General features: G+C 35.8%; 3 protein-coding genes and 1 pseudogene across 3 annotated transcripts in view; all 4 read right to left on the bottom strand.

Moving 5' to 3' along the window:
- Positions 1–15,916: 15,916 nt before the first annotated feature.
- Positions 15,917–18,924, bottom strand: LOC144560990 (galactan beta-1,4-galactosyltransferase GALS1-like). Its single transcript, XM_078310211.1, has 2 exons — positions 17,504–18,924; positions 15,917–16,580 (listed from the first exon to the last, which is right to left on the bottom strand). Exons 1-2 carry the CDS (start codon positions 18,751–18,753, stop codon positions 16,235–16,237), a joined length of 1,596 nt encoding a protein of 531 aa, XP_078166337.1. The 5' UTR covers positions 18,754–18,924; the 3' UTR covers positions 15,917–16,234.
- An 11,036-nt stretch (positions 18,925–29,960) lies between these two features.
- LOC144560930 (chlorophyll a-b binding protein M9, chloroplastic-like) lies at positions 29,961–31,082 on the bottom strand (annotated as a pseudogene).
- Positions 31,083–35,090: 4,008 nt separating this feature from the next.
- Positions 35,091–36,260, bottom strand: LOC144560931 (chlorophyll a-b binding protein 50, chloroplastic-like). Its single transcript, XM_078310145.1, has one exon. It carries the CDS (start codon positions 36,055–36,057, stop codon positions 35,269–35,271), a length of 789 nt encoding a protein of 262 aa, XP_078166271.1. The 5' UTR covers positions 36,058–36,260; the 3' UTR covers positions 35,091–35,268.
- Positions 36,261–70,723: 34,463 nt separating this feature from the next.
- Positions 70,724–72,089, bottom strand: part of LOC144560753 (trans-resveratrol di-O-methyltransferase-like) — a 1,672-nt gene continuing 306 nt past the window's right edge. Inside the window, exons 1-3 of the mRNA XM_078310001.1 lie at positions 71,876–72,089; positions 71,395–71,678; positions 70,724–71,286 (exon numbers count right to left, since the gene is read on the bottom strand). The exon at positions 71,876–72,089 is cut by the window's right edge and continues 306 nt beyond it. Of these exons, the coding sequence (XP_078166127.1) occupies positions 70,981–71,286; positions 71,395–71,678; positions 71,876–72,089 (804 nt within the window). The 3' untranslated portion in view covers positions 70,724–70,980. The remainder of the gene's footprint in view (positions 71,287–71,394; positions 71,679–71,875) is intronic.

Raw genomic sequence — 72,089 nt, forward strand, 5'->3', positions numbered from 1 at the left:
GTTTGGCTAGTATAATATCAGTGTCATTTCAGTCTATATAACACCAACTCTAAAATCTATCAAATCGACTTTAAACGACTAATCCAAACCGTTCAAACCGATTTACATTATGAGTGATGCGTTTACACAATTTTTTTTTTATATTTTCGAGTTATTTTAGTATCAAATCAAGCGGTAAAAATATTGAAAAATTAATGTATTAAAATTAACTTAAAAACTCACATATTTGACTGCTTGACTTAATACTAAATAAGTTCGAAAAGTTATAAATTTTGCATGTAAACGTACAACTAATGAAGTAGATCGGTTTGAACGGTTTGGATTCACCGTTTGAAGTCGATTTGATAGGTGTTAGAGTTGGTGTTATATAGGTTGAAATGACACCGATGTTATACTAGCCAAACTCATTATTACTGGTTCGATTTACAAAAAATGGTCTTTGCTTTAGTAGTAATATAACAATGTCTTATGTATAGAAGGTTACATATCCAAATTCGAATAGTAATTCTTTATGAATAGTAAAATGTGAAAGACTTAAACCTCCATTTTTTTCTAAAAAAAAATTATAATTGTTTGTTTCATTGATAATAAAGGATCACAAGAATTGTATATATTATTGTATATATTATTTTTAGTTGCCTCTTTCAACTCCGTATCACAAATGTAATTAAACTATTTATTTTTACAAATTACATATATTATTAAGGTTAACTTTTGGCACTAACTTGGCAATGATATATAAATTTTCAAAAAGAGCTACCAATAAGAATTGTTACTTAGCATTAATAATTATTTAATGCCAATAAAGAAACAAATTAAAGACCCCATCAATTATTGACTTAATTATTATTTTTTCTAGTACGGCACTGTGCTAACTCGCCATCAACCAAGCAACCTATATTTAATTAATAAAAACTGAAAGTACAATTGTCTAAATTGATTAATAGAGAAAAGGATAACAATAAAAACAAAATAAAAACAAAAGAGAAAAGAGAGGTGCAAACAATGTTTTCAGGTGAAATAAAAATCATATAATATACATCCAATGAAATCTTGTAAAGTTGTAATACATATAGCACAGACCGTACACCAGAAAATATTCTAGAAAAACCAGGTCAATTAAGGTAATAACAAACCACAAGGATTAATTAATAATTCATTAAATTAATGCACATATGCTATTAATTTAATCAGTGGATGCTTCTTTGGGAGCTGGTCAGCTTTTATTTTGCTACTTCTCTAAATAATTAAAGATATCTCCAGTAGTATGATAACTGGATATATCCATTATTATGACATTTGTTGAGACTACCGTTTAATAGCTCTAATATATTAGCTTATGTAGTCTAATTTAGCAAATTTCATGGTACATTTGCTTTTTAAAATCTTATTGCCTCTCATAATTTTTGAAATGGAACATAATATTTTTTTTTGAATGGAGATGATTTTTATCAAGTGTGACTTCATCCTGTTCCTTTTCCTTTTTTTTTTTTTTGTGTGTAGGATGTCACAATTTGAGATCATAAAGCAAACCATGATTGCGACAATTAGTGATATGGTTAACTTTATAAATCTCTACAAGTAAGAAGTACATTAAACAAATTAATTATTATCCACCAATAGTTGCGCTAGTTAGGATCACATCAGGAAACCATAAAAAATGCACAATTTTTTTTTAAAATTATGCCCAGCATTGCAGTTATCTAAATATTAACGTTTTCTTTTTCTTTTTTGCTTACCGAGAAAAATGTTATTTAATTTAGAGTACGTAGCTATAAATGTAACAGAAATAATCACTTCTTAGATTTAAATGTAAATATCTAAAAGATTACGCTTTTTATTTTGCTTACCGAGAAAAATGTAATTGACTGGAAAAAAAAAAACAATAACAAATTGTTGTTGCTTTATAAATAATGGAGAAAAAAGTCAATTCATATTTTTTATATAAAGTATTATAAACTAAACAAACTTTAAATGAAAGGAAATTACAACAGGAAGGCAGGAACCAACCCAATTCACGTCGGATGCAAATCCACAATCCAACAGGTTTAAATAAACCTGACAAGTGGAAAATAATTATTTTTTACAGGAATATTTTAGTTAGAGCTGCAAGTTGAACACGTAATTATTTATTTATTTTGATGGACTAGCTCAAGCTGCATTAGAAATTTAGAATATAACTGTGTATTAGTATAATTCAATTTAGAGTATGTAGCTCTAAACATTAAAAAAAAAAACACTTTTTAGATTTAATTTAAATGTAAAAGTTTTGTTCTAAAATTTAAGTGAATATTAATTTTGACTTAAGATAATAACATCAATTATTATGTATTGTTGATTTAAATTTGAGAACATTTTGATGGACTACCTCAAGCTGCGTTAGAATATGTACCTATAAACATAACAAAAATAAACGCTACTTAGATTTAAACGTAAAAGTTTTTTCTAAAATTTATGTGAATAATTTTTATTTGAAATAATAACATTATTCTGCATTGTTGATTTAAATGATATGAACAGAGATATAAATAACTACTAATCTCAGCTGTGTAGAGCTCCATCTTAATTGAATTCGATCAGATTTAAATTATAAACAAATTAAATTAGAGACGAAATAATAGGCCCAAATATTTTACTGCTTTAAATGGAAACAGGCCCAAATATTTTGGAAACATTGGAAGGCCCAACTATCTAAAACCACAATTTTCAAAATAAACATTGGAAGGCCTTTTATCCTTCTGAAAAATAAACAAGCAGCTCTTCATTCGTTTTCTTCTGTTTCATTTTGTTTTAATTTTTTTTCTGGTAACTTTTATATTTCTGTTTTTTTTTTTTTTTCCTTTCAGGCTCAAAGTTTTGAGCAACAATTAGGTATTTTGTAACAAGCTTTTTATTTCAAATATGAATTACAAATTTAATATTTTTATATAAAAATGATGAGAGTTCAAATGCCGTGTGTCTCTCATGCTCAATTAATATATCATGCCTCACATCTTATATTTCCGTTTTTAAAATCCAAACAGTCGATCCGAACTGCTCAACATAATCTCCATATTAATGTACTGGGAGTCCAAATTTTTTATTTTTTTACTATTCTTTTTATAGGTACAAAACCACTATTTTTGGACCATCTAAAAACAATGATATTTTGTATATGTCTAAAAGTAGTAAAAAAAATCTCAAAAAATATAAAATTTGTTCTCCAAGCATATTTTAATATGGATATCATATTGAAAGGTTCGTACCAACTGTTTAGACTTTGAAAATAATGACAATGGATGCGAGGCATAATGAGACATAAACTTTATATTCCAGATGTATACAATTAATGCAAACTAATTTCAATCAGCTGACAAAAAAAATACATTTTCTTCAAATATATAAAGATGACTACATTTCTCAAGGTTTAAAAATTTATATTAGTAAAGTTGGATGTTATATCAGTTTAAAATTTACAAGAAATTTTTTATTTGAATTTGAAGTTGGGACCACCCCACACAAAAAGCATCATCTTTTTTCATTACATTAAAAGTTGATTCTCCTCAAACTTTAATTTGATAACTTTTGAGCATAAAATATATGTTAAGACATGAACATAACAATTTGACTACGCATTAGAATTTATCTTATTGGAAAACAAAAAGTAAATGTCAAAGCAACTGATGTACACAAGTTAATATATATTAGATCCAAATTAAATAAAGAATTTGATTGAAATTCATTTACAACTCAGTATACTATTTTACTGGAAGATATTTAGTTGCTCGGTATATTTAATTTCATCATCACTTGACATGTTAATTTTGCAATGAAAATATAGTAATATTATATTACAAACTGTATTCATAGATTCATTTGGTAACTGGAATAGTTTTCTTATTCAACTCTAAATCAATATGTATATAAGAGTAATTTATTTATAAAATTGAAACGCTGTTTTTTTTTCAGATGCTAATAGGTTATTTTGAAGTAAAATGACCAGAATATGACAGGAAAGGAAAACAATGGAAAAAAAAAAATTAAAAAGAGGGAGAAAATGTTGGGAATTATAAAGGCCAAAAAATTACGTCTTATCTAGAGATCAAGCAATTACATCTCATCTAGGGGTCAAACACTTACACCCCGGAAAAGAAGAAACAATCCCCACCTTAACCTAAGGACTGTCCTATGCTAAAGAGACTCAAAACATAATCTTTAGTGCGGAATACAATACCTGATTCCATGTCGTTTGCCATGAAATATCAAATCCAAAGTTGAAGCAGCAACCGTCTCCGTGAGCGCGAGACAAGACTCCAGTAACCTAGCTATTCCTTTCTCGTCCTTTTGGTTGAATCTCAGATTAGGTCTTCTAAAGCTACAAGATCACCCTTGAGAAATCATTTCCAAATTTCTAATGGATTTCTCCTCTTAATTCTTTGATGGTGGAAGAATGGAGAAGGCTCTCAAAATTCTGTCTAAGAATAACCTCTCTTAGAATTCTGAGATGAGTTAGTTATCTTGTGCCTTGGGGACCCATATTTATATAGGTTTACACATCTGACAGCGCGAGTGCGGGTGCTTGACCCACACTGGGTTGAGACGTGTCTAAATAACTGCTTCTGTTTCAGCTCTGAATTTTGTCTAAGTCCTGAGTGCGGGTGCCTGACCCGCACTGGAGCTCAGTGCGTCCGCACTAGGCTCGGACTTTTTCTGCATTGAACTTCAGAAAATCGCCTAAGTCCTGAGTGCGGGTGGCTGACCCGCACTGGAGTCCCAGTGCGTTTGCACTGGGCTCGGACTTTTTTTCTGAAGTTCCCAAAGATTGGCTAAGTCCTGAGTGCGTCCGCACTCAGATCCAGTGCGAGTGAGCCACCCGCACTGGGCTCCCAAAAGGCAGTTTTCTCAATTGCAAATTTCAGAATCAGTCCATCAATGATTTGATCTTTGCCCAAATTGTTCTACACACTTATGGACCACATCCTATTGAATACATAGATTGTCTAATATCTTAATTCCATATTAGATCTGTTACATTCTGAAATTTTAAAACATGATTAAAATGTTAAATCGATCAATTTGCTTGAATAAATATTTTAATTAACTTAATGATCATTCAACAATTTTCTGACCGACTAAAACGAAACTAAAATTTCGAAATATAAAGGAAGTATGAAATTATGTATATTAAAATTTAGAGTTTAAACATAAAATAAAATATAACAATACGAATTATTTGTACACATAAATTATGAAATTTATAAATCTTGTTATTAATGAATTATAGAAGTTTAATTAAATAATATATATAAATAGAGATGTACAATTAATACCAAATGATTTGAATATTAGAATAGAGAAATAAAAGTACAAAATATTCATATGAAATTAATTGCAAAATTTTACGAAACTTCGATTCGAAATTATAGTAGAAACAGATTTTAAACCAATTAAATGAGATCATATTGAAATCCGAATTGTTTGGACCATCCGATTAAATCTAACACAGATCTTAAAGGTTGTAATTTAAATGTTGGAATTTTATCAACCTCTCATCTAATCTAGCACGAATCTTGATGCATCCTTTTTAATACACCCTTCTCTCTTTCTCTTCTCTCCCTCTACGTGACAGAACAGAACCCCCCTCCCCATCCCGTCCCCTCTCCTCTCTCCTACGCCAAAGCCAGGAGGGCCCCGCCCTCCCCTCTCCCGTCGCCGGCGGACCCACCGAAACCGCCCCCTTGCTCTCCTCTCGTCCTCTCTGGCCGTGAGAGCCCCAGCTCGCGCCCCCCCGCTCCCTCTCCTCTCTTCTACACTGAAAACAGGGGGCTCCGCCCCCTCCCCTTCCGCCGCTGCCACGGCCAGCCCCCCGCCCGCTAGAATCCGCTAGAATCCCCGCCCCTCTCACTTACGGAGTGCCGATGATATGCTGGCCACTGTATGCTGTCCCGGTGCTCTCTTGGTGCTGTCTGGTGCTTAATTGGAGCCGGCCGTTCTTTTCCCAATCCATCTCGTGATAGCTCAATCGGGTAAATTTCTGTAGTACTCGTTTAAATTGATCGGATTTTGTCTTTGCACGAGTTGTTGATTTTCTCGGCAAGGATCTGACTTGGGTTGTGTGCCTTATCCTCACGGCCCTTTTCCCTTTATCCCCCTTCCTTTTTCTGTTCTGGTTCGCTCAGACCAGTATGTGTATGTGCTTGTGTTGCTACGGCTTGGTTGATGCTTGAATGGTACCGTACCAGTACCTGTTCTGGCCTGTTCTGTGGTGCTTCATTTCTTGTTGCCTTGCTCTCTGCTCCGTTCTGTTGTTACTGGTACGGCTTGTGCCTTGTTCTAATCTGAAATGAGTTATTTCTCTCATTTTTCTGGTGCTTGATGCCGTGCTGACATGGTGCAAACTTCCTCTTTGAATTGCTATGTTGTGGTTATGCTAATTACCCTTGTTTGTGTAAATAAATTAAGTAGATGGGCCTCTATGCGAATCTGAAAATTTTGAGTATATATGCGGCCTTGAATTGTAAATGATTGTAAATGGGCCAAAGTGAAATAATTGAGTAAATTAGTCCTTTGAATGTTTAATTGGATAAATAAGGTGAATTGGGCTTGTAATTTCATAAGCCTTGAAATATTGAAATGAATATGACATGATGTGTATGTGTAAATAGAATTGGATTTCGACTTTGAGAATTTAAAATAATGGACTTGGAGTAAACTTGTGAAATTGTGTAATTTAAGACCAAATATGTATATGTGATAAATTAGGCCGTGGCCGTTACTGTTGGCTTGTGGATGGATTGATTAAATGAATTGGGGGCCTTTGTTTATGTATGCATTGGACTAAATTAAAATGTATGACATGCATGAGAATTTTTTTTACATGGGCCTTGAAAGTGAAAATAGTTATAATGGACTTGAATTAAATGATTCTAAATGAGCCGAAAGGTATAAAAGAATTGACGAATTAAAAGACGGCTTTTGGAACTTAAGTTTTGATAATGTAACCGAACTAAACCAAGTAAACGTATAATATAGGTGTAGGCTCAGTCGAGCAAGATTTCGCGAGGCAATTCGAGACGCCTGATCTTTAAATTAAGCGGTACGCTCGTCAATCAGGTGCGGGATTCTTGGACTTGTTTGATACTTTATTTTCAAGAATTAAACTGTTTATTCGTTTGTCATGTTGAATGATTAATTGTTGCATATTTTGGAATTCATGCTGCATTTTGATTCTTGCATAAATGAGAATGATTGAATTGTTTAGTTAAGGTTGATTGGCATGTTGGTATGGTTATTATTTGTTTAGTTCTATTAATTGTTCTTGTTGTGAATGAATCTGCCAGGCTGACCTGTTTAGGTGGCTGGATAAGGTAACGGTGACCTATCCGTTGACATGTGTTTATGAATTTGCCAGGCCGACCTGTTTAGGTGGCTGGATAGGGTGACGCTGCTGACTTATGCGTTTGACCTGTTAGAATTCGCCAGACCGACCTGTTTAGGTGGCTGGATAGGGTGACGCTGCTGACTTATGCGTTTGACTTGTTATGGATTTGCCAGACCGACCTGTTAAGGTGGCTGGATAAGGTGACGATGACCTACCCGTTGACCTGTTTAATGAATTGGGCAAGGCTGATAGTTGTTTGTGATTCTATTTGAATGAAATTGCAAGGTTGAGCGGTATGGCTGACTTTGATTCCGTGTGTTTGCATTTGTGTCAAGTTGACCTGTATAGGTGACTTGTAACCAGACCTTAGGATATGGTTAAGCCAAACAGCAATTGCAGATGGGTGTCTGATAAAGGGTCCAGCTTGGTTGGCCATCTGTAGGCGTCTGTAACCCTACAGATGTGGGTTTGATAACGGTTCAGCTCGAAAGAACATCTGTAGTTGCTACAAGCCCTAATGAATTAAGTTAAGCCAAAAATATGTTGTGTTTTGAAATTCATCTTGGAAATTCCGTGAACTGTGTTTCAGGTTGATTAATTGTTGTCGAGCATTGGCATTCTGTTATTTATGATTATATATATATGTTTGCATTGTTATTGTTTGGGTTTCAATTTTGAATATAGAGTTTGATTGCAAGTCCAATAATTCAAACTGTGGCAAAATTCGCACTGAGAATTTATTCTCACCCCCACCCTCCCGATTATTTTCAGGTTTATATTGTGGACGCAGCAAATGAGGATATTGGTAATGCATATAAAAGATCCACTGCCTCGCGTGTATATGTGACGCTTGATGAATACACGCGGCAGGCTGTCAGACCCCGGGGATTTGGGGTGTGACAAGATCACTTTAATTGTGACAATCATATATGACAGTAAACAATTTATAATTATATCACATATATGCTCAACGTTGGATTAAGATCCAACAATCTCCCACTTGAGCAATATGTTATACTCTTTTAATTATGTATTGTCGACCTTATGTGCGCACATACTTTTCTGTCATCCTTATGTATTCCTAAACCAATTCCGTCCATCAATTACATTAGCAAAGGACTAAAGCAGCCTTCGTCACATTTATTTTAGTCATGACTAAACCATCAATAATCACAGTACTAACATAACCAAATGACATGAATCATGATGTGGATGTGTAGCATAGAAATTACATGCAATTGTGATCTTACGTGCCAATTTCTAACTAGGTCTCCCACTAAAATCTTGAAACCGAATTTCATAAACTTGTTGTAAAATGCAAAATTCAAATAAACAATTCGCAAATCACATACTCAAATGTAAGGTCAAAAAACTAAATTAGAGACAAAATGTATACAACAATACTTTGCAATGCCATACATATAACAAAAATAACTTGTTTTCTATTACAAGTTTCATTATCCAAAATTACAAAATAGAACATCAAAATAAACAACAATTGGACTCCCACTAAAACTGAATTTCCTCAATAGCAATTACCCCCATATGAGCAACATGCTCCTCAAACTTATTGGGTGTCAATCCTTTCATAAGTGGATCCGCTAACATGGAGTCCATCCCTATATGTTCTATTGTCAACTGACCATTATGTACTCTTTCTTTTACAACCAAGAACTTAATGTCAATGTACTTTGACTTTGACGAACTTTGGTTGTTGTTTGCGTATAGCACAGCCGAATTATTGTCACAATACAATTTCAGTGGTTTCTCTATAGAGTCCACTATATGCAGCCTAGTGACAAAATTGCATAGCCATACACCATGATTCGATGCCTCATGACATGCTACAAATTCTGCGGCCATTGTGGAAGATGCTACAAGTGACTGTTTAACACTCTTCCATGAAATAGCCCCTCCAGCTAACATATAAAGCCGGATGTAGATTTCATGCTATCTTGACATCCTCCAAAATATGAGTCGGTATATCCAATGACCTATAACTCGTCCGATCTCCGATACGTAAGCATGTTGTTTTTTGTTCATTTCAGGTATCTCAAGACCCGTTTGGCTGCTTTCCAATGATCTAGACCTATATTAGATAAGTATCGGCCCAACATGCCAGTGATGAACGCAATATCAGGACGCGTACACACTTGTGCATACATGATGCTCCCAATAATTGAGGCATATGGATACTTTTGCATTACTTTTTTTTTCTAAATTATTCTTTGGGCATTGGTTGAGACTGAATTTGTCTCCTTTTGCCACAGGGGTATGTCCCGGTTTACTGTCTTGCATGCCATATCTTTTCAGGACCTTTTCGATATAATTTCTTTGGAACAAACCTAATATACCTTGGGTTCTATTCCTCAGTATTTCAATCCCTAGGACAAATGATGCATCACAAAGATCTTTCATCTCAAAAAATTTCATCAGAAATTTCTTAGTCTCATGTAACATATTTATATCATTGCTGGCAAGCAATATGTCATCCACATATAAAACTAGAAACACAAACTTACTCCCACAGAACTTGAGGTATATACACTCATCCACAATATTTGCCTCAAAACCAAATGAGATAATCACACTGTGGAATTTGTAGTATCATTACCGAGACGCTTGCTTTAGCCCATAGATTGATTTCTTGAGTTTGCATACCATAGACTTTGCGTCTCCCGACACATAGTTTTCTGGTTGCACCATATAGATTGTTTCCTCAATGTTACCATTGAGAAACGCAGTCTTAACATCCATCTGATGAAGCTCCAAATCGAAATGCACCACTAATGCCAATATAATCCTTAAAGAGTATTTCAATGAAACTGGAGAGAAAGTCTCTTTATAATCTATGTCTTCATTTTTTGTAAAACCCTTAGCGACAAGACAGGTCTTATATTTCTCCACATTACATTTCGAATCCCTTTTGGTTTTAAATATCCATTTACAACCAATGGATCTCGCTCCTTTAGGTAATGGAACAATTTCCCAAACGTCATTGTCAGCCATAGATTTTATTTTCTAATTCATGGCATCGATCCACTTTTGAGAGTTAGAGTCTTTCATGGCTTGTTGAAAATTTATGGGGTCATTTTCTAACATACCAACATCAAACTCATGCTCTTGAAGGTAAACTACATAATCCGAAGATATTGCAGACTTTTTCTCTCTACACGATTTCTCTTATTAAAATCGTGTATGATTCAATCGTATTCTATCAACTAACATGTTCAGAATTAAGTTCACATGCACACACTATTTTAATGTGGGTTTGCAACAGTACTTTTAATGACAGAGTCAGAAAATTTTAAAACAGTAATACAGTATTGTATCAAATATTAGTATCAATGTAATTATTAAATTAAAAAAACATAAATTATCACCGTGTGGGAACAATTATAAATTTATACTCACAATTATATTAATTCAAGTATGAATATTTTCTTAAAATAATACTTATTGTAAAAAGTAAATATACAATTTTTTTTTTTATAATAGAGAAGACATTGACTCATTCTCTTCATTTAAATCTGCAAGTACTTCACTATATAAACTGCATGTTGTCAACCTTTTTCCTCAAGTTACATCCCTATCTGAACCTGCTCCACAGAAAGTTACACAGAACTTTTTATTGAAAATTTCATCTACATAAAGGTTTTACCTTACATTTAGAAGATATTTTTATCTTAAAAAAAAAAAAAACTTACGATAAACAAAAATAAAATAAAAGGAAAATACTTATAGGCTTTTTAATATGTAAAGTATTATAAATTTAAAATAAACAACGGACTATAAATAAAGCAATTGTCACAAGAATCTTAAATAGTACATAGAAGTGCTAACTATTGTTCAAAAAATTGTCACATGGTTCACCATATTTTCGCTTTAAAGTTCGTCTAGGTTCACTCTTCAAATGTACAATATTCACTTTCTTTTCCATCAAAAAAGTCTGCTCAAATAAATGGACTTTTTTACCTTTTTTTTTCTTTGATTATATTTGGACTAAATAATATGTGAAACAAAATTTGCAGATCGTCATTTGATAAACCATTACAAATCCGAACCCGCTAGTCCATAAACAACCTACAGCGTGCAAAGTCAGAATTTTTAACCAATAATGAAATTTAAGATAATCAACTTACTGCAAAAATCTTTTTACTTGGTGAAGAAAAACAATAGTCCACAGAGGAGAGGTTACAAGTTTGGAATTTAAATTAAAAAAATTATTTTAGATATTAAAAACTTGAATAACTTTATCGAACATTTACTCTAAATAAAATATATTATAAAGAGATAGAATCTACTGACCGCATTAGAATTTACGATAGTATCACTGCTAATCTGTGCTATGACAATCTCCTCCGTTGGAGAGTAACAAAATTGCTTGATTTGATGTGTATCTGCAAACTGCAAGCGTCAATAATTGTACACATCATGATAGACGAACACGTGAGAAGGAATGTAGCCGTTGAGTTGCCCAGTGTGGGCCCCACGCTTGTCATGGTCAAATTGCCAAACTCAACTACTGTCCACTCCAATAGTTAATACCTTTTAAAATATGTAACAAAAAATACTCCTATCATAATTAATTTCAAGTGCATATAACTCGTGAGTCATGAAGGTTCTACGAAACGGGAATGATTGGGGAATTCTCCTCTGATCCTCTCAAATAAGAAAAAGATACACCTTTCTCTCTTAAAGGTAGTCCCCACTGTGGCATGACAAGTTTTACCCTCCCTCCTGTCACTGGCCCCACATTGTTCACATGACTTCACATCTCCAAATGGTATGTACCCACTTTCTCCCCAGAGCTCACATGACTTCGCATCTCCAAAATCCTAATAGTATGTACTATTGTACTCACTTTCTCCTCCTAGTAAAACTTTTTTTTTCAGAACAACCTTAGGCACGCACACACATTCCATACCTCAATTTTGCCCCTATGCAGAATCGAGCCCTTGCTCTCCTGTGGGAGAACCAATGCCTTCACCTGAACCCGCAAAGGTTGCAAAAAGGCATAACTCACACCGCGGGTGAGTTTTACATAGCACAACTATCTTGTTTGGTCCTTTTTGTGTATTTTACATTTTCAGTTGCCGTGAACATGAGTCTCATTGATTTTTTTTATAAGTTCATGTATGTTGGTATAAAGTTGTCATGTGGCAAATTCGTCATTGTACACAACACGAGAATCAAAGAAACTAATGTTTGCCTCTTCGAAAGCTGTGGTATCATTGAATGTGGCGACCGGATGCTTATTCCTCCGACCTCTAATCAGAAATTTTTCTTCCCTCGACAAACCTGGTACATTTGCATCACCATATGATAAGTCATAAGATTCCCAAATCCGTTGGTATTCATCCCCCGTTTTCATTTTCCTTTCTGATATGACATCAATAGCATCAACATCAATATCAATATCATTTCGATTAACGGGTACCGGTCCTGACTCTGGCATAGTTGAAAATCTAGAGATTATGGGTGCCTGTCTGGGTGTTGGTGGTGGTAGTAACTCTTCAGTAAACTCAGGGGAGTTGTGGTACCCCGGGTTGTCATAACCGGGGCTGTGGTACCCTTAGTTGTCATAAGGGTAGTGGTGGTACCCATGGTTGTCATAACTGGAGTCATGGTACCCCTGGTTGTCATAACTAGAGTCATGGTACCCCTGGTTTCCATAACCCAAATTGTTATAACCTGAAGGTCTAGCCGAGGGAACACTAAATGATCCAACACCAGCCTGGAGAACCCTCTTCGAATATAAGTCCATTACCGAGACCCCACTAGACTCAAATAGAGTGTACACAACTCTCCACAAATTTGCATCTGTTATAGGATACCTCACAAAGTAAAGTCTACCCCCCCCCCACCGGTGGCCCTTTGTGAGTTGTCAATCCGTGTAGCCAATTCTATTTCATACCTGTTGGGGTTTACAGCAGTCTTTTCGTATACTAGTTGCTTAAGTTCCTGAAATGTGGTATTTTCATTAACCTGTAAGCCAAATTCAGCTTCTTTCGTGCAATACACGCCATCTGCACCCCTAATTAGCTTGCCGCCCACATATAATGCAACTAACATCTTTTCCTTAACAAACTACATTTAAAAAATAATTTTATAAGGATTACAATAATTGTACAATAATTATAAATAAATGGTTGATCAGAAAATAATTAAAATTTTTTTGTTGCTACAGTAATTGTACAGTAATTGCAACGGTTACAGTAAATGTACAGTAATTATCGGGTACACTAATTATAGACTAAAGGTACAGTAATCAATGACTAATTATAAACTAATTAAAAAAAAATTACCTGTAGCAGTCGCCTGAATATCGCCAAAAATCATCAAAATTATCGCTGATTACTGTACACAACTTCTCTACGGGTTGGAATGTTTAGAATGGTTTAGAGTGGGTAGGAGAGAGAAAAAAACAAAATTTATAGGGATCCATAGCAAACTGCCTGCAGGGGGTGGTCTACTATGCATAGCGGACCGCCCGTGGAGGGGGCGGTCTACTTGGTGTTTTGGACCGCCCATGAGCCCAGCGATCGGGACAGTTTTGAAAACCAAACATGAGGACAATTTTAAAATTTCCTTTTTTGGGGGGTATTAGTAAAAATAGCCGCTATATATAACACACATTAATCTATAATTTGGATTAATATTTAATTTTTAAAGATCAAATAGTGAATCTGAACTATTCAACATGACCTTGATATGAAAATGTGTTTTTAGATCAAAATTTATATTTTTCAGAATTTTTTAATATTTTTTTAGATGTCTAAAAATTATTAGACCTAGAGATTCTAGACCACTCAAAATAGTGTTTTTTAAAGTATTGTGCATTATTGCTTTCCCATTTTATTTACATATACTTCAATCATATGTCTAGGTTTACACCAAGTTTTTTGCAACACTTTGCTCAATTAAAATAATTATCATATCTTCACTAAAAAAATTAATAATAAATTATAAATATTTTTTGACGTACCTTTGATAAAAATCCTAGCTTCACCACTAGATCTTGAGAAAGATAAATTTGACAGTGTGTGTTTTAGAAGACAGATATGATATTTGCAAATTTAGAGAGAAGGTATGTAATTTTGAAGCTTTAAAGAAATGCATACAAAAAATCTGAAAAAAAAATATACACATTAAGTTGTATGTATAATTTTACATGCTAACTTTTCTATTTCGCTTTAGATTCTAAATTATTCTTGTTTATAATAACTTAATTTTCGACATTTTTATTAATATCCAATTTAAATTACAATTTATCATATTTACCCAGGTTTTCAAAGTTTTATTAAAACTATCCAAACCGCCAATTAAATTGGCTGTTTGGAATTTTTATTCTTTCATTTTTTTTAAGATTATGAAATCATGTAGTTTGGGAGAGTTTTGAATTTTTGAATCATAAATTTATGCTTTCTATGACTTTTGAATCATAAATGAAAGCATAAATTACTGAAAATATCAACAAAAACACAAAATACTTTATAACTACATTTTAGAATATTTGCATACATAATTCTTGATATATGTCTTTGAATTTTGAAAAAAATAAATTATCATGTAAATGACATATATTGAACTATCATAGATAATTTCAATGATCTTTGAATAATAAATGAAACCGTAAACCATTAAAAAAGATATATGGTTTCGATGATTTTTGAATCATAAATATCTAGTACTGGTACGAATAAATGAGTGTGTGGTTTGGAATTTGTTTTTTTTTTAGAACAAGATTCTAAAATCATAAATATAATCATTATTTTTTTTATTCCAAACAAGATGCTTTCGATGATTTTTGAATCATAAATATAACCATAATTCATGAAAAACATCAATAAAAAAATTTAAAACAAGATTGTGAAATTTAAGAGGAGACGGTTTTGAATTTAAAAAAAAAATAATAATAATTACTGTGTAAAGGACATATATTGAACAATCTAAGATAATTCAATGATCTTTGAATAAAGAAATAAGTAAACGTATACAATAAATAGTAAATGCATTTTAAAGTTATGGTCGTTTAGAGAACATGGGTACGTCATCGAAGTTTTGACGTCATCAATGTTAAGCAATAATAAAGTTATGGTCGTTTATAGAGCATGGGTGTGTCATCGATGTTTTGGCAATGAAACATCGATACACTTCTGCCGTCGTTAAGCCGGGCATAAAACATCGGTGCATTATCGGTGTTTTTGCATGGAAACATCGATTTTTTTTTAAAAACTTTAAACAACCATAACTTTGGCTAGGAAAGTCGGATTTGCACGTATAACCCCAATTTGGAAAGGGGGGACGAGGCGATCGGGACCTCGTTTGGGGATGATCCCCAAGTATCCGACGGAATCAGAATTGCAACTCAACTTCCATTATCAGTTTTTACTATATTTATATATGGTTTGAATTTGGCTTTTCAGGAAAGAAAATCACTAATATTGGGATAAAAACGGCAACAATCAAGAAAATGCACCTTGTATTCCCATCACCCAAATTCTAAAATAGAAATTTAGGAACTATTTGCAAATGTCTGGAAAAAAATTACACGTATTAGTAACAAAACATGATTCGTTCAGTCATAATTCACAAATACAGAGTCTTAAATTGAAATTAACTTTGTAGACCATCCCTAGAATCACCAACTAAAACACCTTAAGTCTCTAATATCTAAATTGTGTTATTTATCTATATAAAAATGAAAAAAAAATAACATGAAAACCAACATTAACAGGACAGCATAAAAGAAAAGTTTAAAAAAATAACAGCTAGACCTTTACACAAACATAACCAACTAAGATCAAAGAATGAGAATCTATCCATACCGCATCTATGTATAGTAGTACCATATAACAAATACCGCAACCGCTATCTTTGTAAAGCTCCAATGTTTTCCCTCTCAAATTTTTTAATTGTAGCAGCCAATTGTTTCATAGTATCATCATAAACATATGGAATCCCCTCAAACCACACCTTGGTACCTTTTGCTGGTACCGGCACATACTCCCTGCACGGTTCACCTAAAACATTGATCGAGTTGTGATAGTGATAGTACCGAATTAAGCTCTCGGTCTTGTGAGTTGTTCGGCCGAACACATTTTGCGACATGTGGACCCCAGCTGAGTAGGCATATCTGGCCTGGATTGCATATTTGCGGTCCCTCCTTATACCGGTAATTGAGTTCCTGAAAAGTAGTTTCTCAAATCCCCACTCCCTGCATTTTTGGATGTTTTCACAATTAGTTAAGTTGTGTTCACAATTATTTTTCTACTGAGTGAAATGCTAAAACTGTTCTACAAGTAAAGGGATTGGTGTCTGTTTTTCAAAAAAAGATGCTATTTAGATAATGCCAATAAGCTTTCTTCAATATTTATTGCAGGGGACTTCTGAAAACAAAACTGTAAGATTGACCAAAAAAAACATTACCAAATCAGACAAGTGTCATAAATAAAAATGCACTTAAACCGTTAAGGATAAAGAATAATATATAGGAATTAAGGCCTTCATATCTATACTGCTTTATTTCCAACAGAAAAGAGTACAAAACTACAATAATCAAGCAAGCAGTTTAAACAACAAATAATAGAGCAGTAGGTACACATCATATACCTACTTGTAATAATCCACAACTAAAAATTAATGCTCTTAATCATGTTTTTAAATTAAGTAAAGTCATACACCACTTGAGTGAAGATCAGAACATTCTGTGTAATAATCCGTCATGGTGTTTTGTTAACCCAACAAATATGCTAGAATGCATCAAATCAAATAAGCACACTTCATACAATTTGACAAAAATGTACTTGAAGTTTGCCACCAAATTCCCAATATATTTGTCATTTGATGAATAATCAACTAAAAAAAGCCTTGAATGAACTTATTTTGCTGTCTTGCGCAAACGTCAAAGCAAAACTTCATAACATTTCACCACATTTTCTTAGAAAAGTTTGTAACCCAATCAACATAAATTCCAAAGAACTAAGCATCAATTAATATGTACTTGGTGGCAACTTGGCAGAATGGCAGTTTTACTAAAAATGTCATTTAACTTTGCCGAATTGTTCATGCTGTTCCCATTACTGGCCACCTTATTTATTATACTAAATTATAAGCCAAAAATAAACTAAAGGAGCTCACCTTGAATAATTCCTCGTGGAATCAAGTGCGCAGAGCTTGCTCGACATCGGGTTCTGCTCGATTGTAAACTGAGTGAATCTCTTCAACTTTCCCAAAACACCTTCGAGGCTCTCCCCAGTCGGCAAATACAAATACTCATCCACATCAAAAAAGAACGTCCAATTCGCAGTGTACCGGTACCGGTGCAAGCAATCATTAACCACCAAAAATTGATTATAATAGTAACCATCAAATTCTGATTGTGCTCTAATGTCCTGTATCGTCAACCTCCCCGCCTTAACCCATGGTTCTAGAACTGCCCGCACTTCAGGCCTGATGCCACCAGCGTCATGAAACACAAAATGGGACTTCGGCCCCAAAAAATGTGTATGGTAGGCCATCCATTCGCGCATTCTGCTAGGGTTTAGGTCTCCATATAGAGACGAGCCACAGTATAGATACTCATATTTGTACGGCGGATTAAATTGGGATTCATTGTAGGATCCTGGGGCTTCTTCCAAAGCTACAAACTTTTCATATTTACGCGAAGAGGTGGAGTAGTAGGCATGTACCACCAGAGCACCACCGGCATTGTCCGAGTTAGGATTTGAAGGGAAGGTACAATTGACAACTACAACACTGTACACCCGGCCGTATCCCCAATCAGGTAGCATTTTGTATGCCTTGGTACGGGTCGGTACCGGGTTGGGGTTGGAGGGGGTGGGCCGTGGGACCCACTCACACTTGAAGTATGGTGAGCCATACACATGGATAGGTTTTGAGGCAAGCCCGATTATGGCGAAGGTGCGGGGTCCACCACGATACGCCCCCATCTGCACAAACAGCGCCGCAGCATTTCCGTATGGCGTGAACTCACGTTTGTTTGGGTCAGTTGGAGTCGGGTTTCGGGTTGGGCGGGCCGGGTTTAGTTCCGTAACAGAGGAGAGAGAGACAGAGAAAGAAAGCTTTTTCTGGGGAACCTGAGTAGAATTAGAAGGTGGTAGAGTTGTAGAAGAATGATTTGAACTTAAGCTGGAGTGGTTTGAACTACTGGAGATGTGAGAGGTGGTGTTACTGGAGAGGACGCAGGTGGAGGAGAAGCGGGAGGGGAGGAAGGATTCGTACGGCTGGAGCTGCCACACTGCCAGGAGGAAGGTAAGCACCGCCAGCGTGGCGATGAAGGGCTTCAGATCGAAACAAGAAACAGCGATGGATGGAGCAGCAGTGGATCCGCCGCCTCCGCCGACATCTTTTCTGATATTCGGTTTCATCGTCGGATTCTTTCTCTTCTCTCTTTTACCTTCTCTCTCTTCACAGTGTTCGGTGGAAGGGAAGAAGACAAAGAGGTTCGATTGGGGAGGAGATAAGAGCAGAGATTGGGGGTTTAGTAGTAAAACACTGAAGATCTACCAGAGAATGAAGAGAGAGAGTGTGACCGAGTAACGATGGAGAAGCAGCTTTTAGTTTTTAGTTTTTTTACCCATCACTTTCTCTCTCTTGCCGGAAACAACAAACATTGCAGAGGCATACGGTAAGCTTACACCTGTCGCCTCGAGAAAATTCCAGATTGTCTGTTTCAAATTCCATGTAACCCAAATATGTTGCAAGCTACTGACCAGAGAGTTGTACGAGTACTAGAAGTACTAAGAATTCGTGGGACCGCAATGTCAGTAAATCTTTTCAGTTTACATCTCTGATATTCTGAAACAGAGAACAAGGACCGCAGGGGACGACCAAGGTCATCAATCCCTTAAAAACAGCTGTATAGACGCTTTTTCTCTTTTCATTTGTCACATTCACAAATAACCCCTCCTCAAATTTAGATTTTGTGAACCAACAAAGGTGGCGAGAATGAGGGACCCAATGGAAATAAATATAAGGGGCTTCAAGTTCAACTTTCTTTGCTTGTATTAGGGGTGGCAACGAGCTGTTAAAGAGCGAGCTAAGTCACACTCGTACTCGGCTTGTTGGTGTATCAAGCTGAGCGAGCAAGTTTGGATTTTAGGTTCCGAGTTAAAATTATTGCTCAAGACCGACTCGTGGCTTGTCCGAGCGCGAGCCGAGCTAGCTCGTTATTAGCTTGGCAGATTTATAAATTTGCATATTTTCTTTCCTGCTATATCTTAAATTTTCATAACACATCTTATCAATTATGACTAAAACAAAATAATATTTATATAACTAATTACTGAGGAATACTCTTAATTCAATTATAATTAAGCAAATCAACTACTATAAATTAACTTTACAGCTAAATTCATATATACAAATATATCAAAATCCTAAATTCATACAAACATATTCACAGAATAAATTCATGCATACCAAATCAAACAAATTCATACAAATTAACTTAATTGCTTATAATTAATTCACACATATTCCATACAAAATTATCAATCAACTTAAATACAGTCCAAAGTGCAATTGTCATAACATTGGCTATAACATCCATAGACCATAATATCCCCTATCTGAAGTGAACGGATCCGATTAAACTATTAAACTATGTATATTAAATAGCTCGTTAACAACCGAGCTGGCTCATGCCGAGCCAAACTCATTAATTCTGGCTCGAGTATGTAGCGAGCGAGCTAATTTTAACTCGATCCACTAACGAACGAGCTGTTACCAATCAAGTCACAGGCGAATACCAAGCGGGCCACGAGCCACGAGCTTTTTTACCAGTCCTAGCTTGTATAGAAAGATTTGCTGGATCAAATTGATTTACTGAGTCTATATATGACGAATAAAACATTGACATTTTAGATATAAATTATGTCTTATTTCTTGTATGATTTTCTATGAATTATGAGGTTTTCAAGGTGCTTCACGTAAAATGCTTTCTTTCCCACTTTTCCTTTTAATACTTTCTGTGCGCAAGCTAAGCTGCTAACGTTGACAAGGACAGTTTTTATTGGAGTTAATAGGTTGGTTAGTTTATTGCTTGTAGTTGCCTCTAATACTTCAGCACATTCGGCTTGCTTTTATAGGGGTTCCGCAATTTAGTGATAAGATTGGTAGACAAAGATACTCTTCCTCGGTATAAAGGACACACAGGAAACCTAAAATTGTTTATATATATATAAAAAAAAACTAACTTTATGTGGCACTGGTGAAGTAGAATTTGGTGCAGCGGTTTTTTCTAATTTGGCATATTGGAGTTTAAATCTTGAAGTTTGAGGTGTCTACTAGAGTTGTGTCAAATGTTATGAACAAATACTTTATGTTAGTCTGATCTAAATTGGTTAAAAAAATTTAAACTTTTTTTGGGATTGAACTAGTTTAAATAGATTTTATTTATTTAAATATAATTAGGTAAATAAATTTATGCTGCAATGAATCATGTTAGACTGTTAGGACATAGATTAAGAGTCAGAGAAGGAAACACAGAAGGAAAAAAAAAAAAAAAGACTTCCAAATAAACGACAGAATTCCACAGTGAAAAAAGCATCAATTATCACTCTTTTATAGATGTCAGTTTGCTAAAATAAATCAACTCAAAAAGTTTTCTAAAATAAATACAACGCCTTTTACATATGTATCAGTTTCGAGCTTCTTTATTGATTCTAAATTGCTTTATAATTCTTTTTGTATTCATTAACTTTTCCAGCTTTTGCTGAATTATTTTTTTCTTTTTGACTATTGTAATTCAAGTGAATATAACGCATTGGAACTAGTGTTGAATATTTGTACTTCTAGCTTTTTCTTTTTGACTTTTTTTTTTTTTTTTTTTTTTTGTAATTCCAGTTATTTCTTTCCAAATTGGATGTAATTAACATATGTACATATTCATAACAGATAGTGTTGAAATTAGAATACGAAATTAGACTACCTATATGGATATTAGACAAATATCAAAATTCAGAATTAAGTTCCCCTCAAAATGGATACAAATATAGGGCGAATAATGGATGAATACAGATTCTAATCAAATTACAAAACAAATATGAATGTTATTAACAAATATGCTCAACAACAACAACAATAAAGTCTTTAATTTCAAACAAGTTAATATAGGCTATAAATAAAACTTAATCATAGTCACAAAGTCAAATAGATAGTATTAAAATAATAGTAAAAATAATAATAACAACAACAACACTAATATTAATAGTAATAATGTATCAATAATAGTATACTAATACCGCCTAGGCAACGAGGGCTGCAGCACTTCTCATTTAAAAGGAGATTTTTTAACAAATATGCTCATATAATAAAAATAAGTATTTAAGAATAATTAATTAAAAAAATTAAAAAATGCATGTAATTAGTTGATGTTTATGATAGAAAATAAGTATATAAAATACAAGGGAATGTCAACAAAAATAGAAAAGAGCAAGGTATAAATGTCAACAGAAATAGAATGGAGAAATTTAAATAGAAAGAGCAATGTTTAAATGTCTCGTGTCATTTATGTTTCAATGATGTCTCATATTTATTTCTGTTTTTAAAGTTCAAACTGTCGATTTGAACTATTCAATATAATCTTCATACTAAAATGTACTTGGAGACCATATATATATATATATATATATTTTAAATATACTATCTTTCTAGATAGAAAAATAGTAAAAGAAATTTCAAAAAAAATATAAAATTTGGTATCCAATTATATTTTAATATAAAAATCATGTTGAGCGATTCGGATCAACTATTTGGACTTTGAAAATGAAGATAAAATATAATGTACAAACAAAGTATGAAATACATGAGACATTTAAACCTACTCAGATAGAAATTTAGATAGAAATTATGACAATTTGACATTATCCTACGTATAAAATAATTGTAACATTTGCTTTTATTTCATATTTGAACGATATATCTGCATTATTTTTCACAATAAATCAAATTTGTATTTGTACTTTATCATTTTTGTATATACATAATGGAGATAGATACTGATAATTTAACAGATAATTTGTGGATCCAAATACAGTAATGTTGACACATCTTTTTTTTTTGAGGGAATAATGTTGACACATCTAGTTTCAACTTATTCAATTTGACCACTCTCCCATTATGAACTTCGGTGAATTATTTCAGTTGCATTTTAGTCTTTAATTTCAGATTGGACGAATTCTGATACTTAAAATAAATAAAGGAAGCTTGATTAAATTAAGTGCTGTGCAGTAGTAACGGGCGGATTTTTTTTTTTTTTATATATAAAAAGTTATAAAATAGTTGTTACATAAAATTAGACAATTAGTGTATGTGAAAAACATACAGCTAATTAAAACAAAAAAATACACATGTATATGTGCATTTTGTGGGCGCAAATTAATCATCCTTGCTTGATTAGAGTGATAGAAGTCTAGTGATAGTTTCCTATGTACGCATATCACAGCTGAGAAGGCACTGAATCAAATTAGACCAGGAACTGAATTGACCTGACTAGGACAGTCACCCATTAACTGAGAAGACAATGAAGCAAACCAGACTGGAAACTAAATCAACAAGTTCAGAATAGTCACCTCGAAACAAAAAGAGAAGAAAAAGCGGCGGAAAACAGTACAAAACATCATCATCACAAAAACTAAACATTTATTTCTTAATTTACAGAAAGTAAATAAAAAAAGAGTTGTGCTACAGTAACACCATCACTTCAAGACACCAAGCAACAGACAAAGCGGTGGAGCGAGCATCATGGAGATAGCGGTGCAAGCGACAAGGAGGCGAAATGCTGGGACATAGACGTGCAAGGCGATGAAGCTGACGGAGGTTGAACGGTTTGGATTGACTGTTTGGATCTGCAAGCACATTCAGAAAAATGTAAAATTTGATCTGCAAGCACATTTTAACATATCCAACAAGTTGAACGGTTTGGATCGACTGTTTAGACTTTGTAAACATAGGGTGTAATCCGGTGTCACCAAAAAGGGTATACTCCGATCTCTCCTCTTTTATGTTTTAACACCTCAATCTACATTTTTTTATTTTTCGTCCCTAGTAGCAGTTTGATCAGATCCAATCTAGCACAAATGGACAGTCCAGATCAGCTCACAATATGCAATGAATTATGTATTACTAATTTACAATAGGCGAACTGAACTCGATAAAAGTAACAAATATTTTAGGAATATTATTGTCATACCATAAAAAAAACTTCTAAATATCTAATTTCCCCATCAAAACTTAAGATGGCTTATTTCCTCACTAAAAACAAATATCTTTTCTCATTTTATCTTTTTATGATCTAATTTTAAATTTTTATTTGATTGATCAGAATAACCCAGTTTTTTACCTTCTAAAATTTGCTTTTGCTTCTTGTTATAATGTAGATTATCTTCACACCAAGTGTTACATATATCTTCCTCATTCAGATTCAGAGGCATTTTTTGCTGCAATGAAAGGAAGACTCTACTTTTTTTTTGAGTAAAAGTTGGAGATCAAGCTACCGAACAATTTAATACTCTTGTAATACAACAAATGATTTCCTCATTTGAGTTTCGAACTCATGACCTTTCACATAGAGACCACGTGTCTTTGCTACCAGACCAAACGCTAGTTATTAGGAGACGCTATTTTTATTTCATGCATTTATTCAAAAAGTTTGTTTCTCATTCGTATCTAATCATTTCTCGAATCTATCCAAATTCTATAATCTTTATAGTTCACTCTGTAACAAGAAGGATTCAGCTTAAAAAATTAAAGTCGACTTCATCAATTTTTGCTCATACTTTCTTAATTGAATGGATTTGTTAAACTTTTGCTTTATTCATTTTACATGCTTTTGCTTTTGGATTTAATTTCATATTATGGTTTCTTTTGTATCCACTTCAAATTTGTTAGGATCCACTTTAAATTTTAGAGATTCGTCCAAAGTTTGCTGGAATACTCTCTGATTCGCAAAATGATTCATGTGCGCTTGCTGCACGAGTATTGAAATGGCATGTATGAATCATGAAGTGAACCAGACGGTTCCGAGCAGATATCGGACCGATTTGAGCCTGTAATGATTTAGAAAATTTTATTCTTATCTTCTGTATCTTTCAAAACGTTTTATTGAACTTAAGAACTTAATTTTAAAATTGATGTAGTTTACGCTCTTTTTTTTCTTTTTTTTTTTACCAAGAAACCTCACATTTTGGAACTTTTGTACATAACTTGCTAATAACAAGAAGCTGGCAGTATTTATTTATTAGCACATTGGAAAAATATAATTGTTTTATGAGGAGGAATTCACTTGTACTCTTTTCTGGTGACACTGGATTATACTCTATATTTTTAAAATTCAAACAGTCGATTCAAACCGTTCAACATGAATTTTACATTTTTTTTGAATTTTTTTACTATTTATTAAGATTGGTACAAAAATTCAATGTTTTGAAAACAACGATTTTATAAAATACTTAATAAATAGTAAAATAATTCTTAAAAATGTAAAATTTGATATGCAAGTACATTTAAATATATCTATCATGCTGAACGGTTTGAACTTTGAAAACTTTAAAAATGTTATTTGCTTTTGTAAATTCAGGAGAATGATCACTTAAAAACTATAGTTGAGAAGGTATCAGCTCTGAGACCTCATGTGCTTCGGGTTGAAAAAAGTTTGCATGGTGAAATTTTTACCGATCCAAAATTTGAAAACTATAGTTGAGAAGATATCAGCTGTGAGACCCACGTGCTTTTGGTAGAAAAAAAGTTTGGATTGGTAAAAATTCTACGAATCCTTTCATCGAAAAAAGTGAGGTACTTTTCTCTTTCTCTCTCTTATTTTATAATATTTTATGTTGAAGTCAGCACCAAATTAAGGCCCAAGTCCATAATTAATTTCCATGGATATATTAAAAATTGTCTAGAAACTACTAAATAAAATATCTTGTAGTGGATGATGTAGAAATATATAAATGATGCTAAAAATGTCTTATGTTTAGATGTTTCCTTCGCTCTCATGGAGCAAGTATAAGGAGGGTATGGTAAATGTTTGAAGAGAAGTTCTATGGAGTAGTTCTCTCTTGAGTCAAGATGTATTAATTAAGTTATATGATAGTTGTAGTATGTTTAGTAGTCGGTATAGTGTGAGTGTTTGAGTAATATTTTGTAATGTTATTTTTAGTAATAGTATAATCAACAAATGGTATTAGAGCGAGTTAGGTCCTGTTAGCTAGAAGATTCGGATAACCTGTGAGATTGTTGTTGTATCGAAGGTCCTGCTGATTAGGAGGTTTGTGTAACCCCTTAGTACATCATGGTGTCGAAATGTCAGACTTGAGTGGCATGAGTGGTTTGATTGAGAAGTTGAATAATTATAATTATAGAGACTGACGTACGTGTATTAAGTCATATCTGCAGGGTTGAGACTTGTGAGAGATTATGGGTGGTGATGAGATCGAGCCGCCATCGAATTCGATTCGAGCTTACAAGAAGTGGAAGGTGAAGGCGGGTCGAGCGTTATTTGTGCTGAAGGCTACGGTGTACAAGAGCCTATTGTCTCACATTGAAGATGTGGAGACACCAAAAGAGGCATGGGATGTCTTCGCCGCGTTGTTTTCAAGGAAGAACACAAGTTGGCTGCAAATGCTCGAGAGGGAGCTGATAAAAATCTCCCAAGGTGACATGACTGTAAGTGAGTATATTCTTAAAGTAAAGAATTTGTGTAGGGATATTGAGCAACTAGACGCCAATGCAAAAATTGGCGAGAATAGAATGCGGTGAATAATCCTGAATGGCATGAGGCCAAAGTATAACACCTTTATCATAGCAATTCAAGGATGGGCGACGCAACCAACCTTTCTGGAACAAGAAAATTTGTTGGCCAATCAGGAAGCTCTTGCCAAGCAGCTGGCAGGTTTGACGGTGAAGCACGAAGAGGGGAAGGTCCTGTATAGTGGTCGACATGGAGAATCGAGCAGGACCGGTATGCACGACAACCTGAGATGGAGAAGGTCTATCATGAACAATGCAAGAGGTGTTCATGTTCAAGGGGAGCTTCTACAGCCCAAGAGGGTAAAGGAGCCGAGAGTGGTGAACACTGGAGTCGAAGAGTGGAGTGCTACAATTACAGACGACTAGGGCATTATGTGAGGGAGTGCCAGTTCAGGAAAAATGAAGGAAGCTTTGTGGTGACCACGGAGGAGAATGCACCAGAGGAGGTCCCAAGTGAAGAAGAGTGGGACGCAATTGCGGCTGTTGCGGTGCAGTCGGTGGCCAACGTAGAGAATGTCGAAGAGGTTGGTGAGCCTGAAGATAAGGAGATCGACTTCGTGTTGGGTTTTGACAGTTCAAACCCATTGATTAGCTTAAGATGCAGAATGAGTGTAAAACAAAAATTTGACATTTAACTTAAACCAAAGATTAAACGGGGTATGTCAGGAAACTTTTCAAGGTGGTCCACCTTCAGTATTCCTTTGGCATCAAAACCCAATTTAATCATTTTACAGATCTACTCCATAATTATTTTTTAAAGCTTTAATCTATTTACAAATTAAATAGATTAATATAACATATTTATACCTTGTCTCCAAATTCTAATTGGAATGCAACAGACCGAGAAGACTGAATCTGAGGAACGTCTCGCCTCAGAGTATCAGACGTCTGATACCTCTATCGGTTATCCACCAGGACTAACTAGAGATTGATTTATTTTTTTTGCCAGAAATACCATAAACTGTGGGATTATGCAAAAACACTATTCACCAAAAAAGACATAATAACACTATTCATGAATCTTCAGTTATTCAGATTCACTAATAAGCAAAATTGAAATATCGTAAAATTTTGAAAAACACTATTCACTGATCCGGTAACAACCGTAACCAAGAAAGAGAGAAAAATAGAAACTCAAATCAATCTGACAATCCGATACGATGTGAATTAGTAATTTTCTTTCTATCCCACCCACTTATTTATAGACATTTGAGGAGGTTCGTCAATGACCAAAATACCCTTCAACATATGCCTATTTATAAAATATGCCATTTAATGGCGGTTTGGCCAAGACAAAGCAAAATTGAATTTTTGCACATAATTGCCGAAATTCAATTATTTTGTTTTTGGCCCTTTTTTATTTTTGGGTTTTAATTTAAATTAAGGTTAATTACTAATGGGTTTTAGCCCAAAATTCAAATCCATAATTAATATTTAAAATCCAAATGAAATATATATATAATTGTTCTAAACAATTATATTTCTTACGATTCAGTTTCGGTATGGTTTTATACAACGTGTCGAACACGCTTATAAATTAACTTTTGTTTTTGCTTGTCATCTCGTATGACATTTATAATTTAATTATATCACGTATAATTAATTATAATTATCTTAATATTAATTATAATCAATTTATAATTAATCAATAAGATTCTCCGATTAGCTTCTATACGGTGTGACCTAATAGGATATGTGTTATGTCGGTAAATATAATTAAAACTGTTTTAACTTCTATAATCCTAGGAGACATCTGACATCTGCACTATGACCATCCAATTACACAGATGATGCTGTACTGTACAATACCACGATCCAGTAAACTATTTTACTCGTGTTAATTCTTTGTCTAATAGTTATCAGATTAGTTTCAAGGTAGGTGTGTGTCATCCTTGCAAACTTAATCTTTTCTTGATCTTGAGCATATTATCAAATATAATTACTCTTGTAATTATACCGCTAGCAGATAATCTTACTCTATCAAGGGGCCCAGTGATACTATAACTCGTATAGAGATACGAGGGACAATAATACTTTTGGTAAACCATCACTACCTTAGCTAAGCTATGTATACCGAAGAGCTACCGTTATGACTGCGTTTTACCGACAACGTTAGATAACAATCACACATACACATCTCTTAGTAGGAAAGATGAATACCTCATACTTTAGAACTTAACACTAAATGAAAACATTAATGACACGAACACAATTCCATTTAATGTTTCATTCGGGGTTTGTGAAATACCATGTTCTTGGAATATGTATCTATGTGATTAAAATGACATCTCTTGTCAGTGGTTTGTAAAACTGCTAATTACCTTGGTTAAAGACTTTTAAAAATATATATCATCTATATTATGAAATTTCACAATTCTAGTTATATATTGACTCTAGTCAGATAAATGAATGATTCATGAATGCAATAATACTCAAGGCAACAAAATGATAGTTTATTAATCACTTAATTCATGAACAAAACTTTATGATAATTTATCGTATTATTGACTTCTAGATTATTACAAACTAACCCTTCGAGTCATGGTTCTTTGAAGAATCAGTTGAAGAACTAGTCGAGAAGGAGACCAGAGTTTTAAGGTGCGCGATAGCTGATGAGAAGAAGCCACAAGGGAGCACTGAGTTGAAGGCCATCACCAAGGAGGGTGATGATGACGAGATGACACAAGGAAGTGTAGCTGTTGTGGAGAAGACTGCATGACGAGAGTTCGTGCAAGTAGATGCAGCTCGTCAAGTGAACTATCGAGATAAGATAATTCGACGACGACTTATGCCAAGGCAGTGTGAGAATAATATTCCAGAAACTTCTATTTTGAAGATGACTATTTTGGAAGATCGAGCGCAAATGTCTGAGCAATTTTATGCTCAAAAAAATTGAAAAAGGAGCAAGAAACATGACGACCTAGATAAATGTGGAGTACCGAAGATCAAGATAAAACCAAATTGGTGTTGAGGGAGAGTGTTGAAGTCAGTACCAAATTAAGGTCCAAGCCTATAATTAATTTCCATGAAGATATCAAGAATTATCTAGAAACTACTAAATAAAATATCTTGTAGTGGAAGATGTAGAAATATCTAGAGAATGCTAAAAATATCTTATGTCTAGATGTTTTCTTAGCTCTCATAGAGCAAGTATAAATAGGAGGGTATGGTAAATGTTTGAAGAGGAGTTTTGTGGAGTAGTTCTCTCTTGAGTCAAGGTGTAGTAGTTAAGTTATATGATAGTTGTAGTATGTTTAGTAGTCGGTATAGTGTGAGTGTTTGAGTAATATTTTGTAATGTTATTTTTAATAATAGTATAATCAACATTTTATATAAATAAAAAATTCTCTAAAATTTGGAGTCTATATTGTCCTTGCTAACTACTTAAGTTTAGGGTACATTTGGATAAAACAAAGAATATAATAAGAATAGAGCTAATCTCAAGTTTGAGAATAATAGCTAATTCAACTTTTGATTGAGTTAGTAGAATAGTGAGCTAACTCATATAAGACAAATAAATAATAGTGGATTAGTGTTATTTTTGCTCCATCCAAATATCGAATAGCTCAAAAGAATAATGCTATTCTCGGATTAGTGCTATTCTTGCTCCATCCAAATGCACCCTTAATTAACTGGTCAATCATACATATCATTTGGGTATCTATATGAGCAAGGTTGCATTGGCTTGAACTAGACAGTAATGGTAAAAAAAAAATCTCTCATTGCAGGAATCAGGTTGGCAGGGGGTGAATCCGAGAGTCCGAGGCATGCAATTAACGACACAAATTGAAACTCGAATATAAGAATGAAGCACTGAAATACGAGGGCTAAATAATCACAAATATAACAAATTCATTCGTAATTGCCAATCAAAGGCTAATTTACAGCAACAAACTTTAATTTGGTAGCTAGCAAGACAATTCCACACAAGAAATCAAACAAACCAACTTATTTAATCTTGCCAAAATTTCAAAACCACACAAAGCAAATCCTGGCATCAAATCCTCACTTGCCTGGCACGAAGTTGGTGGCGTAAGGCTAGGCGTTGTTATTGACGGGATCTGCAAGGTGATCGCCCAAGTTCTCAAGCGGGCCCTTGCCAGTGATGACGATGGCCTGAACGAAGAAACCGAACATAGAGAACATAGCCAATCTGCCGTTCTTGACATCCTTCACCTTGAGCGCAGCGAATGCCTCTGGATCGTCAGCAAGACTGAGTGGGTCGAAACTTCCACCCAGGTAGAGTGGGTCGACTACCTTACCAAGTGGACCACTGGCAACATGGTATCCCTAAAATGCACCCATCAAGATGACCTAGCAAGCCCAGATGGCAAGGATGCTCTGTGCATGGATCAAGCTAGGGTTGCTGAGGTAGTCGAGACCACCCTCAGAGAAGATCTGAGAACCAGCCTTGAACCACACGACTTCACCGAACTTCACGCTGTTGCGTGCAAGGAACTCTGGGAAAATGCAACCAACGGCACCAAGCACGGCCCACTCGCAGTGGATGACTTCTAACTCATGGTTCTTGGCGAAGGTCTCGGGATCAGTTGAAAGCCCAGCCGTAGTCACCAGGGAACTCACCGGTGAGGTAGGATGGGGGCTCGTAGGATAGTGGGCCCAAGTACAAGACACGGTCAGGGCCGTACCAGATGAGACAGGCTTAGCCTTGGTCACAGTCTTGCGCATGGTAACACGGCTTGTTGAGCTGGAGGGGGGTGATGTTGATGGTATTGCCAGCGAAGGCGATGGAGGAATGAGACATTGTTGAGGCCATTTTGTTTTTCTTTGGTTGTTTTGTGTTGGTTAAGAGAAAATTTGTTGTGTTTATGCTAAGAGAAGGTGGTGCTTGGGGTTTAAATAGCTGATGGTCCTTATCTAAGGAAATATATCACTCTTTTCATTGGCTCTGCCTTCGTTGCATTTGGATTTGCAACAGATAGTTTTTTGGATCAATTTTGTTTTTAGTTGTAACAATTAAATATTTGCTTTCAGATTTTGCAGCTTCTAAAATATTTGCTTTTTATTGGCAGATAGAAAATGTGTAATATAAGTACAATTATGATATCTTTGATTTGCACTAAATCAATGTTATTTTGCATTGAAATTTATTATACTAATTGACTTTATATTTATAATTTGAAATTAGAAGCAGTCTATTTTAATATTATTTATGTATATTGTTTAATAATTAATTTTTTTATTAGTCTATTTCTTTTTATGAAATATGTCATCTTCTATAATATATCTATTTTTTTCTTATAATGTCCCGATGTATTGAAGGGGCACAATACTAATTAATTATTATGGATTCATTTTACCTTTCATTAAATCCATGTTTCAAATTTGATATAAAAAATTAGTGGTTACGATAGTAAAAAATATAATTAAAATTTTATAAAGAGAACACCATAATAAAATTGGATAAACTAATTTTTATTTTGTCCCTTTCTTATAAAAGAATTATAGTTTCGTCCCCAATCAATAAGACGAATTTGATGGAATTGAGAGACGAAAAAGTGAAAACAGAACATATGAACTTTTCGAATTGAACTGGACGGTTCCAATCTTCTGGATCGTCGAATAAAATCGGTAGAACTGGAGAGGAGACGCACTCTCTCCACTTGCCACCTGCCGCTCAAAAGTCAAAATTGTAACCGAATGCAACGAGCTTAGATATCGTTGATGACAATCAGATAGAAAAGATTCAAACTTTGCAATTTAAAGGAACAAATTTGGGGTAAAACGATGGAGCAAACAGCACCCAATCGTACGACTGCTCAAAGCAATTCGTTCATTTCACTATGTAATTTCCAGATACAGTTTCATACGTACATTAGCCTTATAAAGGCGATGCGATTTGTAAAAAAGAAAGAAAATGAGTACAGATTTATTGAATTCAAGCTACGGTTGCCATGTCAGCTGAGAGGCTGAACTGGCCTAACTAACTTCAACGGATGCTGAAACCTGTCGGAAACGGCTTAGTATTCTTCCCCTCTTGTATCATCTCCGTTTCCTCTCTATTTAAGCGCTTGTGAGACCCATTTGTCAGGAGTAAATGGCGGGGCCCCTTTGTCAGATGCTGATCCGTTTAATTCTTCCTGCCCGACAACTATGACCGAGCTACCCGAGTCCCTTTCTCCTTCAATCAATTTCGCCACTCCAACGGTCACCCCCAAATCACAAGAGCTTCGTTGCACCGAAACACAGCCTTCAGCCCTTCACTACTAAAACCCCATCCCTTGTAAAAGCCTATCTCCGAGCAGCAAATCGGGGCGGAGAGAGCGAGGATTTGTGAGAAATTGGATCTGATTGTGCAACCCTTTCTCCAACTTGCGGAGAACTAAGCTCAAAAGAGGTAAAATTTTGATCTTTTCCGGTTCTTATTTTGGCATTATAGTGTGTTTCTTTGGGCATGACTGGCTGGAATTTGAAAATTTAGGGAAGGTGCTGGTAGAGTTCTTCTTTAGGTGATTTTCGGTGAAATCTGAGGGATTGCATGTATGAATTTAGTAATTATGAGATGCGCAAAGCTGATCTTTGGCGGTTGATTTTCTTGTATGATTAGGATCTAAGAAAAGGGAGGAGCAATCAAGAGCTTAGTGGGTGTGTGTAGGAGTAGCTAAAGAGACAGAAGGTGACTAGGTGAGGATCCGACGGTTTCTAAGGTAATCAGGCTGCCTCTTCTTGTTGATTAAAAATAGTAGATCTGTTTCAGAAATGAATCATGGAGCTCCTGAATGATTTGACAATAAGAAATTTGGGAATTTATTTTTAAAATGCTTGTCAGAATATTTTATGTTAAATTTATGTTGAAGTTCTGTTAAAAATATCTATTTGCAATTGTTATATCCCGCAAATGTTGTTTGCGCAAATTATAAAATCTCACATTGACACCTTATATATTATTTATTTTAATAATATTGGTATTAATAGATGTGACAAAGTTATCCTTCTGACTGCAAAGCATGGTCAATCTGGATTCTGTTACCATAAGAAATCTTTTATTGCTCTTAAGACCTTCTTATGTTGAAGCAAACATTTATTGGATGTTGCTTTATTCTTTCAGTTCCCACTAAGCTGTGGTTGTGTCAAATCCATAGTATTGATTTTTTATATTACCACTTCTATATATCTTTAAAATTAATAAATTTTGTCAACGTTTCTAATTGATCAATTCCATATATATATTGGTTTGCTAGGTCAACTTAATTCCGATTAATAAGTTAATTATTTAAGCATGCCATTATTAATATCTAGTTGGTAAATTAATTTTTTTGACCCTTAACAGATATGTTACTTATTATCTTATCCTTAATATTTTATTTTTTTCACTTTTGTAATATAGTAGATACTCATGGGGTGGCATCAGCTTAATTATAAAAAATGCAAGCTGCTCGAATTTGGCATGAGTGGTTTAGGAAAGGAATCGATTGCCTTACAGGTATGTTTTTGCTTCTATTGATTATTGAATGCATTAACTGTACTTTTGTTCTTTTATAAAAACAGTTATAACTAAATGCTGAAAGTTAATATTTTTGAACAGTTATAGTTTGTCTTATATCTTGTCAAATTTTTGTTTCATAATGAAAGCAGGGCTGTTTTGTTTCATAATGAATAAAAAACAGATTAGCTGTGAGCTTAAAATTTGGAGAAAACTTTTATTTATAGAAAATATTATAAAATAAGAGAGGGAAAGAGAAAGAGTACCTTAGTTGTTTTATGCATAGAAGGATCAGTAGAATTTTTATCGATTTAAAGTGTATAATACTTACCGATCCAGTTCAAATAGCATATTTTTATATGTAAAGCTATTTTGGCAAAGAAATATTACGAGTTTCTTCCCTATCTTTCAAATAGGGAAGCAGGGTGCGTCCGTTGGGCATCGGACCCAAATCGGTCTGATGCCCATTGGAACCATCTGATTCGCTTCATGATTCATGTGTGCTTGTTCCACACGAATATTGAAGCAGCACGCACAAATCATGAAGTGAATTGGACAGTTCCAAGCGGGTATTGAACTGATTTGATTCTGATGCCCGTTGGATGTGCCTGTAATGCTTTAGAAAATCTATTATTATCTTCTGTATCTTTCAAAATGTTTTATTGAACTTGAGAACTTACTATTGTAATTGATGTAGTTTAAGCCTTTTAGTTTTTTTTTTTTTTTTTTTTTACCAAGAAACCTCACATTTTGGAACTTTTGGACATAACTATTAATAACAAGAAGCTGGCAGTATTGTTTATTAGCACAATGGAAAAATAGAATTGTTTTATATAATACTGATAAAAAGACGTTATTTGCTTTTGTAAATTCAGAAGGATCACTTAAAAACTATAGTTGAGAAGATGTCAGCTCTGAGACCTCACGTGCTTCTGGTAGAAAAAATTTTGAATCGGTGAAATTTTTACCGATCCAAAATTTGAAAACTATAGTTGAGAAGATATCATCTCTGAGCCTCACGTGCTTCTGGTAGAAAAATTTTTGGATCGGTGAAATTTGTACCGATCCAAAATTTGAAAACTATACTTGAGAAGATATCAGCTGGGAGACCTCATGTGCTCCTGGTAGAAAAAAGTTTGGATTGGTGGATTTTTACCGATCTAAAATTTGGATTAGTAAAGTTCTACCGATCCTTCTATGCATAGAAAAACTGAGGCACCCTTTTTCTTTCCCTCTCTTATTTTATAACATTTTTTATAAATAAAAAATCATTAAAATTTGGAGTCTATATTGTTCTTGTTAACTACTTAATTAACTGGTCAATCTTGGTAACAAACTTACTGTTACTGGTACGAACATATTGCATAGGCATGAACTAGACAGTAATGGTAAAAAATATCTCTCATTGCAGGAACCAGCCTGGCAGGGGCGGAGGAAGGGGGGGACTCCGAGGCATGCAATTGGTGACACAAATTGAAACTCGAATATAAGAAGCACTGAAAACAAGAGTTAAATAATCACAAACAGAACCAATTCATTTGTAATTGCCAATCAAAGGCTAGTTTACAACAGCAAGCTTTAATCAGGTAGCTAACAAGCCAATTCCACACATGAAACTAAACAAACCAACTTAATTAATCTTGCCAAAATTTCAACACCACACAAAGCAAATCCTGGCATCAATCGCTCACTTGCCGGGCACAAAGTTGGTGGCGTAAGACCAGGCGTTGTTGTTGACAGGATCTGCAAGGTGATCGGCCAAGTTCTCAAGCGGGCCCTTGCCAGTGACAATGGCCTGAACGAAGAAACCGAACATAGAGAACATAGCCAATCTGCCGTTCTTGACCTCCTTCACCTTGAGCTCAGCGAATGCCTCTGGGTCGTCAGCAAGGCCGAGTGGGTCGAAACTTCCACCCGGGTAGAGTGGGTCGACCACCTCACCAAGTGGACCACCGGCAACACGGTATCCCTCAACAGCACCCATCAAGATGACCTGGCAAGCCCAGATGGCAAGGATGCTCTGTGCATGGATCAAGCTAGGGTTGCCGAGGTAGTCGAGACCACCCTCAGAGAAGATCTGAGAGCCAGCCTTGAACCACACGGCTTCACCGAACTTCACACCGTTGCGTGCAAGGAGCTCTGGGAAAACGCAACCAAGGGCACCAAGCATGGCCCACCGGCAGTGGATGACTTCCAACTCACGGTTCTTGGCGAAGGTCTCGGGGTCGGCTGAGAGCCCAGCAGTGTCCCAGCCGTAGTCACCAGGGAACTCACCGGTGAGGTAGGACGGGGGCTCACCGGATAGTGGGCCCAAGTACAGGACACGGTCGGGGCCGTACCAGGGGCTGCTAGATGAGACAGGCTTAGCCTTGGTCACAGTCTTGCGCATGGTAACACGGCTTGATGAGCTGGAGGGGGTGATGTTGATGGTCTTGCCGGCAAAGGCGGTGGGGGAATGGGACATTGTTGAGGCCATTGTTTTTTTCTCTTTGATTGTTTTGTGTTGTGTTGGTTAAGAGAGAATTTGTTGTGTTTATGCTGAGAGAAGGCTTGGGGTTTATATAGTTGATGGTCCTTATCTAGGGAAATGTATCTTTCTCTCTTCTCATTGGCTCTGCCTCCATTGCATTTGGATTTGCAGCGGATAGTTTTTGGGTCGGTTTTTTAGTAGCCACAACTTTTTTGTAGTTATTTTAATTTAATAATTGTCTATTTCTCATGGCGAGATAACTAGAATTTATCACCTGCTTGAAGTATTTGGAAAATGTTTACAATCTCTTTCTCTGTTGTAACCAGAAATAATATGCCTTAATACTCATTTTCTCATTACCTATTTACCTTACATATTCTTACTTTTTTTTTCCTATCTATTTTGTTATATATTTCTATATTTTTTATTTTGGAAATAAGAAACAATCTGTTTTTATATTACTTGCGGTCCAGACAAAAGAGGAATTCGCATTGTATGCAATAACATAAATCTTGAGTTACTAGGAGAGTTTTATTTATTTTTAACCTGGTCACGAAGTGTTGATCACATCACTTTCACTCCACCACCGATGGGCAAATGCTTGCCAATTGGCAATTGCCATGGACACCGACTTGTTACTGGCTTGGCTCTATTGGATTGGTTTCTGAATTTATTCGCTCGACATCTTGGTCCACAATTTACACGTGTCATTGACTTATTTGCAGTGGAGCAGCAAAATATAAGTATACGTTGTTATTCCGGATTAAATTGCTTAGTAAAGTTATTCCGAATTAAATTGTTTATTTCAAGTTCAAGTTCAAGTTAAGATAGATTAAATTAATTATATTTAATTAAAATTACTTATTTCAAAGTTAAAATAGATTAAATTAATCATGTTTGATTAAAAATTGGTAGAGTGTTACTTCACAGCATGATTAACTTACTTCCAATTAATTTAAATGTTAAATCCTTCAAATTTACTTCTTGATTGGCTCTTTGAAGATAAAGTTTAATTTACTCCACTTACTCCACAACTAAACACGATCATACAGATTTTGTCCCTAAAGATAAAAGTTTTTCTAAAGAAAATGGAACTTTGTAAAACTCACCGTTAATTACAGGGAATGACAAATAAAAAGTTTAGGAAATGATAATTTTTTACACTCATCAAATTAATGTGTATTTACTTATTTTTCAACTTTCCTATAGACATGCTTCATGCAGGTTTTATATCGAAGTGTTATTTTTCTTGCTTTAATTCACTTTTACATCATCAATCTTCATGAGGCTGGAAGTAGACACGCACTTCTCATAAATGGGGAAGACAGAGACAGTAATATCAGCATTAGAGTCGAGGTGTGGCTGCACGAACTTCTTGTAATCCATTTGATAAAGCGTGAAGTCAGACATGTTAAAGGTTTGTTACACACCTTTGCAGAACAATCGGGCTTAACAATCAACCCGGATAAATCATCCCTATGGTTTAGCAAAGCATGTGAAGAGCAAGAAAAAAATGAGGTGATGCAGGAACTAGCGGCAACCTTGGCAAACGAGTCAGACAAATACCTGGGTGTGCACATCACACATGACCGGGCAGACCGAGACCTAACACACAATTTGTTGGTGGAGAAGTTCTACAACAAATTGGCAGGTTGGAAATGCAATTTCCTGTCTTTCGCAGGGAGGTTAACTTTGATCAAATAGGTCCTTATGTCGGTTCTAGTCTATTTCATGACTATTGCCAAACTACCAAGTAAAACAATCAAGGAGCTAACTGGAGTAATGAGGAAATTTCTTTGGGGCAAAATAGGCAAGGAGAGGTACCTGTCATTGATCGCATGGAATAAAATCTGTGTGCCAGTGGAGGACGGTGGGCTAGGCATAAGAGATGTGGCAACATTCAACAGGGCCTTACTACTCAAAATAGTTTGGCTGGTGGCATCGAATCAAGAAAGAATATGGGTTAAAGTTCTAAAGGCAAAGTATTTCCCAAGGGGTGGATTCTGGGGAGTGCAAGGAACGGCAGGAAAAAGTCAGCTATGGAAGGCAATTCAAGAACTAAAACCAACTATCAAAGACCAGTTGCATTGGGAGATAGGATCGGGTGAAACGATACCGGCAATGAACCAGCCATGGTATGAGGGCTGGGAGGTGCAAAAAATACAAACAAATGACCAGAGAAACGCTACGGTAGCGGCAGTCTATAACAGAAACTCAACAAGTTGGGAAAGGGAAGAGATCAGAGAACTAATGGGGCAAACGGCGGTCGACAACATTATCGGAACTGCCGCTCACCCAAAAGTTCAGAGCTTACTGCCAGATAGACTGATTTGGTCCGGAAACAAGAGTGGTAGGTACACTGCCAAAGAAGGATATGAGATGCTTCGAAAACAGAACACACACATATGACCAATCAACAAAGAAAGCATGGCAAAGGATGTGGTCATGGAAGGGAGTCATACCGCGCATTAAAACATTTCTCTAGAAGGCAATTCACAACAGCCTACCCACCGCAGCAACACTGCACGGTAGAATTAGAGCCATCCCGGCAGTGTGTCAGAGGTGTGATACAGAAAATGAATTCATAATGCACCTGCTTTTCTTCTGCGAGCTATCGCGAGTAACGTGGTTCTGTTCCGAGTTCCCTCTGATCGTCGATCATTTGCCGCTAAGCTTCCCGGATGCAATGCTTTACATAACTGACAACCTCAGTGAGGATCAGGTCATAGCAGTATGCAATTTGATGTGGTGTCTGTGGAAGGCACGAAACGAAGAGTTGTTCATGGCTAAGAAATCAACACCCCAAACAGTGCTGACAAGGGCAAGGGCTATGGTAAGAGAAACACAACAGCCGCGTACGGACATAGCGGCCAAGGCAAGCAGCCCGGTGAAGGTACCAACGGGCAAGGACATAATACTAGTGGATGGCTCATGGGATGTAAAAGGAGGGGCAGGTACAGGAATGACATGCTATGACAGGTACGGAATGCTATGCAATGTGCAGGGATCCAAAACAGTGGCAAATGACCCCCTGCAGGCAGAGGCCATGGCACTAAAGAGAGCATTAACATATGCTATGGACAACAGAGCAACGAACAGAAGCTTTGTTATATACACTGACTGTAAGGTGCTGTTCAGAGTGGTACAGAACAGGTCGGTACAGGACCTACCATCATGGAAAGCTTGTGAGGAAATAACAGGATGCATTGACCTGATGAAGGAGGCTGGAAACAATACAGAACTAAGGCACACACTCAGGGAAAACCTAACACAACCGCACATAGTGGCCAATGATTTTAGAAGAGCACAGCAAGAGGGACAGGCGCAAGGCTTACAATTAGCAGAAATGCTAGGTCTCACAACACTACTGGACGCGAACCAGTTCATTTGGGACCAATAGTGTAGTACTTAAATTAATTACAGTAGATGTAACTTAGCTTGTATTTTTATCTTTCAATTTATATGCTTTCTAGGAGAGTAATCGCACTTTGTTTTCTAGGGAGATAATTGCACTATAATTTCTAGGGATGTAACGATAAACTTTATGTTCAATAAATCACACCTACGGGTTTTTCTCAAAAAGAAATTTGATAAAGCGGGTTCGGCAACCAGCCCCAGGAAGTCCATTTGCAGTGCACTGCCTCACCACATTAGCTATTCCCTGTTTAGAAACCTTACACAATTAATTGGTAGTGCATAAGAAAAATAATATATTAGTGCCTTTTGTTTGCAAGTGCTATCTGAAGTTGCTACTAATTTGAAAAATATTACAAGCGAGATGCCAACCCACAAGCCTCAAAATCAGGATATTCACGAGACTTGCTTTGGCCAATATTAACACCACTTTTAGGCAATTAGCTGTGTGGGGTTAGCAACATGCAATGATATAATTTTATGAAAATAGTTTGGATTAGATATTGCCCATAAGCTTAACTCATATATATACCACCATTTAACTTGATACGTCAATGATATGAGGCTCTGTTGAGAAATAAAACATGAGCCTCAGAATATCCATCATAGGCGTTTAGACAACATATAAACTAACATCCATTGTATAGCTGTCATGCCATAATTGGTTCCTAGTTCAATTCTAATAATAAAGCAACAATCCAACAGATTAGGAAATGAGCCAACGGCTAATTGTATAGCTTGCTTTATAAGCCCCATGTAACAGAGCATTGAATAATTACAAAAATCATATAATTCTTCTTCATCTCAAAAATCTTCATGGTATCAGAGCCATAAGATACGTACTAGTAATCGGTACAGAATAACAATATGCAATAACAACAATGACAAAAACACCCACAACAGAAGCAAGCAAAGAGGTATCAGTCATGTTTGATGCCAATACCTCCTTGAAGCTAACTCCCATGCTGCTGAATGGAAAAAAATTACCAGTTATGGTCCAAAGGGGCGATAATCTCTCTCAGAGGCAAAGGCAAATTCAAGTATGTTATTGGCGAGAAGAAAAAACCAGAGAACTCAGAGGAATGGGAGATTCACGACAATGTGGTAATGTCCTGGCTTCTAAATTCTATGGAGCCCCAAATTAGCGAACTGTTCATGATTGGTGCCGAAACCTCAGCAAATTTATGGACCACAATCCACAAAATGTATGATAAACAAAACAATTTTGCCCATATTTTTCAGATCAAACAAGATACCACTCAAATTAAACAAAACTAGAGATCAATCACACAATATTTTGGGGCAATGAAAGCAAAATGGGATGAGTTAGACATCCACCAACCCGAAACCATAGATCCATAAAAACTCAAAGAAAGAAAAGACTAAGATCGAATTTTTCAGTTTCTAGCAAACCTGGACCCGAGTTATGTACAAGTCTGAACCCAGATTCTCTTCAGAGCCAACCTCCCACCACTTGAATCCATTGTTGCAACCCTAGAACAAGAAGAGTCAAGGAGAAGTGCCCTAAACACTGACACCCAATCCGGCGACCAGCCAGAGGGCCAAGCATTTGGTGTTTTCACCAAGAACCCTAATTCGCACAAGGGAAAGAACCAACAGGCAAACAACAACGAGAAGTGCGACAATTGCAAGAAAATTGGGCATACCAGGGAGAGATGTTAGTTTCTATACCCACATCTTTAGCCGAAGAAGTGGAAGGGAGGAGGCGAGGTGATCGAAGAGGATATGCTGTGCAAGGAACCAGGTCGGGTTCTGGAAAAAATGGTCCAAGTGAACCAAGTTCCAGTCAGGAGGCATATGATTCTATGTGGCAGCTAATGGAGCAATTCACTGCAATGCTTGTCAAACAAAACAACAACACTTGTGGTATTGCTTTAAACTCAGTTCGCATTTTACCTAACAATCAATTAATTATAGACACAGGTGCTAATAACCATATGATATGCAATAAGAATTTTTTTTGAGACCCTAGAAATGGTACAATATGAACAATATATTTTAGTTGCTAATGGAACCAAGGTACCAATCACTGGTGTAGGAACCATTAATCTCTTCTCAAAGAAAATTAAAAATGTATTATACATAAAATCTTTTACAACAAATTTAATTTCAATAAGTAAGATAACACAAGAATTTAATTGTGATGTACTATTTTCAAAAACAAATGTTAAATTTAAGGACCAACCAATAGGATGATGATTGGTGAGGGATTCTATGACAATGGACTCTATGTTTTGAACTATCAAAAACCAAATTTTATCTGCAACTAAATAGACTAGTGAAAACAGTTTATGACACAAGAGACTTGGACATCCTTCGGATAAAATTTTAAATTCGTGCTTGAATTTTTCTTTAAATAATTGTGTTAGTTGTGATATATGCAAACTAGCCAAACAAACTAGGCTTCCTTTTTCTTTATTAACTAGTAGAAGTGAAGTACCATTTGAATTAATCCATTCTAATATATGGGGACCAGCTCATATTACTTCTTATAATGAATTTTGATATTTTGTTATATTTATTGATGATTTTTCTCGTGCTACTTGGCTATATTTGCTTAAATCAAAAAGTGAAGTTTTCCAAGTTTTTCAAGAATTTGTCAGTTTAGTAGAAAATCAATTTAATACAAAAATTAAAGTTTTTAAATCTGATAATGGCACAGAGTTTATAAATAATAATTTTTCTCTTTTTTTGAAAAATAAAGAAATTCTATACCAAACAACATGCATAAATACACCTGAACAAAATGGAGTGTCAGAAAGGAAAAATAGACATCTATTAGAAATGACAAGGGCACTTTTTATTTCAAATGAATGTTCCAAAACAATATTGGTCAGATGCGTCACATCTACATATTTAATAAATATACTTCCGAGTGTCATGTTAAAAAATAAAAGTCCATTGAAAATTTTTTATCAAAGGAAAATCAATCTTGACCATTTAAAAGTATTTGGTTGTGTCTGTTTCATTTACAAAAAAAGGAAAAACAAATTTGACTCTACATCAACTAAAAGTATTTTTTTGAAATATTCAAACACAAAAAAAGATATAAATGTTATGATCCAATTAATAAATAATTATTCATCTCAATGATGTTATCTTTAACTAAAATGAAACATATTTTTCAAAAGAAGAGATTAGTGAGCCTATTACCATTGGTCAAAATAATATAATACCAAACAACCAGACCTAAGACTTGATTTATTTAACTCAAGATAGACAAGGAGATGAAACCTAAATAAGTGAACAAGTGGAGGAAAATGAAGAAAGCAACAACAATGGTGACAATAATAATGAAAATGAAAACCTACGGATAGAAGAAGGTCATCAAGGCAAAAACAAGTATCAACGAAACTTCGAGACTTCGTAACATATAAGGTAACATACCATATTCAAGACTTTGTTTCTTATGATAAAGTTTAAGCTAACTATAAGGCTTTTTTGACCTCTCTTTCTGAAAAAGAAGAACCAAGAAACTTCCAAGAAGCCTTAAACCAACCGGTATGGTGTAAAGCAATGAGAAGAACTTAGAGCATTAGAAAAAAATAACACATGGGTTATGGTAACATTGCCAAAAGATAAAAAAAATCAGTTGGATGCAAATGGGTATACGAAATTCAATATAACAGTGATGACACCATAGAACGGTACAAAGTTAGATTAGTAGCTAAAGGGTACACACAAACCTATGGAATTGACTATCATGAGACATTTGCTCCAGTTGCTAGTGATGACACCATAGAACAGTACAAAGCTAGATTAGTAGCTAAAGGATACACACAAACCTATGGAATTGACTATCATGAGACATTTGCTCCAGTTGCTAAAATGAATACAGTTAGGATTTTATTTTCAGTAACCACAAATAATAGTTGGAACCTTTATCAAATGGATGTGAAGAATGCTTTTCTTCAAGGGACACTTGAAGAAGAAATTTATATGAACCACTAGGTCACGAGAGAGAAAAAAAATTATAATCTTGTTTGCAGGTTGAAAAAAATTAATATATGGACTAAAACAATCTCCAAGAGCATGGTATGGAAAACTTAGGTTTTTTTTCTTAAATCTTGTTGTTTTAAGGTTAGTGGTACTAATAATTCTCATTTTACTAAACATGATAGTGCAAACATTATAAGTGTGTTAGTTGATGTAGATGACATAATTATTACAGGAAATAATGAAAAAGAAATTAATACAACCAAAAGTCAACTAAAAGATAACTTTGATATTAAGGATTTAGGTTTATTAAAATATTTCTTAGAAATAGAAGTAGCTCATTCAAAAAGAGATCTATTCATTTCACAAATAAAATATACACTAGATCTTCTTAAAGAAATAGGTAAATTAGGTTCAAAACCAATCTCAATACCTATTGAAAATAAGTGTAAACTAAATACTGAAGATGGAGAACCATTAGATAAACCAATTTCAAAGACTTGTAGGTAAATTAATATACCTAACGGTAACTAGACTAGACATCTCATATTTGGTAAGTCAAATTAGTAAATTTATGTACTCACCAAGAACATCTCATTTAGAAGCAGTTAATAGAATTTTAAGATACTTAAAAGGATCACCTGAAAAAAGGAATATGGATGAAAAAATAACAATTTTAATGAGATATGTTGGCGGGAAGCTTTAATAGAAAATCAACTATAGGCTTCTGCACATTCGTTGGCGGAAACTTAATCACATGGAAGAGCAAGAAGCAGAATGTTGTTGCAAGATCAAGTGCAGAAGCGGAATATCGAGCTATGACATCAATTGCGAGTGAACTAACTTAGAATAGACAAGTTTTAGCCAATTTGAATATTACAAATCATGAACCTATGAAAATATTTTGTGATAATCAAGCGGCTAGACACATTGCTTCAAACCCAGTCTTTCCCGAAAGAACAAAACACATTGAAGTCGACTGTCATTTTGTGAGAGAAAAAAATCAAGCAAAAGAAATTGAAACACAATATGTGAAGAGTGAAGATCAACTTGCAGATGTCTTCACTAAGGGATTAGATCCGAGACTCTTCCAAGATATTACAAGCAAGCTATGATTGATCGACATTTATAATCCTAGATTGAGAGGGGAGTGTATGGTTTTGTGAACTTTATGTTTTCATTTTCTATTGCTGGACAATATAAACTATGACATCAAGGATTATACTTTTTTGTTAATTATCAATTTCGGAGGGTTACTGTTTAAGATTAGCTGGACGTTATAAAACCATAACGATTTTCCTATATTTGGAGATTTCATGAATTTGTACCTCTTGTTGATATTTTTTTATTTTTTTTTACTATTAATACAAAAATCAGTCTAAATAATGCTACATAATGGTTCATCAATTTTGTTTAATATTTGTCATATGAAGGACCGGAAGATAACACACACTAGAGTTTGATCATTACTTACCTTATATAGGAGTATGAGTTTGTAAAAACATCACTCTGTGAAGTTTATATTGGCATAGGATGATTATGACCTCATTAACAAATTCCATGGGAACTGACAGAGTAAAGCAACATACAGGAATTGTTTGCTTCAACATTGGAAAGTGTTAAAAATCATTGGAGGTTTTTCTAACAACAGAATTCACTTTTGAGCAAGGTTTTGCAATCAAAAGAACCAAATTTTTTAATATGCATTTCCCACCATATGAAGCATGATATCAAAAGTAAATGTTGCACCTTCTCCTAAGAAATATTTACGGAAAATGCCATGTAAAATTATAAACAAAATCAATATATAATTTGGTACCCTATGAAATTTTAAGAAGGACATTCATGACAAATAACATAATTGCTAGAGGTGCTTATAGAGCTTGATCAGGAAGTTGATGACAAATAAAGTATAATATATGGAGTAAATTGTAGTAGAAAAAGGGTAAAGCCAAATATTATGTGATCAGTAGCCATCGAACTATTTTTCTAACCATAAACTCGAAGTTATTATAATTTGCCGATTTAGGTAGGTTAAAAAAAAAGGCAGGTGGTCTGGCGGAAACATAAATCTTTCCAAGGTAACAGAACTGATTTAGAAAATACTATATTTCTTAGTTGCAAATGCCCAATTATCTTGCAATCTGGAGACACTACTAGAGTGTTCCAAACACTTTCAATTGAAGTGTTTTATTACGGTTATAAATACCCTATTATCTTGTCATATAGAGACACTACTAGAGTGCTTCAAATACCTTCAATTGGAGTGTTTTATTAGGGTTACAAGAACCCTCTTATATTGTCATATAGAGACACTACTAGGGTACTCCAAACACCTCCGATTGGAGTATTGTCATTGGGTTGTAAATATCATATTATCTTGCCATATAGAGACACTACTATAGTGCTCCAAACACCTTCAATTGGAGTGTTGTATTTGGGTTATAAATGCCCTATTATCTTGTCCATATAGTAGAGTGCTCCAAACACCTTCAATTGGAGTTTTGTATTAGGGTTGCAAATGCCTTATTTTCTTGCAATTTTGAGACACTACTAGAGTGCTCCAAACACCTTCAATTGGACTGTTGTATTACGGTTCTAAATACCCTATTATCTTGCCACAGAGAAACACTACTGGAGTGCTTCAAACACCTTCAATTGGACTATTGTATTTGGGATGTAAATGCCCTATTATCTTGCCATCTGGAGACACAACTAGAGTGCTCCAAACACAATCAATTGTAATGTTTTATTAGGGTTGTAAATGCCCTATTATCGTCCCATATATAGACACTTGTAGAGTGCTCCAAATACCTTCAATTGGAGAATTTTATTAGGGTTACAACAACCCTCTTACCTTGTTATATAGAAAAACTACTAGGGTGCTCTAAACATCATCAATTGGAGTGTTGTATTAGGGTTGTAAATGCCCTATTATCTTGCCATATAGAGACCCTACTAAAGTGCTCCATACACATTCAATTGGAGAGTTGTCTTAGGGTTGCAAATGACCTATTGTATTGCAATATGGAGAGACTACTAGAGTGCTTCAAACACCTTGAATTTGAGTGTTTTATTAGGGTTGTAAATGCCCTATTTTCTTGCCATATAGAGACACTACTAGAGTGCTCCAAATACATTCAATTGGAGTGTTTTATTTGGGTTACAACAACCCTCTTATCTTGCCATATAGGGACACTACTAGGGTACTCCAAGCACCATCAATTGGAGTCTTGAATTAGGGTTTTAAATGCCATATTATCTTGCCATATAGATACACTACTAGAGTGCCCCTAACAACTTCAACTGGAGTGTTGTATTAGGGTTGTAAATGCCCTATTATTTTGCCATATAGAGACCCTACTATAGTGCTCCAAATACATTCAGTTGGAGTGTTTTATTTGGGTTACAACAACTCTCTTATCTTGCCATATAGGGACACTACTAGGGTACTCCAAGCACCATCAATTAGAGTCTTGTATTAGGGTTTTAAATGCCCTATTATCTTGCCATATACACTACTAGAGTGCCCCTAACAACTTTAATTGGAGTGTTGTATTAGGGTTGTAAATGCCCTATTATCTTACCATATAGAGACCCTACTAAAGTGCTCTATATACATTCAATTGGAGAGTTGTCTTAGAGTTACAAATGACCTTTTGTATTGCAATCTGGAGAGACTACTAGAGTGCTTCAAACACCTTCAATTTGAGTGTTTTATTAGGGTTGTAAATGCCCTATTTTCTTTCCATATAGAGACACTACTAGAGTGCTTCAAATACATTCAATTGGAGTGTTTTATTTGGGTTACAACAACCCTCTTATCTTGCCATATAGGGACACTACTTAAGTGCTCCAAGCACCATCAATTGGAGTGTTGTATTAGGGTTTTAAATGCCCTATTATCTTGCCATATAGATACACTACTAGAGTGCACCAAACACCTTTAATTGGAGTGTTGTACTATGGTTGTAAATGCCTTATTATCTTGCCATATCAAGAAACTACTGGAGTGCTCCAAACACCTTCAATTGGAGTGTTGTATTAAGATTATAAATGCCCTGTTATATTGCCCTATAGAGACACTACAAGGGAGCTCCAAACACCTTCAATTAGAATGTTGTATTAAGGTTATAAATGCCTCATTATCTTGCCAAATAAAAACTCGACTAGAATGGTCCAAACACCTTCAATGGGAGTGTTGCACTAGGGTTGTAAATGCCCTATTATCTTGCTATCTGGAGACACTACTAGGGTGCTCCAAATACCTCCAATTGGAGTGTTGTAAAACCCCTATTATCTTGCCATATAGAGGCACTACAACAGTGCTCCAAACACTATCAATTTAAGTGTTGTATTAGGGTTGTAAATCCCTATTTTCTTACCATATATAGACTTTAATAAAGTGCCCAATACACTTTCAATTGGAGAGTTGTATTAGGGTTGCAAATGCCCTATTGTCTTGCAATCTGGAGACACTATTTGATTGCTCGAAAATCCTTCAATTGGAGTGTTTTATTAGGGTTGTAAATGTCCTATTATCTAGCCATATAGAGGCACTACTAGAGTGCTCCAAATACATTCAATTGGAGTATTTTATTAGGGTTACAACAACCCTCTCATCTTGTCATATATGGACACCACTAGGGTGCTCCAAATACCTCCAATTGGAGTGTTGTATTAGGGTTGTAAATGCCCTATTAGCTTGCAATATGGAGACACTACTAGAGTGCTTTACACACCTTTAATTGGAGTGTTGTATTAGGGTTGTAAATGCCCTATTATCTTGCCATATAGAGACACTAGTGGAGTGCTCCAAACACCTTCAATTGGAGTGTTGTGTTAGGGTTGTAAATACCCTATTTTCTTGCTATCTGGAGACACTACTGAAGTGCTCAAAACGCCTTCAACTGGAGTGTTGTATTAGGATTCTAAATGCCCTATTATTATGTCATATAGAGACTACTAGAGTGCCCCAAACACCTTGAATCAGAGTGTTGTACTAGGGTTGTAAATGCCCTATTATCTTGCAATCTAGATACAATACTAGAGTGCTCCAAACACCTTCAATTGGAGAGTTTTATTGGAGTTGTAAATGCCCTATTATATTGCCATATGGAGACACTACTAGAGTGGTCCAAATATCTTCAGTTGGAGTGTTTTGTTAGGGTTACAACAACCTCCTCATCTTGTCATATAAAGACCCTACTAGGGTGCGCGAAACACCTACAATTGGACTGTTGTATTAGGGTTGTAAATACCCAATTATCTTGCCAATTATCTTGCCATATAGAGACACTACTAGAGTGCTCCAACCACCTTCAATTGGAGAGTTGTATTAGGGTTGTAAATGGCCTATTATCTTGCAATCTGGAGATGCTACTAGAGTGCTCCAAACAAAATCAACTGGGAGTGTTGTATTAAGGTTGTAAATGCCCTATTATCTTGCCGTATAGAGACACTACTAGAATCTAAATTGCTCCAAACACCTACAATCGGAGTGTTGTATTTGGGTTGTAAATGCCCTATTATCTTTCCATATTAGGAAACTACTATAGTGCTCGAAATTCCTTCAATTGGAGTATCATTTTAGGGTTGTAAATGCTCTATTACCCTGCTATCTAGGGACACCACTAGAATAGTTTAAACACCTTCAATTGGAGTGTTGTATTAGGGTTGTAACTACCATATTATCTTGACAAATAAAGAGACTACCAGGGTGCAATAGATACCTTCAATTAGAATGTTTTGTTAAGGTTGTAAACGCCCTACTATCTTCCCATATAGAGACACTCCTAGAGTGCTTCAAACACCTTCAATTGGAGTGTTGTATTCGGGTTGTAAAAGCCCTATTTTCTTGCAATCTGGAGACACCACTAGAGCTCCAAACACCTTCAATTAGAGAGTTGTGTTAGGGTTGTAAATGCTCTATTATCTTGCCATATATATACACTACTGGAGTGCCCCTAACACCTTGAATTGGAGTGTTGTATTAGGGTTGCAACTACCCTCTTATCTTGCCATATAAAGACACTACTAGGGTGCTCCAAACACCTTCAATTAGAATGTTGTATTAGGGTTGTAAATGTCCTATGATCTTGCCATCTGGAGACACTACTAGAGTGCACAAAACACCATAAATTGGAGTGTCGTATTAGGGTTGTAAATGCCCTATTATCTGGTCATATAGAGACACTACTAAAGTGCTCTATACACGTTGAATTGGAGAGTTGTATTTGGGTTGTAAACTCCCTATTGTCTTGCAATCTGGAGAGACCGCTAGAGTGCTCCAAACCCCTTCAATTGGAGTGTTTTATTAGGGTTGTAAATGCCCTATTATCTTGCCATATGGAGACACTACTGGAGTGCTCCAAATACCTTCAATTGGACTGTTTTATTAGAGTTACAACAACCCTCTTATCTTGCCATACACCACTGGGGTGCTCCAAACACCTTCAATTAGAGGGTTGTGGTAGGATTGTAAATGCTCTATTATCTTGCCATCTAGATATACTACTAGAGTTCATCAAACACCTTCAATTGGAGTGTTGTACTAGGGTTGTACATGCCCTATTATCTTGCCATATCGAGAAACTACTGGAGTGCTCCAAACACATTCAATTGGAGTGTTGTATTAAGGTTGTAAGTGCCCTATTATATTGCCATATGGAGACACTTCTGGAGTGCTTCAAACACCTTCAATTGGAGTGTAGTATTATGGTTGTAAATGCCCTATTATCTTGCAATCTGGAGACAATACTAGAGTGCTCCATACACGTTCAATTGGAGTGTTTTATTAGGGTTGTAAATGCCCTATTATCTTACTATACAGAGATACTACTAGAGTGGTCCAAATACCATCAATTGAAGTGTTTTTTAGGGTTACAACAACCATCTTATCTTGCCATATAGGGACACTACTAGGGTGCTCCAAACATCTTTCAATTGGAGTGTTGTATTAGGGTTCTAAATGCCCTATTACGTTGCCATCTGTTGACACAACTAGAGTGCTCAAAATACTTTCAATTGGAGTGTTTTATTAGGATGACAACAACCCTCTTATATTGCCATATAGGGACACTAATAGGGTGCTCCAAACACCTTCAATTTGAGTGTTGTATTTGGGTTGTAAATGCCGCATTATCTTGCCACATAGAGACACTACTAAAGTGCTCCAAACACCTTCAATAGGAAGGTTTTATTAGGGTTATAAATGCCCTATGATCTTGCCATATAGATACACTACTAGAGTGCCCCTAACACCTTCAATTGGAGTGCTGTATTTGGGTTGCAACTACCCTCTTATCTCGTCATATAGAGACACTACTAGGGTGCTCCAAAGACCTTCAATTAGAATGTTGTGTTAGGGTTGAAAATGTCTTCTTATCTTGCCATATAAAAACACGACTAGAGTGCTCTAAACACCTTCCATGAGAGTGTGGTACTAGGGTTGTAAATGCCCTATTATCTTACCATCTGGAGACTACTATAGTGCTCCAAACACCTTCAATTGGAGTGTTGTATTAGGGTCGTAAATGCCCTATTATCTTGCTATCTAGAGAAACAACTAGAGTGGTCTGGACAACTTCAATTGGAGTGTTTTATTAGGGATATAAATGCCCTATTATCTTGCCATATAGAGACACTATTAGAGTGCTTCAAACACCTTCAATTAGAGTGTTGTATTTGGTTTGTAAATGCCCTATTATCTTGCCATATAAAGACACTACTAGAGTGCTCCAAACACCTTCAATTGGAGAGGTGTATTAGGATTATAAATGCCCTATTATCTTGCAATATGGAGACAGAACTAGAGTGGTCCAAATACCTTCAATTGGAGTGTTTTATTAGGGTTACAACTACCCTATCATCTTGACATATAAAGACACTACTAGGGTGCAACAAACACTTTCAATTATAATGTTGTGTTAAGGATGTAAATGCCCTACTATTTTCCCATATAGAGACACTCCTAGAGTGCTTAAAACACCTTCAATTGGAGTGTTTTATTAGGGTTGTAAATGCCCTATTTTCTTGTCATCTGGAGACACTACTAGAGCACTCCAAATACCTTCAAATGGAGTCTTGTATTAGGGTTGTAAATGCCCTATTATCTTGCCATATAGATACACTACTGGAGTGCCCCTAACACCTTCAATTGGAGTGTTGTATTAGGGTTGTTAATGCCCTATTATCTTGCCATCTAGAGACACAACTAGAGTGGTCCAAACACCTTCAATTGGAGTGTTTTATTAGGGTTACAACTACCCTATTATCTTGACATATAGAGACACAACTAGGGTGCAACAAACACCTTCAATTATAATGTTGTGTTAAGGTTGTAAATGCCCTACTATCTTTCCATATAGAGAGACTAATAGAGTGCTTAAAACGCCTTCAATTTGAGTGTTGTATTAGGGTTGTAAATGCTCTATTATCTTGCCATCTAGAGACACAACTAGAGTGCCCCTAACACCTTCAATTGGAGTGCTGTATTTAGGTTGCAACTACGCTCTTATCTTGTCATATAGAGACACTACTAGGGTGCACCAAACACCTTCAATTAGAATGTTGTATTAGGGTTGAAAATGCCCTATTATCTTGCCATATAAAAACACGACTAGAGTGCTCCCAACACCTTCAATTGGAGTGTTGTATTAAGGTCGTAACACCCTATTTTCTTGCCATATAGTAGAGCGCTCGGAACATATTCAATTGGAGTGTTGTATTAGGGTGGTAAATGCCCTATTATCTTGCAATCTTGAGACACTACTGTGGTGCCCCAAACACCTTCAATTGGAGTGTTGTATTTGGGTTTCAACTACCCACTTATCTTGCCATATAGAGACACTACTTGGGTGCTCCAAACGCCTTCAACTAGAATGTTGTGTTAGGGTTGGAAATGCCCTATTATCTTTCCATATAAAAACACGACTAGATTGCTCGAAACACCTTGAATGGGAGTGTGGTACTTAGGTTGTAAATGCCCTACTATCTTACCATCTGGAGACTACTAGAGTGCTCCAAACACCATCAATTGGAGTACTGTATTAGGGTTGTAAATGCTCTATTATCATGCCATCTCGAAACACTACTGGAGTGCCCCTAACACCATCAATTGGAGTGTTGTATTAGGGTTGTAAATGCCCTATTATCTTGCCATATGGAGACACAAATAGAGTGCTCCAGACACCTTCAATTGGAGTGTTGTATTAGGGCCGTAAAAACTCTATTTTCTTCCCATATAGTAGGGTGCTCGGAACACCTTCAATTGGAGTGTTGTATTAGGGTGGTGAATGCCCTATTATCTTTAAATCTTGAGACACTACTGTAGTGCCCCAAACACCTTCAATTGGAGTGTTGTATTTGGGTTGCAACTACTCTCTTATCTTACCATATAGAGACACTACTAGGGTGCTCCAAACACCTTCAATTAGAATATTGTGTTAGGGTTGAAAATGCCCTACTATCTTGTCTTATAAAAACACGACTAGAGTGCTCCTAACACCTTCCATGGGAGTGTGGTACTAGGGTTGTAAATGCCATATTATCTTTCCATATTGATACACTACTAGAGTGACCCTAACACCTTCAATTGGAGTGTTGTATTTGGGTTGCAACTACCCTCTTATCTTGTCATATAGGGACACTACTAGGGTCCTCCAAAGACCTTCAATAAGAATGTTGTGTTAGGGTTGAAAATGCCCTATTATCTTGCCATATAAAAACACAACTATAGTGCTCCAAACACCTTCAATGGGAGTGTGGTATTAGGGTTGTAAATGCCCTATTATCTTGCTATCTAGAGACACAACTAGAGTGGTCTGAACACCTTTAATTGGAGTGTTTTATTATGGATGTAAATGCCCTATTATCTTGCCATATAGAGACACTATTAGAATGCTTCAAACACCTTCAATTGAAGTGTTGTAGTTGGGTTTTAAATGCCCTATTATATTGCCATATAGTAGAGTGCTCCAAACACCTTCAATTGGAGAGGTGTATTAGGATTATAAATGCCCTATTATCTTGCATTCTGGAGACACAACTAGAGTGATCCAAATACCTTCAATTGGAGTGTTTTATTAGGGTTACAACTGCCCTATTATCTTGACATATAGAGACACTACTAGGGTGCAACAAACACTTTCAATTATAATGTTGTGTTAAGGTTGTAAATGCCCTACTATCTTTCCATATAGAGACACTCCTAGAGTGCTTAAAACAACTTCAATTCGAGTGTTGTATTAGGGTTGTAAATGCCCCATTTTCTTGCCATCTGGAGACGCTACTAGAGCACTCCAAATACCATCAATTGGTGTGTTGTATTAGGGTTGTAAATGCCCTATTATCTTGCCATATAGATACACTATTGGGTGCCCCAAACACCTTAAATTGGAGTGTTGTATTAGGGTTGTTAATGCCCTATCATCTTGCAATCTAGAGACACAACTAGAGTGGTCCAAACACATTCAATTGGAGTGTTTTATTAGGGTTACTACTAGGGTGCAACAAACACCTTCAATTATAATATTGTGTTAAGGTTGTAAATGCCCTACTATCTTCCCATATAGAGACACTCCTAGAGTGCTTAAAACATCCTCAATTGAAGTTTTTTATTAGGGTTGTAAATGCCCTATTTTCTTGCCATCTGGAGACACTACTAGAGCACTCCAAATAACTCCAATGGGAGTGTGGTATTAGGGTTGTAAATGCCCTATTATCTTGCTATCTAGAGACACAACTAGAGTGGTCTGAACACCTTTAATTGGAGTGTTTTATTATGGATGTAAATGCCCTATTATCTTGCCATATAGAGACACTATTAGAGTGCTTCAAACACCTTCAATTGGAGTGTTGTAGTTGGGTTTTAAATGCCCTATTATCTTGCCATGTAGTAGAGTGCTCCAAACACCTTCAATTGGAGAGGTGTATTTGGATTATAAATGCCCTATTATCTTGCATTCTGGAGACACAACTAGAGTGATCCAAATACCTTCAATTGGAGTGTTTTATTAGGGTTACAACTGCCATATTATCTTGACATATAGAGACACTACTAGGGTGCAACAAACACTTTCAATTATAATGTTGTGTTAAGGTTGTAAATGCCCTACTATCTTCCCATATAGAGACACTCCTAGAGTGCTTAAAACAACTTCAATTCGAATGTTGTATTAGGGTTGTAAATGCCCCATTTTCTAGCCATCTGGAGACGCTACTAGAGCACTCCAAATACCATCAATTGGTGTGTTGTATTAGGGTTGTAAATGCCATATTATCTTGCCATATAGACACACTACTGGAGTGCAACAAACACCTTAAATTGGAGTGTTGTATTAGGGTTGTTAATGCCCTATCATCTTACAATCTAGAGACACAACTAGAGTGGTCCAAACACATTCAATTGGAGTGTTTTATTAGGGTTACTACTAGGGTGCAACAAACACCTTCAATTATAATGTTGTGTTAAGGTTGTAAATGCCCTACTATCTTCCCATATAGAGACACTCCTAGAGTGCTTAAAACATCCTCAATTGAAGTTTTTTTATTAGGGTTGTAAATGCCCTATTTTCTTGCCATCTGGAGACACTACTAGAGCACTCCAAATACCTTCAATTGGAGTGTTGTATGACGGTTGAAAATGCCCTATTATCTTTCCATATACATACACAACTGGAGTACCCCTAACACCTTCAATTGCAGTGTTGTATTAGGGCTGTAAATGCCCTATTAACTTGTCATATAGAGATACTACTTGGGTGCAGCAAACACCTTCAATTAGAATGTTGTATTAGGGTTGAAAATGCCCTATTATCTTGCCATATAGAGACACTACTGTAGTGTTCCAAACACCTTCAATTGGAGTGTTGTATTAGGGTTATAAATGCCCTATTTTCTTGCCATCTGGACACACTACTAGAGCACTCCAAATACCTTCAATTTGAGTGCTGTATTAGGGATGTAAATGCTCTATTATCTTTAAATCTTGAGAAACTATTGTAGTGCCCCAAACACCTTCAATTGGACTGTTGTATTAGGGTCGTAAATGCCCAATTATCTTGCCATATGGAGACACTACTGGAGTGCTCCAAACACCTTCAATTGGAGTATTGTATTGGGGTTGCAAATGCCTTATTATGTTGCCATCTGGAGACACAACGTTCTCCAAATACTTTCAATTGTAGTGTTTTATTAGGGTTACAACAACTCTCTTATCTTGCCATATAGAGACACTACTGGGGTGCTCCAAACACCTTCAATTGGAGTGTTTTATTAGGGTTACAACTATCCTATTATCTTGACATATAGAGAGACTAGTAGGGTGCAACAAACACCTTCAATTATAATGTTGTGTTAAGGTTGTAAATGCCCTACTATCTTCCCATATAGAGACACTCCTAGAGTGCTTAAAACACCTTCAATTGGAGTGTTTTATTAGGGTTGTAAATGCCCTATTTTCTTGCCATCTGGAGACACTACTAGAGCACTCCAAATACCTTCAATTGGAGTGTTGTATTATGGTTGTAAATGCCCTATTATCTTGCCATATAAATACACTACTGGAGTGCACCTGACACCTTCAATTGGAATGTTGTACTAGGGTTGTAAATGCCCTATTATCTTTCCATCTAAAGAATCTACTAGAGTGCTCCAAACACCTTCTATTGGAGTGTTTTATTAGTGTTGTAAATGTCCTATTATCTTTCCAAATAGATACACTACTAGGGTGCACCAAACACCTTCAATTGGAGTGTTTTGTTATTGTTGCAACAACCCTCTTAAATTGTCATATACAGACACAACTAGGGTGCTCCAAACACCATCAATTGGGGTGTAGTATTTGGGTTGTAAATGTCGTATTATTATGCCATATAGAGATTCGACTAGAGTGCTCCAATTACCTTCAATTGGAGTCTTGTATTTGCGTTGTAAATACCCTATTTTCTTGCCATATAATAGAGTGCTCCAAACACCTTTAATTGGAGTGTTGTATTAGGGTTGTAAATGCCCTATTATCTTGCCATATCGAGACACTACTGGAGTGCCCCTAACACCGTCAATTGGAGTGTTGTATTAGGGTTGTAAATGCCCTATTATATTGTCATCTAGAGACACAACTAGAGTGGTCCAAAGACCTTCAATTGGAGTCTTTTATTAGGGTTACAATTGCCCTCTTATCTTGACATATAGAGACACTACTAGGGTGCAATAAACATCTTCAATTAGAATGTTGTGTTAAGGTTGTAAATGCCCTACTATCTTCCCATATAGAGACACTCCTAGAGTGCTTAAAACACTTTCAATTGGGGTGTTGTATTAGGGTTGTAAATGCCCTATTTTCTTGCCATCTGGAGACACTACTAGAACATTCGAAACATCTTCAATTGGAGTGTTGAATTAGGGTTGTAAATGCCCTATTATCTTGCTATCTAGAGAAATTACTAGAGTGCTCCAAACACCATCAATTGGAGTGTTGTGTTAGGGTTGCCAAAGCCCTATTATCTTGCCATATAGATACACTACTAGGGTGCACCAAACACCTTCAATTAGAATGTTGTCTTTGGGTTGAAAATGCCTTATTATCTTGCCATATAAAAACACGACTAGAATGCTCCAAACACCTTCAATAGGAGTGTTGTACTAGGGTTGTAAATGCCCTATTATCTTGCAATCTGGAGACTGTAGTAGAGTGCTCCAAACACCATCATATTGAAGTATTGTATTTGGGTTTTAAGTGCCCCATTATGTTGCCATATAGAGACACTTCTGGAGTGCGTCAAACACCTTCAATTGGAGTGTTGTATTTGGGTTGTAAATGCCGCATTATCTTGCCATATAGAGACATTACTAAAGTACTCCAAGCACCTTCAATAGTAGTGTTGTATTAGAGTTATAAATGCCCGATTATCTTGCCATATAGATACAGTGCCCCCAACACCTTCAATTAGAGTGTTGTATTTGGGTTGCAACTACCCTCTTATCTTGTCATATAGAGACACTACTAGAGTGCTCCAAACACCTTCAATTGGAGTGTTGTACTAGGGTTGTAAATGCCCTATTATCTTGCAATCTAGCGACAATAGTAGAGTGCTTCAAACACCTTCAATTCGAGTGTTGTATTAGGGTCGTAAAAACCCTATTATGTTGCCATCTAAAGACACTACAGAATCGCCCCAAATACCTTGAATTGAAGTATTGTATTTGGGTTGTAAATGCCCTATTATCATGCCATCTGGAGACACAACTAGAGTGCTCCAAACACCTTTAATTCGAGTGTTGTATTAGGGTCGTAAAAACCCTATTATGTTGTCATCTAGAGACACTACTAGGCATTTACAATTGGACACTACTAGGGTCGTAAAAACACCTTTCAATTGGAGTGTTTTATTAGGGTTACAACAACCCTCTTATATTGTCATATAGGGACACTACAAGGGTGCTCCAAACACCTTCCATTGGAGTGTTGTATTTGGGTTGTAAATGCCGCATTATCTAGCCATATACAGACACTTCTGGAGTTGTTTACACCTTCTATTGGAGTGTAGTATTAGGGTTGTAATTGCCCTATGATCTTGCAATATGGAGGCAATACTAGCGTGCTCCGTACACCCTCTATTGGAGTGTTTTATTAGTGTTGTAAATGCCCTATTATCTTTCCATATAGAGACACTACTAGATTGGTCCAAATACCTTCAATTGGAGTGTTTTAATATGGTTACAACAACCATCTTATCATGTCATATAGGGACACTACATGGGTGCTCCAAACACCATCAATTGGAGTGTTGTATTGGGGTTGTAAATGCCGTATTATTATGCCATATAGAGATTCTACTAGAATGCTCCAAACACATTCAATTGGAGTATTGTATTTGGGTTATAAATGCCCTAGTATGTTGCAATATGGAGACACTACTAGTGTTCTCCAAACAACTTCAATTGGAGTATTGTATTCGGGTTGCAAATGCCTTATTATCTTGCCGTATAGAGACACTACTAGAGTGCTCCGAATACCTTCAATTGGAGTGTTGTATTAGGGTTATAAATGACCTATTATCTTGCTATATAGTACAGTGCTCCAAACACCTTCAATTGGAGTCTTATATTAGGGTTGTAAATACCCTATTATCTTGCAATCTGGAGATACCACTAGAGTGACCTTCAATTGGAGTGTTGTATTAGGGTTTAACTTGTCATATAGAGACACTACTATAGTGCTCCAATCATCTTCAATCAGAGTGTTCTATTTGGGTTGTAACTACTGTATTATCTTGCCATATTACGACACATCTAGAGTGCACCAAAGACCTTCAATTGGAGTGTTGTATTAGGGTTGTAAATGCCCTATTATCTTTCCAATTAGAGACACTACTAGAGTGCTCCAAGTACCTTTTATTGTAGTGTTTTATTAGGGCTACAACAACCCTCTTATCTTGCCATATAGAGACATTACTAGAGTGCTCCAAACATCTTCAATAGGACTATTGTATTAGGGTTGTAAATGCCCTATTATCTTGCTATATAGAGACACTACTAGAGTGCTCCAAACACCTTCAATTGGAGTATTGTATTTGGGTTGCAAATGCCTTATTATCTTGCCATATTGGGACACTACTAGGGTGGACCAAACACCTTCAATTGGAGTGTTATTATTGCCCTATTATCTTTCCAAATAGAGACACTACTATAGTGCTCCAAACACCATCAATTTGAGTGTTGTATTTGGGTTATAAACGTCCTATTTTATTGCCATATCGAGACACTACTGGAGTGCTCCAAACACCTTCAATTTGAGTGTTGCCTTTGGGTTATAAATGCCCTATTATCTTGCCATATCGAGACACTACTAGAGTCCTCCAAACACCATCATTTCGAGTGTTGTATTAGGGTTGTAAATGCCTTATTATCTTGTAATATGGAGACACTACTACAGTGCATTAAACACCTTCAATTAGAGTTGTAAATGCTCTAGTATCTTGCCATACTACTGGATTGCTCCAAACACCTTCCATTGGAGTGTTGAATTAGGGTTGTAAATACCCTATTTCCTTGCCATCCGGACACACTACTAGAGTGCTCCCAACACCTTCAATTGGACTGCTGTATTAGGGTTGTAAATGCCTTATTATCTTGCTATTTAGAGAAACTACTAGAGTGCTTCAAACACCTTTAATTGGAGTGTTCTATTAGGGTTCTAACTGTCCTATTATCTTGCCATATTGATACACTACTGTAGTACCCCTAAAACCTTCATTTAGAGTGCTGTATGCGGGTTGTAAATACCCCATTATCTTGTCATATAGAGACACTATTAGAGTGCTCCAAACACCATCATTTGGAGTGTTGTATTAGGGTTGTAAATGCCCTATTATCTTGCAATTTGGAGACACTACTAGAGTGCTTTAAACACCTTCAATTGGAGTGTCGTATTAGGGTTGTAAATGCTCTAGTATCTTGCCATATGGAGACACTACTGGAGTGCTCCAAACACCTTCCATTGGAGTGTTGAATTAGGGTTGTAAATGCCCTATTATTTTGCCATATGGAGACACTACTGGAGTGCTCCAAACACCTTCAATTGGAGTGTTGTATTTGGGCTGTAAATGCCCTTTTATCTTGCCATATAGGGAAACTACAAGAGTGCTCCAAACACCATCATTTGGAGTGTTGTATTAGGGTTCTAAATGCCCTATTATCTTGCAATTTGGAGACACTATCAGAGTGCTTTAAACACCGTCAATTGGAGGGTCGTATTAGGGTTGTGAATGCCCTATTAGCTTGCCTTATGGAGACACTACTGGAGTGCTCCAAACACCTTCCATTACAGTGTTGAATTAGGGTTGTAAATGCCCTATTTTCTTTCAATCTGGAGACACTACTAAAGTGCTCCAAACACCTATAGTTGGAGTATTGTATTAGGGTTGCACATGTCCTATTATCTTGTTATATAGATACACTACTAGAGTGCCCCTCACACAATCTTTTGGAGCGTTGTATTAGGGTTGTAAATGCCCTATTATCTTGCCATATACACTACTGGAGTGCTCCACACAACTTCCATTGGAGTGTTGAATTAGGATTGTAAATGCCCTATTTCCTTGCCATCCGGACACACTACTAGAGTGCTCCCAACACCTTCAATTGGACTGCTATATTAGGGTTGTAAATGCCTTATTATCTTGCTATTTAGAGAAACTACTAGAGTGCTTCAAACACCTTTAATTGGAGTGTTCTATTAGGGTTCTAACTGTCCTATTATCTTGCCATATTGATACACTACTGTAGTACCCCTAAAACCTTCATTTAGAGTGCTGTATGCGGGTTGTAAATACCCCATTATCTTGCCATATGGAGACACTACTGGAGTGCTCCAAACACCTTCCATTGGAGTGTTGAATTAGGGTTGTAAATGCCCTATTATTTTGCCATATGGAGACACTACTGGAGTGCTCCAAACACCTTCAATTGGAGTGTTGTATTTGGGCTGTAAATGCCCTTTTATCTTGCCATATAGGGAAACTACAAGAGTGCTCCAAACACCATCATTTGGAGTGTTGTATTAGGGTTCTAAATGCCCTATTATCTTGCAATTTGGAGACACTATCAGAGTGCTTTAAACACCGTCAATTGGAGGGTCGTATTAGGGTTGTGAATGCCCTATTAGCTTGCCTTATGGAGACACTACTGGAGTGCTCCAAACACCTTCCATTACAGTGTTGAATTAGGGTTGTAAATGCCCTATTTTCTTTCAATCTGGAGACACTACTAAAGTGCTCCAAACACCTATAGTTGGAGTATTGTATTAGGGTTGCACATGTCCTATTATCTTGTTATATAGATACACTACTAGAGTGCCCCTCACACAATCTTTTGGAGCGTTGTATTAGGGTTGTAAATGCCCTATTATCTTGCCATATACACTACTGGAGTGCTCCACACAACTTCCATTGGAGTGTTGAATTAGGATTGTAAATGCCCTATTTCCTTGCCATCCGGACACACTACTAGAGTGCTCCCAACACCTTCAATTGGACTGCTGTATTAGGGTTGTAAATGCCTTATTATCTTGCTATTTAGAGAAACTACTAGAGTGCTTCAAACACCTTTAATTGGAGTGTTCTATTAGGGTTCTAACTGTCCTATTATCTTGCCATATTGATACACTACTGTAGTACCCCTAAAACCTTCATTTAGAGTGCTGTATGCGGGTTGTAAATACCCCATTATCTTGCCATATGGAGACACTACTGGAGTGCTCCAAACACCTTCCATTGGAGTGTTGAATTAGGGTTGTAAATGCCCTATTATTTTGCCATATGGAGACACTACTGGAGTGCTCCAAACACCTTCAATTGGAGTGTTGTATTTGGGCTGTAAATGCCCTTTTATCTTGCCATATAGGGAAACTACAAGAGTGCTCCAAACACCTTCCATTGCAGTGTTGAATTAGGGTTGTAAATACCCTATTTTCTTTCCATGTGGAGACACTACTAGAGTGCTCCAAACACCTATAATTGGAGTATTGTATTAGGGATGTACATGCCCAAACACCTTCCATTGCAGTGTTGAATTAGGGTTGTAAATACCCTATTTTCTTTCCATGTGGAGACACTACTAGAGTGCTCCAAACACCTATAATTGGAGTATTGTATTAGGGATGTACATGCCGTATTATCTTGCCAGATAGATACACTACTGGAGTGACCCTCACTCCATCTTTGGGATCGTTGTATTAGGGTTGTAAATGCCCTATTATCTTGCAATTTGGAGACACTACAAGAGTGCTTTAAACACCTTTAATTGGAGTGTCGTATTAGGGTTGTAAATGCTCTAGTATCTTACCATATGGAGACACTACTGGAGTGCTCCAAACACCTTCCATTAAAGTGTGGAATTAAGGTTGTAAATGCCCTATTATCTTGCCATATGGAGACACTACTAGAGTGCTCCAAACACCTTCAATTGGAGTGTTGTATTTGGGCTATAAATGCCCTTTTATCTTGCCATATAGGGAAACTACTAGAGTGTTCCAAACACCATCATTTGGAGTGTTGTATTAGGGTTCTAAATGCCCTATTATCTTGCAATTTGGAGACACTACTAGAGTGCTTTAAACACTTTCAATTGGAGTGTCGTATTAGGGTTGTAAATGCCCTATTATCTTGCCATATGGATACACTACTGGAGTGCTCCAAACACCTTCCATTGCAGTGTTGAATTAGGGTTGTAAATACCCTATTTTCTTTCCATGTGGAGACACTACTAGAGTGCTCCAAACACCTATAATTGGAGTATTGTATTAGGGATGTACATGCCGTATTATCTTGCCAGATAGATACACTACTGGAGTGCCCCTCACTCCATCTTTTGGATCGTTGTATTAGGGTTGTAAATGCCCTATTATCTTTCCCTATGGAGACACTACTGGAGTGCTCCAAACACCTTCCATTGGAGTGTTGAATTAGGGTCGTAAATGCCCTATTTTCCTTCCATCTGGAGACACTACTAGAGTGCTCCAAAGACCTTATAAAAGCCCTATTATCTTGCCATATAGGGCCAAGGTTGGTCGAAACACCTTCAATTGGAGTGTTGTGTTAGGGTTGTAAATGCCTTATTATCTTGTCATCTAGAAAAACTACTAGAGTGTTCCAAACACCATCATTTGGAGTGTTGTATTAGGGTTCTAAATGCCCTATTATCTTGCAATTTGGAGACACTACTAGAGTGCTTTAAACACTTTCAATTGGAGTGTCGTATTAGGGTTGTAAATGCCCTATTATCTTGCCATATGGATACACTACTGGAGTGCTCCAAACACCTTCCATTGCAGTGTTGAATTAGGGTTGTAAATACCCTATTTTCTTTCCATGTGGAGACACTACTAGAGTGCTCCAAACACCTATAATTGGAGTATTGTATTAGGGATGTATATGCCCTATTATCTTGCCATATAGATACACTACTGGAGTGCCCCTCACTCCATCTTTTGGATCGTTGTATTAGGGTTGTAAATGCCCTATTATCTTGCCATATGGAGACACTACTGGAGTGCTCCAATCACCTTCCATTGGAGTGTTGAATTAGGGTCGTAAATGCCCTATTTTCCTTCCATCTGGAGACACTACTAGAGTGCTCCAAAGACCTTCAGTTGGAGTGTTGTATTAGGGTTATAAAAGCCCTATTATCTTGCCATATAGGGCCACAACAAGGTTGGTCCAAACACCTTCAATTGGAGTGTTGTGTTAGGGTTGTAAATGCCTTATTATCTTGCCATCTAGAGAAACTACTAGAGCGCTCCAAACACCTTCAATTAGAGTGTTATGTTAGAGTTGTAAATGTCCTATTATCTTGCCATATAGATACACTACTGGAGTGCCTCTAACACCTTCAATTGGAGTGTTGTATTAGGGTTACAACTACCCGCTTATCTTGCCATATAGAGACACTACTAGGGTGCTCCAAACACGTTCAATTAAAATGTTGTTTTTGGGTTGTAAATGTCATATTATCTTGCCTTATAAAAACGCAACTAGAGTGCCCCAAACACCTTCAATTGGGGTGTTGTATTAGAGTTGTAAATATCCTATGATCTTGCCATCTGGAGACAGTACTAGAGTGCTCCAAACACCATCAATTAGAGTGTTGTATTGGTTCTAAATGCCCTATTATCTTGCCATATAGAGACACTACTAAAGTGCTCTATACATGTTGAATTGTGGTGTTGTATTAGGGTTGCAAATGCCCTATTATCTTGTCATCTGGAGACACTACTAGAGTGGTCCAAAGACATTAAATTGGAATGTTTTATTGTAAATGCCCTATTATCTTGCCATATAGAGACACTACTAGAGTACTCCAAATACCTCCAATTGGAGTGTTTTATTAGGGTTACAACAACCCTCTTATATTGTCATATAGGGACACTACTAGGGTTCTCCAAACACCTTCCATTGGAGTGTTGTATTTGGGTTGTAAATGCCGCATTATCTTGCCATATATAGACACTTCTGGAGTGGTTCAAATACCTTCCATTGGAGTGTAGTATTAGGGTTGTAAATGCTATCTTGCAATATGGAGGCAATACTAGAGTGCTCCATACACCTTCTATTGGAGTGTTTTATTAGTGTTGTAAATGCCCTATTATCTTTCCATATAGAGACACTACTAGAGTGGTCCAAATACCTTCAATTGGTGTGTTTTATTATTATTACAACAACCTTCTTAAATTGTCATATACAGACACTACTAGGGTGCTCCAAACACCTTCAATTGGAGTATTGTATTAGGGTTGTAAATGCCCTAGTATGTTGCAATCTGGAGACACTATTATATTGCCAATTGGAGTATTGTATTCGGGTTGCAAATGCCCTATTATCTTGCCATATAGAGACACTACTAGAGTGCTCCGAATACCTTCAATTGGAGTGTTGTATTAGGGTTATAAATGCCATATTATCTTGCTATATAGTAGATTGCTCCAAACACCTTCAATTTGAGTGTTATATTAGGGTTGTAAATACCCTATTATATTGCAATCTGGAGACACCACTATAGTGACCTTCAATTGGAGTGTTGTATTAGGATTTTTAATACTTTATTAACTTGTCATATAGAGACACTACTACAGTGCTCCAATCATCTTCAATCGGAGTGTTGTATTTAGGTTGTAACTACCGTATTATCTTGCCATATTGGGACACAACTAGAGTGCTCCAAACACATTCAATTGGAGTGTTGTATTAGGGTTGTAAATGCCCTATTATCTTTCCAATTAGAGACACTACTAGAGTGTTTCAAGTACCTTCAATTGTAGTGTTTTATTAGGGCTACAACAACCCTCTTATCTTGCCATATAGAGACATTACTAGAGTGCTCTAAACATCTTTAATATGACTGTTGTATTAGGGTTGTAAATGCCCTATTATCTTGCCATATAAAGAGACTACTAGAGTGCTCCAACCACCTTCAATTGGAGTATTGTATTTGGGTTGCAAATTGACATTTATAATTTAATTATATCAAGTATAATTAATTATAACCATCTTAATATTAATCATAATCAATTTATAATTAATCAATAAAAATCTCCGATTAGCTCCTATTCGGTGTGACCCAATAGGATCTGTGTTATGTTGGTAAATAGAATTAAAAACCGTTTTAACTTCTATAATCATAAGAGGCACGTGACAGAATGCACCATGACCATCCAATTACATAGATGATGTTGTACTGTACAATATCACGATCCAGTAAACTATTTTACTCATGTTAATTCTTTTGTCTCATAGCTATCAGATCAGTTTCAAGGTAGATGTGTGTCATCCTTGCAAACTTAATTTTTTCTTGATCTTGAGCAGATTATCAAATATGATTACTCTTGCAATCATGCCGCATGTAGATAATCTTACTCTTTCAAGGGGCCCAGTGATACTATAACTCGTATAGAGATACGAGGGACAATAATACTTTTGGTAAACCATCACTTTCTCAGCTAAGCTATGTATACCGAAGAGCTACCGTTATAGCTATTTTTTACAGACAGCGTTAGATAACAATCACACATACACATCTCTTAGTAGGAAAGATAAATACCTCGTACTTTAGAACTTAACACTGAATGAAAACATTAATGACACGAATACAATTTCATTTAATGTTTCATTCGGGGTCTGTCAAATATCATGTTCCTAGAATATGTATCTATGTGATTAAAATGACATATCTTGTCAGTAGTCTGTAAAACTTGACCATCTTTTAATCAACACACTAATCTTATAACGGTAAATTAGTGTTCCTGCTAATTACCTTGGTTAGAGACTTTTAAGAATATATATCATCTATATTATAAATTTTCACAATTTTAGTCATTGACTCGAAATGATTCATAAATGCAATAATATGGCAACAAAATGACAGTTTATTAATCACTCAATTCATGAACAAAACATATATGATAATTTATCGTATTATTGACTTCTAGATTATTACAAACTAACACTCCAAACACCTTTAATTGGAGTGTTTGTATTTGGATTGTAAATGCTCTATTATCTTGCCATATGGAGACAGTACTAGGGTGCTCCAAATACTTTCAATTACCCTCTTATCTTGCCATATAGAGACACTCCTAGGGTACTCCAAACACCTTCAATTAAAATATTGTATTAGGGTTTGTAAATGCTCTATTATCTTGCGATATAGAGACACAACTAGAGTGCTCCAAACACCTTTAATTGGAGTGTTGTACTAGGGTTGTAAATGCCCTATTATCTTGTCATCTGGAGACACTATTAGAGTGTTCCAAACATCTTCAATTGGAGTGTATTAGAGTTGTAAATGCCCTATTATCTTACCATATCGAGACACTACTAAAGTGCTCCAAACACCAACAATTGGAGTGTTGTATTAGGGTTGTAAATGCCTAATTATCTTGTCATTTGGAGACACTATTAGGATGCTCCAAATACCTTCCATTAGAGTGTCGTATTAGGGTTGCAACTACCATCTTATCTTGCCATATAGAGTTAGGGTGCTCCAAACACCTTCTTTTGGAGTGTTGTAGGGTTGTAAATGTCATATTATCTTGTCATCTGGAGACACTACTAGAGTGCTTCAAACACCTTCAATTGGAGTATTGTATTAAGGTTGTAAATGCCCTATTATCTTGCCATATCGAGACACTACTGGAGTGCTCCAAAATCCTTCAATTGGAGTGTTGTATTAGGGTTGTAAATGCCCTATTATCTTGCCATATCGAGACACTACTAGAGTGCTCCAAACATCTTCAATTAGAGTGTTGTATTAGGGTTGTAAATGCCCTGTTATCTTGCTATATAGAGACACTACTTGAGTGGTCCAAACACCTTCAATTGGAGTGTTGTATTTGGGTTGTAAATGCCCTATTATCTTGCCATATAATCATTACCTTTAGGTACTTTGGTGTAGTGAATAAAGTATAAATATGTGGTATAATTACCAATCTTCCTTTGGGATAAGTTGGCACCAATTATGTATTAATGACCAAGCCAGTCAACGGAAGGTAGGGGTTCACGTTAAAACACTTAAGTTCATGTCCCGAGACCTTTCTAAGACATCATTAACACATAACTACCACATCTGATCTTTATAAACTACCATTATGCCCTAAACAATTTTAACAAATACTAATCCTCCTTTGGGCTGACTAATATTCACATCAATTGCGAGTGCATTATTTTAATTACTTGTCATGTAACGAATTTAAACTCATTTCGAAAAAAGAGGTCCGTTTGCAGACATTAATTCTTAACTAACTCAAATTCACAACATGTATACCCTAATTTTCTTTAAATAAATCTAAAATTGCACCTAAAGTCTAATCTAAGACGTAAACCTATTGCTAGACGCATTAATTAGAAAATTAGCCTTTAGAAAATTAATAGACCTAAAATTAACCTTAAAGGTCAACTCTAGAAAATTGATTTATCTAATATTAAGTTGACCTGATTTGTATAATAACCATTTTCTATCAATTAAATCTATTAAATTGATAAGCCGAAATTGTATCTATTGAAACCTAGGGTTTGTTATGTAAGTTAAGCCAAGTTTTGTTGAAATTAGGTTTTATTATGTTAGAAATGTCCAAAAGTTCAAGTTACTGCCCTAGTTATGTTTATTTTGCAGGTAATCAAGTGTTTGGAGCTTAAAAGAGCAAAACGGGTGATTTGTAGCAAGCCAGCACGAAGTTTGGAGCAGCTTTCACTTTCATTGCGGCCTGAAATGATTTCATTGCGACCCGCAACAAAACAGACAGAGCCCTCTTCATTTCCTGTACTTTCATTGCGGCCCGCAACCAAATCCATTACGGCCCGAAATGACTTTTACAGTTTCCTGCACTTTCATTGCGGCCCGCAACCATATCCATTGCGGCCCGAAATGAGTTTACAGTTTTCTGCGCAACAAATTCTTAACTACCTCCACTCATTGCGACCCGTAATAGATGTTATTGCGGCCCGCAATAAGGTGGTTCAGAGCCCGAATTTGCTATTTTTAGGGATTTATTTCTAGGTTTCACTAGGGGGTATAAAAGGAGACCTGTAGAATAGATTAATGATGTTTTTAGAGAGAGAATTTCTGGTTTTGAACAAGGAAAAACAAGGAAAAGCAAGGAAGAGAGAAGAAGGGAGAAGAGAACATCATTGATCAACCGGTTTTATTATTTTCTTTCCTTTGGAACTCTTTTACTCTTTTGATTTCATTTGTGTTTTAGCCATGACTGGCTAAAGGCTTTTCTAGGGTTGATTAGGGCAGTACTTGAAACTTTTGTTATGATTTAGTTGGTTTTGTTTCATATGTTCTTGTTCTTTGTTATGATCTATTCTTTATTTTAATTGATTGTGGAGACTTAATCGAAATCGCATGAAATCTTAGGATTTGGTATTTGTAATTGAGAAATTGAATATTAGGTCCAGACCATAAGGAATATGGTATTTGATAGGTTAAGTACCGAGAGGTGATGCTTGTCTTATACGGGCTTTACCTAATAGTTTAGAAAATTGAACCAAGTACCGAGAGGTGAAAGATAGTTTTCTAGATCAATTGGGACAGTAAGAACTTAATGACTTTAGATTAGAGTAGCCAAGTACCGAGAGGTGATGTTTATTCTAATTTAAAGATGGTATTAATATAGAGATATCACTTTGTACCTACAACATCCAACTGTGCCTTCATAAATATAAGAACAAAATTTACAAACCAATTAGTCATAACACTAGTGGATAGGAACCCTAAGAAACCCTAATTTCTCATACTTTTTAAAAATCAGATTTTGCTTAAAAGACTTTAGTTTAATTCAGTTTAATCGCAATCAAATCAACCTTTGAACAAACAAAAAACATTTTTACTTTCTTTTACTAAATTAAATTGTTAGGTTAGACTTTGATATTCCAACTTGTCCCTGTGGAGACGATCCCTAAGTACTACTCGACAAGGTTGTACACTTGCAACCGAATTGAGCGTAAATTATGATTTATTGCTTGTATTGCAAACACTACATCATAAATAAACCTTTAATTGCCTGAAATAACTTATCAAACATAAAGAACCTAATTTTATTCGAAACTTAATGACCAAAAAATTGATTCATCTAATTTTAGTCGAAATTTGATGACTAAAAATAGATAATACATTGTTTAACTCTTTAAAATAAAATATAACACTTTTAGGCAGTATGGACCTCTTTAAATAACCTACATGCAGTTCCCCACGTCCTAGAAGTTTTCTCTACTATTTCTGCTCAGCCAGAATTAGCTTTTCTCAAAAAACTGATTTCTACACAGCTGTTTTGACCACATTTCAGCTATGAACTATCTGTTTTGACCTTGGCCGAACACACTATTTTTCTGTACAGTTGTTTCGGCCTCAGTTTCTGCTAGGAACTGTCTGTTTCGGCTTTGGCCGAACACACTATTTTTATACACTTTGGTTTTGGCCCGGAACTGAGCCGAAACTGTCCGAAACTGAGTCTGTTTTTGCCAGGAACTATTTTTATTTTGGCCAAGTCGGTTATGGTATAATTAGCCAAGTCTGTTCATAATTTAGAATTCTATTTTGGCTTAAGAATAACCATAAATACTTCTAGAAACATATTAGAAATAAATCAAATATGGCCAGAATATAATCTAGTCAATATTATTATTCTAATTTATCACGAGTCCATATTGTAATATTTCTAATCGGTCCATCCACAATTAGAAATAATTATCTGAATGTTCTATATGTATTTCGGACCATATCCTAATTAAAATACGTACAATGCCTAATTAACGTTACAACGTTATTCCGAATTTGATCACTTGTTTAGACATTTATTTATGACAGTATGAAACATATAATTATATAACATGTAGTTCAAATTATAATTGTAATTTAGAAGTCTCTAAATTCCAACAATTTGTAGTCTTTTGTTTCTCTAATTGCACATTTGGTGGTTCTTAAAATCGGACTTTCTTCCATGGTAATTTTGTTTTTTTTTTTTTTTTTTTTTTTCTGTTTTTCACATAAATCAAGAAAGGCTTGGTTTTATTATTGTTGGACATATCTTGATCCCGAGGAGAACACGAATTGAGACGTTTACTTTAATTAATTCCTGCATGTTTTTAGTTTTTCGTTCACATATTTCATTCTCACTTGATTCATTCAAAATATAAGGTTTGACTGTCAAAAGGTACTTCAATTCTTTGTTTTATTTAATTTGTTAATGTTAATATTTTGTCGACCAAAGAAGAATGAGGAAGACAGAAAGAGACAGTAGAGACTAGAGAGTAAACTTAATTTTCCTAATTGATTATCTCTCTTACAAGAATCTTAACATATAACAACGACAACATAAAAGATACATTGCCGGATAAACCCAAATAGAAATTTGGATCATAACATAACAATATATCATTATTATTTTCAAGCCAACAGGCAATAAATTATTCGCCCATGCAACTGCTTATGGAGCTTGGCATGCAGTCTGCACTCATTATTTTAAGATATATATCCAGGCAGCCGAACATCTACAATAAACATTCATGGATAGAGCTCCATAACACAGTCAACGCCTAACTGAGTAGGATGTATTTTGTAACCAGAATAGCCTGCACCTAAAATAATTTCATGCCATTCCTGCTTGTTACGTTCCTTCGATCCATGACAGGACATCATAAGAATATCAAATAAATGCCCCGTCTCAGTTGCTTTTGGGTTATTATTTTTGAAGTCTTGAATAATATCCACAATGATAACCTTGCTACCATCTTTTCTTGGTTTAATTGCTTCTTTGCATCGCTTTAGAATTCCAACACAATCCTCGTCACGCCAATCGTGGAGAACATTCTGAGATACATGATGCAAATAAACAGTGATTACAAGAAATATATATATTAATTAGGTCAGAGAAAGAAAAACTAATCAAGGAAAGTTTTAAGTCAAAAGAGAAGTTACCTTAATTAGAAATGCCTCAGCTGGAGGTATCTTTTCCAACATATTTCCTGCTACCACATTGAAAGAGTCATCTTCCAAATTAGCCTCCGCAACGACATGAGGAAGATCAAGCACTGTACATCTCAACAACGGAAAGGCTTCTGCTATTATTTTCACTGCAGTTCCAGTGTTGCCGCCTACATCAACTAGACTATTTAATCCATCAAATATATGTGGATAACTTTTGACGAAGTCTCTCATCTGCTGCTTACAACGGCTGGTCATTGCCTCGTTGAATAACTTACCTGGTTAGGAAAGTTTAAAAGTCTGATGTAAATATATTTGACTGAAAATCGATCGACAAATTTATGCTCAATTGTTTTCGATATAGATGTTTCTTCATGGTTAACTGTACACAAATACATGAAATTATTATGATGAATTAATTTGAAAGAAGGGAAGAAGGAGGGTGATAGGTGGTTCTTTCTTATTTTCTAGTTACCAAGCTCAGGGTTTTCCTTGAAAAGGTCCCAAGACGGCTTCCCATCATTTGCCATCATGTAGACGGTGCTTCCAGTGGCACCCTCCTTGAACCATTCGCTCATAGCACACATAACTTTTGTGAATGGTGGCTGTGTAATGTATCGTGCAAAGGCACCCATGTTGGAGTGCTCAGTTAAAAGGAGCTTGGACACGGGCGTTAGCATGTAGCCAGC

Source organism: Carex rostrata, chromosome 10, assembly GCF_964058835.1.
Source record: "Carex rostrata chromosome 10, lpCarRost1.2, whole genome shotgun sequence".
Lineage (NCBI taxonomy): Eukaryota > Viridiplantae > Streptophyta > Magnoliopsida > Poales > Cyperaceae > Carex > Carex rostrata.

Coding starts and splice junctions, on each gene's coding strand:
- LOC144560931 (XM_078310145.1), bottom strand. CDS start 36,057: ATGGCCTCAACAATGTCCCATTCCCCCACCGCCTTTGCCGGCAAGACC.
- LOC144560990 (XM_078310211.1), bottom strand. CDS start 18,753: ATGAAACCGAATATCAGAAAAGATGTCGGCGGAGGCGGCGGATCCACT. Junction 16,581..17,503: donor TCCACGAGGAATTATTCAAG/GTGAGCTCCTTT, acceptor CCAAAAATGCAG/GGAGTGGGGATTTGAGAAAC.